Source organism: Somniosus microcephalus, chromosome 28 (assembly GCF_052327205.1).
Source record: "Somniosus microcephalus isolate GS21.2 chromosome 28, FLI_Smic_1.0, whole genome shotgun sequence".
Lineage (NCBI taxonomy): Eukaryota > Metazoa > Chordata > Chondrichthyes > Squaliformes > Somniosidae > Somniosus > Somniosus microcephalus.
The window spans coordinates 47,082,106-47,153,037 of record NC_141014.1 but is presented as its reverse complement, the minus strand read 5'-3'; the positions used below and the strand labels follow the sequence as shown (position 1 = coordinate 47,153,037).

The 70,932-nt window shown below is 48.1% G+C and overlaps 3 protein-coding genes across 3 annotated transcripts in view; all 3 read left to right on the top strand.

The window, feature by feature from the left end:
- Positions 1–1,076, top strand: part of LOC147099769 (ferritin heavy chain B-like) — a 1,946-nt gene extending 870 nt beyond the window's left edge. Inside the window, exons 2-3 of the mRNA XM_085969368.1 lie at positions 16–162; positions 924–1,076. Of these exons, the coding sequence (XP_085825494.1) occupies positions 16–162; positions 924–1,061 (285 nt within the window). The 3' untranslated portion in view covers positions 1,062–1,076. The remainder of the gene's footprint in view (positions 1–15; positions 163–923) is intronic.
- Positions 1,077–22,902: 21,826 nt separating this feature from the next.
- Positions 22,903–24,832, top strand: LOC147099768 (ferritin heavy chain B-like). Its single transcript, XM_085969232.1, has 3 exons — positions 22,903–23,064; positions 23,787–23,933; positions 24,695–24,832. Exons 1-3 carry the CDS (start codon positions 22,963–22,965, stop codon positions 24,830–24,832), a joined length of 387 nt encoding a protein of 128 aa, XP_085825358.1. The 5' UTR covers positions 22,903–22,962.
- Positions 24,833–47,986: 23,154 nt separating this feature from the next.
- On the top strand, positions 47,987–49,936 carry LOC147099767 (ferritin heavy chain B-like). Its single transcript, XM_085969367.1, has 3 exons — positions 47,987–48,148; positions 48,875–49,021; positions 49,783–49,936. The coding sequence occupies exons 1-3, from the start codon at positions 48,047–48,049 to the stop codon at positions 49,918–49,920; spliced, it is 387 nt and encodes a 128-aa protein (XP_085825493.1). The 5' UTR covers positions 47,987–48,046; the 3' UTR covers positions 49,921–49,936.
- The last annotated feature ends 20,996 nt before the right edge of the window (positions 49,937–70,932 follow it).

Here is a 70,932-nt window from a genome sequence, read left to right as displayed (position 1 = left end):
TCTCTCCACCTGCAGTCGTATTACTTTGACCGGGATGATGTTGCCCTGCGTCACTTTGCCGAGTTCTTCAAGGAGCAGTCACATGAGGAACGTGAGCATGCTGAGAAACTGCTGAAATTCCAGAATATGCGTGGGGGGCGTGTTGTCCTGGAGGATGTCAAGGTTAGATTCAGCAAACTTTGAAGAATTGCCATGGTTTTGTGAAAAGTAGGCTAGTTACCTCATACTAGATTATCTGAGTCATGGAAGTTGTTCCAAGAGGAGGTTCAATGACTGTTGTATGCATGGATTTTCAGAAGGCAGGAGATTGCTGGCAGAAATTGGAAGTGCATTAGAAGCAACCTTGTGACCCCAATAAAACTGGGTGGAGTAGGAGGCAGTTGGTATAAAATAGACCACTGGATGGTGACTAGTGCATATGATCTAAATGTGCAAATAGTGATCTGCTGAGCTAGGGTCTATAGTGAGCTCCAGGGCAAAATTGGAGACTGGCTAGGGGGTTGACTGGAAGGAAGTGGTTGATGTTCACATCAGATGTAAGAGTGTAGGGATTTGGGGTGTGTCCCAGTACAGATGTCATTTAGAAGCTAGCTTGCAGAGACAAAAGGCTGATTGAAAGGTGGGCTTCATGTTCTGGCATAGAATAGAAAGCAAGGAAGTGTTACTGCAATTACTGCTAGATAGACCTCATTTGGAATATTGTGCTCCATTTTAGGTGATCTCACTTTAGAGCCTATAGTGCTGTGATTTCAAGTCAAATAACTCATTCCAAAGAGAATTCTTGATGAACTGTCTGGTTAAAATCCTGGCTTAGAATATCAAGAATGACATTGAGTTGTGATCTGACTAACTCCTGAAATGTTCAAGTCTGTTAACTAATTTCTTCCAATGTTACTCTATACCCCACCCCTACAAACTCTCAGAAACCAGAGCAGGATGAGTGGAGCAATGGCCTAGTGGTGATGCAGAGAGCTCTGCAGCTGGAGAAGGATGTCAACCAGAGTCTGTTGGATCTACACAAACTCTCCACTGGGAACACTGACCCTCATGTAAGTTCCTAATGTCTCATTTAAAGAAAGATTTGCATATCTACAGTGCCTTCCTTGTCGTCGGTGTCCAAAAACACTACAGCCAATTCAGTACTTCTTGAAGTGTCATTATTGTAATGTTTGCAACATGGCAGTCAATCTGCACACCAAGATCCTGCTGCAGAAATGAGAGAAATCACCAGATAGTCTGTTTTATTAAGTTGGTTAGTGATCAATATTGGCCAGGACACTGACATTCCAGTTTTTTTTCTTTGAAATAGTACCATGTGGGCAGACAAGACCTTGTGTACTGTTTTATCCAAAAGACAATACCTCTGACATTGCAGCTCTCCCTCAGTACTGCAGTGAAGTGTTGGTTTTCACTCCATTCTCTGAAATGGGACAACCCAGGGCCTTCTGACTGGCAGTGGTACCAGTAAGCCATGGCTGACACTTGCCATGTTTTGGGTGAGTTGAAGGCTATCTGGGGAGCTTAATCTGATCACTGATCTTTAGCAATATCTCCATGCCCAATAGGTTTCTGATGATCTTTCACAAAATACTTCAACATCAGGATCTCACTGAGATGAGGCCAGTGCATAAAGCAGATTGAAATTGGGACACCAAAGGAGAAGTTGTAACTGAAGGGGGTTCTGCTTTCCAATTTTAAATTGGTAAATGCATTACTCCTGGAGTAAATCTAATCTGACGTCCAATCCACCTATTTCTCTGCAGCACTTGTACCAGTTACCCCATCCAGTAGAAGATAAAGGACCATCTCCATGGGCGGTGAAGCTCAGAAGGCCTTTGATGATGTCTCCTCTGAGCTAATTGTGCTTTGTTTTTCACTTTCAGTTGTGTGACTTCCTGGAGACCCACTACTTGGATGAGCAAGTGAAGATGATCAAGAAGCTTGGAGATCACATCACCAACTTGAAGAGACTGGGAGCCCCTGAGAATGGCATGGGAGAGTACCTGTTTGACAAGCACAGCCTGAGTTGAATGGGATTCTTGAACCATTAGTTCTATACAGGTTGGAAATGAAGTGTGACCATGAAATGAAGTTGTCATTATTTCCCAGTTTTCTCATCTAACTGTCACAGTACATGGAAATAAAGGTTATTCATCATTGAACTGGTTTGTCTTTGTTTAATTCAATAGCTGATCTGGTTAAGATCCCACTGCACAATACACAGCTGTGTAATATGATCCAAGTTAAAAATACAGAAGTCACTCCCAGGATGGCTGTGCCCACATCTTCAAATCATCACTGGAGAGGATTCTAATGGTTTTCTGAGCTCTCGGTAACAGTTCCTGCTGAAAAGGGTTTTTTATAACATCTGCCAGCAAACAGTCATTAAGCTGTGGTGGTTTAAAACAAAGAAATGGGCAAGGGTGAAGGGGGTTGAATTAGTGCTGACAGTAGTGACTCTTCAGTCAGGAGAAGGGAGAGTACATGCCTGGTGTCTTGCTTCAGACTTTTACCTGTAAAGGTGGGGGAATGATCTGCTATTGAGCTGTCTTTACATTTGACTGATGGCACAAGTCACGCACTAGATTGCCAAAGCTGTGTGACATGTGTACACAGTACAGCGTTGGCCATCTTAGAAACTTCCATTTGGGCAGGATCATTTCTGTTTATCATTCTCTTTCTTTCCCAGGTTACTTTCTTTTTCTAGCCCCACCGACGGCAATACTTGATGTCTGGGATTAAGTAAAGCACTAGTCTGAATCGAGCAGTAGTGTGTCCTACAGGGAGTTTGTTGGTGTTGGGTAAAGTGAAGCTAAATCAGTAATCATGTAGGAGTCACTGGAAATAGAGTGCGAGACTTTCATAGCAGCAAAGAAAAACACGTGTTAGCTTTATTAACTCTCCGCATGGACTGAGGGACTCGGCCTCGTCGCAGGGCTATGACATCGACACACAATCGACGACTCTAAAAGGGACCCTGCTCAGATAACCCAACCAAGTTCCGTACATAACGTGGAGCGATAACATTGCCTATACATAGTGAATTGTGTTACTGTCCCTATGTGCTCTCTGCCACAATCATATCAATCCTATTCAAGCCAATGATTTTTCTACCAAAAACTTACTTACTTTCTATTGCAGCAGCATTGTTGTAGGTGTAACATTTGCATACTGAATTATCATTGGCCCGCAGGCATCGAAGCAATACCTATCGTATTCACGTGATCACATGTTGCGTTGTCATTGGCCTGCAGGCATCTGTAAGGACTGCTATTGTTTAGAAGACCCAGGGGTCCGAACTCCATCTTGTCCACACGGTGCTGTATTGATTGAGAAAGCTTACAGACTTGATGCTTCATTAAAAGAGTTTAAATTGTAATAATCCGTTGTCCTGCAATTTATTATTTTTGTACAAAGTGTGCAAAACAAGACAGTAGGGATCCACTAGCTAATTCTGATCAAATAGTAGCTAGATTATTTTCGCTAATTCATTCGGTATATCGCTAATGGCCACAACTGTTCCAAAAGACTGCCCTTAACCCACAAAGTGTGCGGTGATTTCTGAGTGTTCCTGCAGAATCCACGGCCTAGAAATTCAGTCGCGCCACTTCTAGGGCGGTAAAGTCGGGCGGGCGCTGAAGTTTGCGCCCGCCGGAAAGTGTAGGCCACTTCGCCGAAATTCAGTAGATTTGGCCAAGGAGTTTGGGCGAGCGCTGAAACTGGCGTTGCACTCCTATCATTAGGCGCTAAGCCGGCGGTGCGGACTGATAACGCCGAGGCCGGGCGCAGCGCAGGTGCGGTCATGTTTTGATTCACAGCAGACACCCTGACGCCGGTCAGCTCTTAAAGGGGGAAGGGTCGACTTTGTCTGCTGCCACGCCCTGGATAGTGGAGCCCTGCAGCTAGGCCGAAACACTGCTGGTGGACCCAAATAGCGCCTGAAGCCATGCAGAAGGCCCGTGAACGAGCGCAGCGCTTCTCAGAGCATGCTTTGAGGGTGCTGCTTAAGGCTTTTGAAAAGAGAAGAGAGATCTTGTGCCCGGACAGTGGCAAGAAGGCTCCCAGGAGTCAGTACAGGAGAGCCTGGAGGGAAATCGCCCACAGGGTGTCATCCACCAGCGATGTCCCCAGGAGTGCGGACCAATGCCGCAAGAAGTACAACGACCTCACTCGGATGGTCAGGGTGAGTACCCTTTCCAGTGTCCTCCTCATCCTTGCATATGCACCTCACATTATGGGCAACGGGACCTCAAAGGCCTAATGGCCATCCCTCCTCCCGCAGCTATGGCACTGGCATGATCATCAATAGCACTTTCTGCACTTTACACACTGGCCAAGCTATTCGGCCATGGGAGGCAGTGCACACAACAACAGGGCACCACACTGGCCATGCTATTCGACCATGGGAGGCAGTGCACACAACAACAGGGCACCACACTGGCCATGCTATTCCACCATGGGAGGCAGTGCAGACAACAACAGGGCAACACACTGTACTTAGAGGCCGTCCTTTCTCTTGCAGGCGAAGCTGGCCAAGAATATGAAGAGCCGGAATGTCACCGGGGGTGGCCGTGGCCAGTTCCAGGAGCTCAGTGACCTGGAGGAGCGCGTGGCTCGACTCATGCGTGGCCGGGTGGTTGGCCCCGTTGCTATTGGAGATGCCGTCCCTGTGCGGGGCCCCAATGGTAAGGACATGACCGTTTGGACCTCTCTCGTTCCCCTTGCGCTTCAGATCTACATCCTTTGCCACTGTCTGACCAATGCGCATAATGCCACCACTCATGCCTCCCTCGCTGACGCCCTGTCCTCACTCTAAAGCTACTCTTGTGCCTTCCTGCTTTCAGCTGGTGAGGAGGAGGTCCATGAAGCTGAGAGTGCCAGTCCCTCGGAAGAGGAGGACGACGAGGACAAAGAGGAAGGCGGCACATCGGGGGAACCCTCATCCGCGCCAGGGGATGGCAATGGAGGGGACACGTCTTGCCTGGAGGAGAGCCAGGGGGAAGTGTTGCAGGGGGGTGCAGCTCCTGGGCCCAGTGGCGTCCAGGCAGGCGGGAAGAGTCGGGAAGCACGGCTGCCTTCTCCCCAGAGGGGGGAAGTGTTGCAGGGGGGTGTAGCTCCTGGGCCCAGTGGCTTCCAGGCACGCGGGAAGGGTCGGGCAGCACGGCTGCCTTCTCCCCAGAGGGGGGAAGTGTTCCAGGGGAGGGCAGTTGCTGGGCCCAGTGGCGTCCAGGCACGCGGGAAGGGTCGGGCAGCTCGGCGGCCTTCTCCCCAGATGGAGAGTCCGCCCTCCAGTCCGGAGACGGTCCTCGCCCAGGAGGTGCGCCTCCTTGATGAAATGTCCGCGGCCTCCGAGCGGTGCCACAACGAGTTCATGGGGGTTGTGGGACAGTTGCCTCAGGCCATTGAGTCCCTGGCTCATAGTGTGGCCGCTTTCGGGGACTCACAGGCCAGGGGTGTCGACCAACTCGCGGCAGCACAGGCCAGGGGTGTCGACCAACTCGCGACAGCACAGGACGCGAGTCGCGAGTTCATGAGTGGTGCCATGCAGACACTGGCTGATCTGATGCGGGCACAGAACAGGGCAGTTCGGGCACTCACTTCTGCCACACTCGCTGTGTCACGGAAGCATCGACAGGGCACCCGCCGCCCTGCTGCAGCACAGCGGTCTGGCCTCCACCAGATTGCTGCGCTTGCTGCAGTGCCAGCCCGGCCGAGTGCCAGTGTCTCTGGCGACCAGCGAGCGCCTGGCATCAGCCAGCTTGCCCCCATTGCTGCAGCCGCCACAGCCACTCCCCCAGCCAAGGTGCGACGAGCTGCTGCAGAGACTGATGCTGCCCAGCCACAGCTGCAGCAGTCAGCAGCCGGACCCTCCCGGGCCGGACCTCGTCTAGGCCGACCCCCAAGGGCATCTGCCGTTACGCATTGTGGCCCTCAGGAGCCTTCCCCCAGCCTTCCAACATCCACAGGGCCCAGGTTGAGGTGGAGCAACAGGTCGGGCAGGGGCCGGAGAAGCCTGCACAAGGACTCGCCCTCTCGGCACACCAAGTAGAGGGTGTCGGCAACTGTTTTTTTTATATGGGGGTGTTTGTGTTCTGGAGCGGGGGAGGCTTATTTTGGAAAGGCCGAAGATGAAGGCCAATTGGATTGACAAGTTTTGCTATTCCTCCCCAGGTTGCGGGAGTGAGATATGTTTTTCACTGTTTTTTGGGGGTCTTGTCTGTTTTTCTGTTTCATGTGGGAAGGGCCCTGAGTTTGTTAAATAAAGCACTTTATTTATTCAGCTTGTCCAGGTGTCATGTTTCAAGTGGTTGTTGCGTTAACCGGCTGAGGGCTTGCGGAGCGGCTGCATTCAGGTGCGTTCATTGCCACAAGCCATTCTCTGACAGGGGGCCTAGAAGTGTCGTTCAATAAGCCGCCGGCGGACGGCCCTTGGACCTTGTGGCTCCCTTCTCGGCTGGTACTCCTCCTCCTCCTCCTCCTCCTCCTCATGGTCCTCCTGCTCGTCCTCCTCAGGTGGTGGCCCAACGTGAGGTGGCAGTGCCTGAGTCCTGCGGATAGCCAGGTTGTGCAGCATGCAGCAAATGACGACGAACTGGGAGACTCTATCCGGCGAATACTGTAGAGATCCGCCGGATCGATCCAGGCAGCGGAACCGTTGCTTCAGGACGCCAATCGTTTGCTCTATGATGTTCCTTGTGGCTTGATGGCTTTCGTTGTATGCCTCCTCTGCAGGGGTGATGGGCGCGCGGAGGGGTCATGAGCCATGTGCACAAAGGGTAGCCCTTGTCCCCAATAAGCCATCCCCTTGGTGGAGGCTGTGCCTCGAACATGTCAGCCACAGTAGTCTGGCGCAGGATAAATGCATCGTGGCTGCTTCCTGGAAAGCGGGCATTGACAGCTAGGATGCGCTGCCTGTGGTCACACACCAGCTGTCCATTGAGGGAATGGTAGCCCTTCCGGTTGCGGTAATCCTCGGCATTGTCGATAGGTGCCCGCATAGCCACATGCGTGCAGTCAATGGCGCCCTGCACCATGGGGAAGTCGGCGATCCCGGCAAATCCGACTGCACGCTGCTCCTGCCTCTCTAGGGTCATGGGGAAGGAGATGAATTGGTGTCTCCTTGCGAAAAGGGCATCGGTGACCTGCCGGATGCAGTGATGCACGGCGAACTGGGAGATGTTTGCTATGACCCCAGCAGCGGCTTGGAAGGAGCCGCTTGCATAAAAGTTCAGAGCCACCGTGACCTTCACTTCCACCGACAGAGACGTCCTGCACATCAGCTGTGGACGCAGATCTCTGTGAAGCAGCTGGCAGATCTCTGCAACCACATCCCTTCTGAAGCGCAGCCTCTTAACACAATGCGCGGCAGTCATGGTGAGATAGGACACCTGCTGCCGGTATTCCCTGAGTGGGTAAGGCCTACATTGCCGACACCTGATGGCCCCTCTGCGTCTAGGCATGGCTGGCCCTCTCACACAGCGTCTGCGAGCCCTTCACACATAATGCTGGAACTGACGGTTGGAATCCCATGCAGCCCCCATAATAAACTTGCAAACAGTGAAATCACAAAGAGTCAAATTTCCAAGATCTGGCCAGAAGCCAAAAATACCTCTCCTATGTTGTCCCAAATCAGTAAGGTCTGTTCCTTGGTCTCTGTCCAGAAAACCAAAGCACGAAAGTCATTGCAGCAAAATGGCTGGCCTTTATACTTCAGTGTAAGTGCCCTTTAATTAGTGCTCCCCGAGGCCCGCAGGGCCTCTGCTGCGTTCCACTTCACAGTTCTTAACAGTGCCACGCCCACATTGGGCGGGCGCCACTGAATTTCTGGTTTGGGGCGCACAAACAGCGTTGCACGACGAAATGACGTCATAAGCTGCGCGCGCAGCTGAGCGGGCGCAAACACTTTGCGCCGGCGCTAAATGTCAACTGAAGTTGGGCGTTGGCGCAGACCAGCCTGCGCCCGGGCGCTAAGTGCCTAGCGCTGGAAATCTACCCCTCTTATGGCGTTAACGGCTTGCGAACGCAACTGAATTTCTAGGCCCACAAATTAAACATCCATTAAAGCTGTTCAAAAATAGTTCATCTAAAGGGAATGAATGAACTCCATTTGAAAATACCAAGCCACAAGGGCCCTTTAAATATTCTCTCCAGCACTGAGCGAGTATACATGGATAAACTGATTCATAATAAAATGTTGGGTGGACTGTTTCTAGGAGTTAAACTGGAAAATACATTGGTTTTCCACACCACAAGGGAAATGAAAGCTCTTTGGACATTTGTAATGGCTCAGCCGATTGATGCGTCACGTGTCTTGCACACCCGTGATTGTTCTGACACTCTGGGGAGACCACCTTCACTTTTACTGCTGGTGGGAGCCAAGTTCAAACACCACTGTAGTTACAACTGAACCTCTCTCCAATGATGTACCTAAACGAGATTAGATGCCATGGTATAGGAACAGGGCAGCCACATGGGATTAGGACCACTTCTTGTGTAGAGAATAAACATGAGCTGGATAGGAACAGGAGGCGGCCATTGAGCCCCTTGAACATGTTCCTCCATTCATTGAGATCATGGCTGATCTGTGACCTCACTCCATATACCCGCCTTTGCCCCATATCCCTTAATACCTTTGGTTAACAAAAATCTATTAATCTCAGATTTAAAATTAACACTTGACCGAGCATCAACTGCTGTTTGCGGAAGAGAGTCGGGCCAAACATCCTATTTCTGTGTTGTATGGTTTATGTAATTCACTCTTCTCTGTTCTGGAGGTTTTTGTAATGATCAGTAACCTGTCATTCTGGAATGGTACTCTAGGTGGTGCTGTCTGTATATAAGAGTGGGCAACCCACGATGCACAAGGCTACCCGCAAGGCAGCAGTCAAGATGGAGGCCTCTACAGATACTGTACCTCATCCACATGTGCTCAATAATGTGTCTAGCAAAAGCTAGCTGTTCTTAATAAAAACGACTAGTTATTAATGAACACAACATGCTACCAGGATTGGTAAGATCTGCTGAATATTGTGCAACGCGACATGGAGAATTTGAAGCCACCAGAGCGTTTGAAACTCACAGGAAATGTCGACTACAATTGGCAGACTTTTAAACAACAATTCGAACTCTACATTGCTGCCATCGGGTATGGTACGAAGCCAGGCACAAGGAAAATAGCGTTGCTGCTCACGGTTGCAGGCCCACAGGCGATAGAGGTATTTAATACATTTGTATTTAATCCAGAGGAGAACAGAGAAAAATTAGACGATGCGCTAAAGAAGTTTGATACACATTGTTCTCCCAAAAAGAATGAAACCTACGAGAGGTACATCTTCCATTCTCGGACACAGCAGCAAAATGAGACTTTTGATAGCTTTTTGACTGATCTGAAACTGAAAGCACAGACATGTAATTTCTCTGAGCTGAAAGCATCCATGATTCGTGACCAGATTGTGTTTGGTATTCATGATAAAAAAAAGTCAGGGAACGTCTGTTGAGAGAAACCGAACTGACATTGGAAATTGCTGTGAAAATATGCCAAGCTAGCGAGCTAGCTCGAAAGCATGCCAAGACTTTCAGTGAAATCAATGATGATGCGATTGCAGTAAGTGCTGCTGTCGGTGCTGTGTCCTACAAGGGGAAGAAACATGGGCAGAACAGAAGTGAAATCAATCGGAGGAAGGAATTTTTAATTGTAAACGCTGTGGTTACAAACACCAGTTAAAACAATGTGCAGTGTTTGGGAAAATGTGCACAAAATGTCATGGAAAGAATCACTTTGCCAAACAATGCTTTTCAAAAGTAAAAACAAAGAAAGGGCAACAAGTCCGAGTTAATGTGATTGAGGACACTGATTTAAGTGAGACATTTTTTGTAGGAATGGTGTCATGTGACAATATAGAAAAGGATACAGAAAATGTGCAGCCCTCAGGAATAAACAATGCTGAGCATAACGTCAATGCAGTAAAAGAGGACAAATGGATGATCCCACTGCAGGTAAATGGAGCATTAGTTACATTGAAACTAGACACTGGGGCAAAAGCAAACTTAATCAGTATGAGTGACATTAACAATATGAAAGAAAAGCCCAAAATACAGAAAAAGTCAGTACTACTGAAGGACTATAATGGACAGAAAATAGATAGCTTAGGTGTATGCAGACTTAAAGTGACAGTCAAAGACAAAGTGCATCATCTCATGTTTTCTGTTGTGGCTGAAGGACTTGATTCACTACTGGGTGACAAAGCTTGTGAGGACTTAGAACTGGTCAAGAGAGTCTACCGTATAAACTGTGCCATAAGCAGACCAGATGACTCGGTGGATTCTGTAGTGAATAATTTCCAGGATGTGTTTAAAGGATTTGGAGTTCTACCATTCACTTACGGGATCCAGCTAAAGGAGGATGCTCAGCCAGTGGTACATGCTCCACGAAGAGTTCCAGCACCCCTGCATGACCGGCTCAAGAATGAACTGGGCTGAATGACCACACTAGGAGTCATCGGGAAAGTCGAAGAGCCAACAGACTGGGTTAACTCCATGGTATGTGTCAAGAAAAAGAACAATGATCTAAGAATATGCATGGATCCAAAGGACTTAAATGCAAACATAAAACGTGAACACTACCAGATTCCCAAGCGAGAAGAAATCACCAGTGAAATGTCAGGTGCCAGATACTTTACAAAGCTCGATGCCTCACAAGGATTTTGGCAACTAAAACTGGATGAAGAGAGCACCAAATACTGTACCTTCAACGCACCATTTGGCAGGTATTGTTTCCTCAGAATGCCTTTCGGGATAATATCTGCATCTGAAAGCTTTCATAGAGCAATGGAACACATAATTGAAGGTCTGGAAGGAGTTCGGGTCTATGTTGATGACATCATCATCTGGGGCTCCACACTGAAAGAACACAATGAGAGACTGACTAAAGTGCTACAGAGCATATGCCGGAATGGACTGAAGCTCAACAATGCCAAGTGTCAGTTTGGCGTCCAGGAAGTCACCTTCCTAGGAGATAATCTATCTGGTAAAGGAATAGAGCCAGATATGGAAAAAGTAAACGCCGTACTCAAAATGCACTGACCCACTGACAAAAAAGGAATGCTACGCATCATGGGGATGATAAACTTCATTGGAAAGTTCATTCCTAACTTGTCAGCCAAGACAGCCTGATGTAAGAAAAAGGAGACTTACCATCAAGTAACTTTAAAGTAAGCTTTAAGTAACTTATAAACACACTATATACACAAGAGAGGTCTTTACCATGCCTCTGGTAGAAGCCTCTTACAATACTGAACAGACCAGTATTTATACCAGTCCAACAGGAAGTGACATATGACAGGAAGTGAGGTATGTACACAGTTCATAGTTCATAGTTCACAGGAAGTGATGACATAACTTCCCGGAAGTTATCATTATTATCACATTCTTCCCTCCTGCAGGATTAGGAGGCTGTGGTCTACCTTTTGGTCCACAGCCGCCGAACAAGGAAGAGTTGCGCCCGTTTGGATTCCCGTCGTAGAGGGTCGCTGGTCCGCTTACATGCGCTTGGCCATTGGTCAGAGTCTGTGTGGCCTGGATTGCCCTGTGAAGGGTCGGGGAGATCATGGCTTCGAGTACGAGCCCCAATAGGTTCAAAGTCGGACTGCCTCTGTTCAGAGGGAGGTGCAGAGCTGGTCTGTGGCAGATCAGTACTTTCATGCGCGGTACTGGGAGGGTCGCAACCTTGAGTACGTGGTTCTACCGGCACCAAGCTAGTTGGTGTCCGATCAGGATCCTGGAGAGGGGTACCCGATAGGTCCCAAGAGTTTCCTGGTGAAATGCCATCACCCGATGTCCCACTAGGTCCTGGTGGGCAGGGAGCCAGATCCCGTAATGATACGGTAGATTCTCGGCCGTCGGAATATCGTATGTTTGCATAGGTGGGGTTGGCATCGGTTAGTTCGACCTCGTCTACAAGAGGGTCATTTTTAGACGTCCGAATGTATCTTCAGAGTAATACAGGTCCAGGAGTAGTTAGCCATGACGGGGGTGATGTCCCATGAGATGAGCGACGCTGGAATCCAAAGAACCGCTCATGAGGTGTAGTATTTGTGACTGTAGAAAGCAGGGACCGTATAGAGTGCAATGCATCCGGAAGCACTGTTTCCCATTGCTGGTCTGGTAGGCCCCGAGATCTTAAAGCGAGACGTACGGAATTCCAGATGATACCGTTATACCTCTCTACCTGCCCATTTCCGATGGGATGGTATGGTGTTGTTTTGCTTGTAGCAATTCCCCGTTCTGAGAGGTAGTCCTTGAGTTCCCTTGACATAAAGGATGGACCCCGATCTGAGTGAATATAAGCCGGCATGCCACAGAGAGAAAATACCTGCTCAAGGCAGCAGATTACTGTGGACGCCAGCATATTGGAGCAGGGGAAGGCAAACGGAAAACGTGAATATTCGTCGCTCATGGTGAGCAAATATGTGTTCCGAGTTGAAGAGGGCACTGGGCCCTTAAAATCGATGCTAAGTCATTGCATCGGTTGGGTTGCATGTATGAGTATACCATCTGAGGGGCGGAAGAACTGAGGTTTTAATTCCGCACAAAGCCGGCATTCTGAGCATATTTTCTTTACATCTCCAGTGGAAAAAGGGAGATTCCGTGATCGTACGAAATGTAGCATGCGCGTAACGCCAGGATGACACAAACCATTGTGGACATCCATGAGAGTGGAGGATGACATAGTGGAGCAGAATGCCCGTGTGAGGGTGTCCGGGGTCACATTCTCCTTGCCAGGCCGATAGAGAATGGTATAACCAAAAGAGGCCAGTTCCATCCTCCAAAGTTGTATTTTACTATTCTTAATTTTGGTTCGTTTTCGATTATCGAGCATGAAGGCGACTGATCGTTGGTCCGTGATCAATGTAAAGTGCTGGCGAGCTAGAAAATGGTTCCACTTCCGTACTGCCTCTATGATGGCTGTGGCTTCTTTCTCAACCGGAGGATAATGTAACTCGGCACCTTGTAAGGTCCTGGACATAAATGCTACAGGACGACCTTCCTGATTCAGAGTAGCCGAGATCGCCACCTCCGAGGCATCACATTCAACCACGAAAGGGAGATTCTCATCAATGGAGTGAAGAGCCGCTTTCTCCAACTGTTCTTTGAGAAGGTTAAAGGCTGCAACAGCCGCTGTTCCCAGTGGAAATGATCTAGCATGCAGCAAGGGTTGGATTTTGTCCGAAAAATGAGGAATCCATTTAGCGTAGTATGCAAACAGACCGAGAGCCCGACGTAAAGAAGCCGGATTCTTAGGTGACGGGAGCTCTTGGAGCGGGCGAAGTCTTTCTGGGTCTGGCTGAATGATACCATTGCCTACGCAGTAGCCAAGGATGTTGATGGTCGGTTGCGACTCAACAGATTTGGATTCATTCAGGGTCAAATTACGGCGATGGAGGGCATCCCGAAATTTTTGGAGGTTGGAGTCGTGTTCCTGTTGATCGTGACCTGCAATGGTAATGTTATCAAGATAGGGAAAAGTGTCCCTTAGGTTTTCCTGCTTAACCAGGCCATCCATTGCCCGTTGAAAGACAGCCATTCCATTAGTAACCCCGAATGGGAGGCGATGAAATTGGTACAGCCGTCCATTAGCCTCAAAGGCTGTGTACTGCTTATCTGAGACCTTCAAGGGTAACTGATGATAGGCACTTTTTAAATCGTAAGTTGAGAACACTTTGTATTCGGCCAGTTTATTAACCATATCATCAATGCGTGGCAATGGGTAGGCGTCCAAGTCGGTATATTGATTGATGGTTTGCGAATAATCGATGCATAGTCGCTGTTTGTGAGGTTTTAGAGGGTTCTTGACAATGACGACTTGAGCCCGCCAGGGCGACGAACATGGTTCAATGATATCCTCTGCTAGAAGTCGAGAGATTTCAGCCGCAATAAAAGATTGGTCTTCCTGATTAAAGCGCCGCGATTTCGTTATTATCGGTTGGCATTGAGGCGGAATACTGGCAAATAATGAGGGTTCATCAAGTGAAGCTGTTGATAATGCACAAAATGGTAATTTAGACGGTATATTAGAAATAGTAAGTCCGGGTTTGGATCCACCAAACTCAATGGTGAGTTTCTTATGCTGTTTTTGGAAGTCCAGCCCTAAGAGGAGATCACTACATAGGTCCTTGAGCACCGAAAGTCGGGTGGAGGGATACATGCGACCATGAAGTGTCATATCAACAACACAAAAGCCGGAGATTCTGGTATTAAGTGATGACTGGGCCATCGCAATTGCCTGGTCCGATGGGAAGACATGTAGTTTCAATTTCGCAACAATCTGTTCCTTAATGAAACTATCAGTACTTCCTGAGTCAATTAAGGCATCTAAGGTATGCCCTTTAATTGAAATTTTTGTGGCTGCATGAGACAGGTTCTGTGGGCAAGCAGCTGTAATTGGTGTCATTGCACAGAGAGTGGCTAAAACTCTCGGTGTGCTTCTTCGGGAGAGAGCTCGAGAGGAAGCTTGATAGGTCCTAGCTGGAGCATCTTGATAGGCCCTAATTGGGGCAGTTCGGTAGGCCTTAGCTGGATTGGCCCTCGTAGAGGCCCTTGATAGGCAAACTTTAGCAAAGTGTCCTTTTTTCCCGCAATAACTGCAGATTGCATTGCGAGCAGGGCAGGTTTTCCTAGGGTGAAAAGCATCTCCACAAAAGAAGCATTCCTTCCTAGATTGCCAAGAGGCTGCTAAAGTGGGGTCGTCCTCCTCTTCTTCATCAGAATTATCAGAATTAGATTCCCCCATGATAGGGTTCACCTGAGACCGCTTGAATTGTCTGGTTGCAGCTACAGCAGCAGATCGAGATCTGGGCAGCTGATAGAGGTCTGCATTTCTCTTTGCCAAATCCAGTGAACAAGCTAGGTCAAAAGCTTTTTGTAGCTCAAGTGTTTTACTTTCTAGTAGACGCTGGCGTATAAATGGAGAGGCAATCCCGCAGATGAAAGCATCACGAATCATTTCTTGGCGGTACAGCTCAGCTGAGGCTGCCTGAAAGTTACAATCTACGCTGAGCCTGCGAAGTTCTTGCAGGAATTCGTCAATTGATTCCCCTGGCCCTTGTCGGGCTGTGGCCAGTAGATGTCTAGCATAGACCTCATTTGGGGTCTTCGCATACAGTTTCTTAAGTGCCCGAATCACCTCTTCGTAATTATCCCAGTCATCAACATATTCAAACACTTTTGGGGTCACATAATTGACAAGTATCTTCAATTTAGCAGGAGCATCCGCTTTACATTCATCCAGAAAATTCTCAAAAGTACGATACCAATGCTTCCATACCCTGCCAGCTGCTGGTGTATTCGGGTCCAAGTCCAGACGAATAGGTCTAAGGATTTTCTCCATGATGGGTGGTTTCCTGGATCCTTAACTTCCGAGTTTGTCTGAAGGTCTAGTATTTGTCAGTGTAAATATTAAGTTACTTAAATTGATGTAAGAAAAAGGAGACTTACCATCAAGTAACTTTAAAGTAAGCTTTAAGTAACTTATAAACACACTACATACACAAGAGACGACTTTACCATGCCTCTGGTAGAAGCCTCTTACAATACTGAACAGACCAGTATTTATACCAGTCCAACAGGAAGTGACATATGACAGGAAGTGAGGTATGTACACAGTTCATAGTTCATAGTTCACAGGAAGTGATGACATAACTTCCCGGAAGTTATCATTTTTATCACACAGCCTATCTGCGACACCTGCTACGTAAAACAAATGAGTTCGCATGGACAGAAAGACATGAACAAGAGTGGATAAACCTCAGAACAGTGCTGACAACCACACCTGTACTCACCTTCTTTGACCCAACAAAAAGAATCAAAGTGTCAACAGATGCATCAAAAGATGGCCTAGGTGCGGTCTTGCTACAAGCAGAGGGTGAAGATTGGAAGCCTGTTGCCTATGCCTCCAGGTCTATGACTGATACTGAGTGTCGATGCGCCCAGATTGAAAAGGAATGTCTAGGCTTGGTAGTTGGACTAGAAAAGTTTCATGGCTACATATATGGACTTCCCACCTTCACAGTTGAGACAGACCACAGCCCACTGGTTGCCGTCATGAAAAAGAACCTGAATGAGATGTCTCCAAGGATTCAACGACTCATGATGAAGCTGCAAAGATATGACTTTGAACTGATCTGCACACCAGGCAAATACATAGTGTTAGCAGATGCACTATCCCGAGCACCCACAATGAGTCATGTGAGCTCTACTGAAGAAGACGTGGATGTTCATGTGAGAATGGTCACTGCTGCGCTGCCCGTGTCAGACACAAAATCAAAGCAAATAGCAGAAGAAACAATAAAAGATACCGTATTACAAACAGTAATAGAGAACATTCATCATGGTTGGCCAAAAGGTTCCTGTCCAAAATATTTTCACATAAGGTCAGAATTGAGTGTCGCAAGTGGACTATTACTAAAACAGAACAGAATAGTCATTCCACAGGCTCTACGTCAAGACGTGCTCAAAAGGATTCATGAGGGACACCTCGGAATTGAAAAATGCAAAAGGAGAGCAAGAGACACTGTTTATTGGCCTGGTATAAATAAGGACATTGAGAACATGATAGGCAAATGTGAGACATGTCAGAAACACCAAAACAAACAAGCAAAGGAACCAATGATAGTAGCTGACATACCAACAGCACCATGGCAATAGGTTGGTATGGACCTTTTTCATTTAAATGGTAAAGACTATCTAATAGTGATTGACTACTATTCTAACTATCCTGAGATGGCGCTGCTCTCAAGCACCACAGTAAGCAGTGTCATAATGCATGTGAAATCCATCTTCGCCAGACATGGAATTCCCAGGATTGCCGTTAGCGACAATGGTCCGTGCTTGAACTGTAAGGAGTGGCAACAGTTTGCAGCACATTATGACTTTCAACACATCACATCCAGTCCTTTGTACGCTCAGTCGAATGGTAAGGCAGAGAAAGGTGTTCAAGTTCTCGAGCAGCTACTGAAGAAAGCGACAGAAAGCAAGTCTGATCCTTATCTCGCCCTGCTGAGCTACCGAGCCTCGCCTTTAGACTCTGGTTCTTCACCTGCTGACCTCCTAATGGGTCGCAAGTTGCGTACCACGCTACCCTGCTGTGCAAAAGAAAAGCAGAGTAAGGAACTGAGACAGAGACTTCAACTGTTAAAGCTGAAACAGAAATCATACTATGACAAGTCATCCAAAACTCTGAAACCATTGACAAGGGATGATGTTGTCAGGATTGAGGATCCAGATGCACGGAACAGGAAAGCTACAGTTCTTGAGGAAGTAGGACCAAGGTCATACACTGTTAGAACTGAGGAAGGACATATTCTCAGGAGGAACCGCCGTTCCCTCCTAAAAACACAAGAGACTATCGAAGAGCAAATCGATGACAATGCCGCAACTGAATCTTGTCACTCACCACAAGAACATTCTAACACAAATACACATACAGGCTCTCATGAAAAAACATCAGACTTACCTGTGCTGAGAAGATCCACACGTGAAGTAAAAAAGCCTGATAGACTTAATCTTTGAGTACAAAGAAAATGGCATTGAAAATGTATTGACTGTTGAAGATGTTTATGTTGTTATTGATTGATATTGATTGATACTGATTTTGTTTAACCTCAAAGAAAGGGGGATGTAATGATCAGTAACCTGTCATTCTGGAATGATACACTAGGTGGTGCTGTATGTATATAAGAGTGGGCTACCCACAATGCAATAGACCACCCACAAGGCAGCAGTCAAGATGGAGGCCTCTACAGATACTGTACCTAGTCCACATGTGCTCAATAAAGTGTCTAGCAAAAGCTAGCTGTTCTTAATACAAACGACTAGTTATTAATGAACATAACAGTTTTGTGGTCCTATTAAATGCCTGGTAGTTGGACCAGAGTTACAACAGGATAGGAACACAAACCGAAATACTGCAGATACTGAGGCATACCAAAGCAACAGCAGAGGAGAGAGGTAAAAAGTAATCAGAGTGTGACGTCACCAGGGAGCAGGTAAGTGATTGGTTGGTGAGTATTTCTTTTCAATACAAGCTTGACTTCTGTGGTGTTAAATTTCTAGGGTCTCTGGTGTAGTGGGGACAGTTGGTAAATAAAGCGCCCTAGAGTATACCTGTAACTGGGGTATTGAATAATTTTTTAGATTAATTGAAGGAGTAAGTCATGGCAGGCGAGTTCAGACCCGTGTTCTGCTCCTCTTGCTCCATGTGGGAAATCAGGGACGCTGCCAGTGTCCCTGACGACCATGTGTGCGGGAAATGCATCCAGCTGCAGCTACTTGTAGACCGCATTGCGGCGCTCGAGCTGCGGGTGGATGAATTTTGGAGCATGCGCGATGCTGAGAGGGTCATGGATAGCACATTTAGCGAGTTGTTCACGCCTCAGGGTAGGGCTGCACAGCGGGTGACCATCAGGCGGAGCAACAGAGGCAGGCAGGAAGTGCAGGGAAGCCCTGCGGACATCCCCCTTTCAAACAAGTATACCAAGTTGGACACTGTTGAGGGGGATGACTCACCAGGGGAAGGCAGCAGCAGCCAGCTTCCTGGCACCAGGGACGCTTCTGCTGCTCAGAAAGGGAGGAAAAAGAGTGGGAGAGCAATAGTGGTAGGGGATTCTATCGTAAGGGGAACAGATAGGCATTTCTGTGGCCGCAAACGTGACTCCAGGATGGTTTGTTGCCTCCCTGGGGCCAGGGTCTGGGATGTCACTGAGCGGCTACAGGGCATTCTTAAGGGGGAGGGTGAGCAGGCAGAGGTCGTGGTCCACATTGGGACCAACGACATAGGAAGGAAGGGGGAGGAGGTCCTGCATCAAGAATTTAGGGAGCTAGGTAACAGATTAAAGAGCAGGACCTCGAAGGTTGTAATCTCTGGATTACTCCTAGTGCCACGTGCTAGTAAGTATGGGAATGGGAGGATAGAGCAGATGAATGCGTGGCTAAAGTGTTGGTGTAGGGGGGAGGGTTTTACTTTCCTGGATCACTGGGCCTGCTTCTGGGAAAGGTGGGACTTGTACAAGTCGGACGGGTTGCACCTGAACCAGAGCGGGACAAATATCCTTGCGGGGAGGTTTGCTAGCACTGTTGGGGGGGGTTTAAACTAACTTGGCAGGGGGATGGGATACAGAGGGGAGCTGAAATAGGGGGTGATGTGCTGCCAATTATAGAGAAAAAAACAAGTCAGCTTGGTAGACAGGGCAAATATATGAGGGCAAGGCTGGATGGCATCTATTTTAATGCAAGGAGTCTTGCAAATAAGGTGGATGAACTGAAGGTGTTGATAAACACATGGGAGTATGATATTGTTGCTATCACGGAGACATGGTTGAGGGAGGGGCAAGACTGGCAGCTCAATATTCCGGGGTACAGAATCTTCAGGCGAGACAGAGGGGGAGGTATAAGAGGAGGGGGTGTCGCAATATTAATTAAGGAGTCAATTACTGCAGTAAGGAGGGATGATATATTAGCCGGTTCCTCTAATGAGGCCATATGGGTGGAGCTTAAAAACAAAAAGGGGGCAAGCACTTTGCTGGGAGTGTACTATAGGCCTCCAAACAGTCAGGGGGAGATAGAGGAACAGATATGTAGGCAAATCTCAGAGAAATGTGCAAATAATAGGGTAATAATAATGGGGGATTTCAACTTCCCCAATATTAACTGGGATAGTCAGAGTGTGAAAGGCTCAGAGGGTGTAGAATTCTTAAAGTGCATCCAGGAGAGCTTTTTGAGCCAGCATGTAGAAAGTCCTACAAGAGAGGGGGCGGTACTGGACCTAATTCTAGGGAATGTGGCCGGCCAAGTGGAAAAAGTGCTAGTAGGTGAGCACTTTGGTGATAGTGACCATAATATGGTAAGATTTAAGGTGGTCATGGAAAAGGACAGGGATGGGCCGGAAATAAAGGTTCTAAATTGGGGGAAGGCCGATTTTAATAGGATAAGGCAGGCTCTGGCCAAAATGGACTGGGATCAGCTACTTGTAGGAAAATCCGCATCGGAGCAATGGGAGGCTTTCAGAAGGGAGATTGAGATCATACAATGGCAACATGTTCCCGTAAAGGTCAAGAGTGGTTCCAAAAACCACAGGGAACCTTGGATGTCAGGGGATATACGAGAATGGATTAGGAAAAAAAGGAGGGCTTTTGGTAGATACAAAAGGCTAAAGACGGAGGAAGCCCTAGAGGAGTGCAAAAAGTGCAGGGGGATACTTAAAAAAGAAATTAGGAGATCAAGGAGGGGCCATGAAATAACACTGGCGAGCAAAATAAAGGAAAATCCTAAGATGTTTTATAAGTATATTAAGGGTAAGAGGATAACTAGGGAAAAAATAGGGCCCATTAGGGACAAAAGTGGCAATCTGTGTGTGGAGCCGGAAGATGTAGGAGGGGTTCTAAATGAATTTTTTGCATCTGTTTTCACGATGGAGAAGGACGATGTAGACATAGAAATAGGGCGGGGGGACTGTGATATGCTCGAACATATTAACATCGAGAGGGAGGAGGTATTGGCGGTTTTAGCTGGCCTAAAAATGGATAAATCCCCAGGCCCGAATGAAATGTATCCCAGGCTGCTGGGTGAGGCAAAGGAAGAGATTGCGGGGGCTCTAACACATATATTCAGGACCTCTCTGGCCACAGGGGATGTGCCAGAGGACTGGAGAACCGCTAATGTAGTACCATTATTCAAGAAGGGTAGTAGGGAAAAACCGGGGAACTACAGGCCAGTGAGCCTAACATCAGTGGTAGGAAAATTATTGGAAAAAATTCTGAGGGACAAAATTTGTCTCCACTTGGAGAGGCAAGGATTAATCAGGGATAGTCAACATGGCTTTGTCAAGGGAAGATCATGTCTGACTAATTTGATTGAATTTTTTGAGGGGGTGACGAGGTGTGTGGATGAGGGTAACGCAGTGGATGTGGTACAGATGGATTTCAGTAAGGCCTTCGATAAAGTCCCGCACAGGAGACTGGTCAAGAAGGTAAGAGCCCATGGAATCCAGGGTGCCTTGGCACATTGGATACAAAACTGGCTTAGTGGCAGAAGGCAGAGGGTGATGGTCGAAGGTTGTTTTTGTGACTGGAAGCCTGTGGCCAGTGGGGTACCACAGGGATCGGTGCTGGGTCCCTTGCTGTTTGTGGTCTACATTAATGACTTGGCTATGAATGTAAAGGGTATGATCAGTAAGTTCGCGGATGATACAAAAATTGGTAGGGTGGTAAATAGCGAGGAGGGTAGCCTCAGTCTGCAGGACGATATAGATGGGTTGGTCAGATGGGCGGAACAGTGGCAAATGGAATTTAACCCGGAAAAGTGCGAGGTGATGCACTTTGGGGGGACTAACAAGGCAAGGGAATACACAATGAATGGAAAGACCCTAGGCAAGACGGAGGGTCAGAGGGATCTGGGTGTGCAAGTACACAGATCCCTGAAGGCGGCGGAACAGGTGGATAAGGTGGTAAAAAAGGCATATGGGATACTTGCCTTCATTAGCCGAGGCATTGAATATAAGAGCAAGGAGGTTATGATGGAGCTGTATAAAACACTGGTTAGGCCACAGCTGGAATACTGTGTGCAGTTCTGGTCGCCACACTACAGGAAGGATGTGATCGCGTTAGAGAGGGTGCAGAGGAGGTTCACCAGGATGTTACCAGGGCTGGAGCGCTTCAGCTATGAAGAGAGACTGGGCAGATTGGGTTTGTTTTCCTTGGAGCAGAGGAGGCTGAGGGGGGACATGATTGAGGTGTACAAAATGATGAGGGGCATAGATAGGATGGATGCTGAGGAGCTTTTTCCCTTAGTAGAGGGGTCAATAACTAGGGGGCATAGATTCAAGGTAAAGGGCGGGAGGTTTAGAGGGGATTTGAGAAAGAACTTTTTCACCCAGAGGGTGGTTGGAGTCTGGAACTCACTGCCTGAAAGGGTTGTGGAGGCAGAAACCCTCACAACATTTAAGAAGCATTTGGATGAGCACTTGAAATGCCATAGCATACAAGGCTACGGAACAAATGCTGGAATATGGGATTAGATTAGACAGGGCTTGATGGCCGGCGCGGACACGATGGGCCGAGGGCCTCTATCCGTGCTGTATTACTCTATGACTCTATGATACTGGAAATCTCAAAGAAAAACAGAAAACGCTGGAGACACTCAGCAGGTCAGGCAGCATCGGTCGAGAAAACACGAGACACTTGACCTTTCTGGTATAAAACCATTCCTCAAAACAGACCCGGGGTTTGCAGGAGATGAGGAAACAGTGCAAACTAACCACAGGACTTTACAGCTCTTAAATTTCATGGGGATAAAAGTCCACATCGCACTTTACAGTGACGGAGCAACAGATTCTGTCTGAAGCTCCCCACTGATCCACTTTCCATTTCCCCAACTCGTTGTGGGCTGCTTTGCAGATCCACTGCAGACTGACTGGTGTAGGTCAGTCTCTTTCAATCTATTGTGGTCAACATTGTGAACCTTGGTATCACGGACTCATTCTGGAGCCACCGAGATGCCCATCAATTCTCCGAGAGACGGGTTAACTTAGAGCCGGCTGTGCTCGACACCATCTGTAGGGTGGAATTTCATCGAGCTCTTTGAGATATGTTGTGAAACTCTGATTCTGAGAACAGAGACGCTTTCAAATTCAGTTTGAGGAAAGTCAAAGAAACCAACAGCAATGACATCACAGAATAATCATCCAAACCTCTGTATTCCAAAGCTCTGATTGGCTCTGGGTATCACACACCGCCCCCTCTCCTTTGTTAATTGGTGCCTGGATTGATGGAAGATCCTGACTGGCTCACAGGGATTGTCAATCATCATTGATCATGCCAGACCCTGTTGAAATGCAGGAGCTTGTGAGGGTAGAGGTTAGGTTGTTACTACAGTGGAGTTTGAGCTCAGTGCTTTGCAACAGGAAGAGTTAAGATGGCCTCCCAAGTGCGTCAGAACTATCACAAGGACTGTGAGGATGCTGTCAACAAGCAGATCAACATGGAGCTCTATTCCTCCTATGTTTATCTCTCCATGGTGAGTTTTGTATTTTTGGGGTCCTATTTCAAAATTAAGGCTGTTATTTTATTCTAAGCAGGTAGAATTTCTCTAGGTCAATGAATGGGCTTTAGAGGGTCTCTCTATAGCCCTCCCCAGTCTTAATCCAGTGAATGCTCTTAAGACAGTGATCTTGCAGAAGGACTCTTTCCTGCTCTGCAATAGCTCTGTCCTATTCTGATGTGTTTATATTTGAAACTAACTCCAGGGTTTCATCAAGTTTGTAATGGAGGGTTCATCTTGAAGATTCACTAAAACTAGTCAACTTCCAACTTGGATGGCAACAATTAGATTGAATTGGGTGACTAGTTAGTGAAACATTGGCTGGTTCTGGCCAGTTTTTATCCCCCTCTAATTGAGTGAATCCTGTTAGTCTTTCTCACCTGAGGATGGTGTTAAACTATTTAATTTTAAAGATTTGGCTCTTTTCCTTCTCTGCTTTTAGACTTTCATCTGGGAACAAAAGAAGATACCACAGATATTTTGACCAAGTGTAGTTGAGAGCTTTATTCCAAAAAGCATTAAAGCTCGCTAATATTTTCTAGTAACATAACCTCCTATTCTGTTGAGCTACTTCAATGAGGAGCTTCCAACATATTCAAAAAGGATTTGGAAAGTATTGGTGTTGCTACCATTTGAGTTGGCCATGGATCAGATCTAGATTTCAATTGTCTCTTTTCCATTTTTCTCTCTACCTGCAGTCGTATTACTTTGACCGGGATGATGTTGCCCTGCGTCACTTTGCCGAGTTCTTCAAGGAGCAGTCACATGAGGAACGTGAGCATGCTGAGAAACTGCTGAAATTCCAGAATATGCGTGGGGGGCGTGTTGTCCTGGAGGATGTCAAGGTTAGATTCAGCAAACTTTGAAGAATTGCCATGGTTTTGTGAAAAGTAGGCTAGTTACCTCATACTAGATTATCTGAGTCATGGAAGTTGTTCCAAGAGGAGGCTCAATGATTGTTGTATGCATGGATTTTCAGAAGGCAGGAGATTGCTGGCAGAAATTGGAAGTGCATTAGAAGCAACCTTGTGACCCCAATAAAACTGGGTGGAGTAGGAGGCAGTTGGTATAAAATAGACCACTGGATGGTGACTAGTGCATATGATCTAAATGTGCAAATAGTGATCTGCTGAGCTAGGGTCTATAGTGAGCTCCAGGGCAAAATTGGAGACTGGCTAGGGGGTTGACTGGAAGGAAGTGGTTGATGTTCACATCAGATGTAAGAGTGTAGGGATTTGGAGTGTGTCCCAGTACAGATGTCATTTAGAAGCTAGCTTGCAGAGACAAAAGGCTGATTGAAAGGTGGGCTTCATGTTCTGGCATAGAATAGAAAGCAAGGAAGTGTTACTGCAATTACTGCTAGATAGACCTCATTTGGAATATTGTGCTCCATTTTAGGTGATCTCACTTTAGAGCCTATAGTGCTGTGATTTCAAGTCAAATAACTCATTCCAAAGAGAATTCTTGATGAACTGTCTGGTTAAAATCCTGGCTTAGAATATCAAGAATGACATTGAGTTGTGATCTGACTAACTCCTGAAATGTTCAAGTCTGTTAACTAATTTCTTCCAATGTTACTCTATACCCCACCCCTACAAACTCTCAGAAACCAGAGCAGGATGAGTGGAGCAATGGCCTAGTGGTGATGCAGAGAGCTCTGCAGCTGGAGAAGGATGTCAACCAGAGTCTGTTGGATCTACACCAACTCTCCACTGGGAACACTGACCCTCATGTAAGTTCCTAATGTTTCATTTAAAGAAAGATTTGCATATCTACAGTGCCTTCCTTGTCGTCGGTGTCCAAAAACACTACAGCCAATTCAGTACTTCTTGAAGTGTCATTATTGTAATGTTTGCAACATGGCAGTCAATCTGTACACCAAGATCCTGCTGCAGAAATGAGAGAAATCACCAGATAGTCTGTTTTATTAAGTTGGTTAGTGATAAATATTGGCCAGGACACTGACATTGCAGTTTTTTTTCTTTGAAATAGTACCATGTGGGCAGACAAGACCTTGTGTACTGTTTTATCCAAAAGACAATACCTCTGACATTGCAGCTCTCCCTCAGTACTGCAGTGAAGTGTTGGTTTTCACTCAATTCTCTGAAATGGGACAACCCAGGGCCTTCTGACTGGCAGTGGTACCAGTAAGCCATGGCTGACACTTGCCATGTTTTGGGTGAGTTGAAGGCTATCTGGGGAGCTTAATCTGATCACTGATCTTTAGCAATATCTCCATGCCCAATAGGTTTCTGATGATCTTTCACAAAAGACTTCAACATCAGGATCTCACTGAGATGAGGCCAGTGCATAAAGCAGATTGAAATTGGGACACCAAAGGAGAAGTTGTAACTGAAGGGGGTTCTGCTTTCCAATTTTAAATTGGTAAATGCATTACTCCTGGAGTAAATCTAATCTGACGTCCAATCCACCTATTTCTCTGCAGCACTTGTACCAGTTACCCCATCCAGTAGAAGATAAAGGACCATCTCCATGGGCGGTGAAGCTCGGAAGGCCTTTGATGATGTCTCCTCTGAGCTAATTGTGCTTTGTTTTTCACTTTCAGTTGTGTGACTTCCTGGAGACCCACTACTTGGATGAGCAAGTGAAGATGATCAAGAAGCTTGGAGATCACATCACCAACTTGAAGAGACTGGGAGCCCCTGAGAATGGCATGGGAGAGTACCTGTTTGACAAGCACAGCCTGAGTTGAATGGGATTCTTGAACCATTAGTTCTATACAGGTTGGAAATGAAGTGTGACCAACTTCTGGTGGTGAATACTTTGGTTGTCATTATTTCCCAGTTTTCTCATCTAACTGTCACAGTACATGGAAATAAAGGTTATTCATCATTGAACTGGTTTGTCTTTGTTTAATTAAATAGCTGATCTGGTTAAGATCCCACTGCACAATACACAGCTGTGTAATATGATCCAAGTTAAAAATACAGAAGTCACTCCCAGGATGGCTGTGCCCACATCTTCAAATCATCACTGGAGAGGATTCTAATGGTTTTCTGAGCTCTCGGTAACAGTTCCTGCTGAAAAGGGTTTTTTATAACATCTGCCAGCAAACAGTCATTAAGCTGTGGTGGTTTAAAACAAAGCAATGGGCAAGGGTGAAGGGGGTTGAATTAGTGCTGACAGTAGTGACTCTTCAGTCAGGAGAAGGGAGAGTACATGCCTGGTGTCTTGCTTCAGACTTTTACCTGTAAAGGTGGGGGAATGATCTGCTATTGAGCTGTCTTTACATTTGACTGATGGCACAAGTCACGCACTAGATTGCCAAAGCTGTGTGACATGTGTACACAGTACAGCGTTGGCCATCTTAGAAACTTCCATTTGGGCAGGATCATTTCTGTTTATCATTCTCTTTCTTTCCCAGGTTACTTTCTTTTTCTAGCCCCACCGACGGCAATACTTGATGTCTGGGATTAAGTAAAGCACTAGTCTGAATCGAGCAGTAGTGTGTCCTACGGGGAGTTTGTTGGTGTTGGGTAAAGTGAAGCTAAATCAGTAATCATGTAGGAGTCACTGGAAATAGAGTGCGAGACTTTCATAGCAGCAAAGAAAAACACGTGTTAGCTTTATTAACTCTCCGCATGGACTGAGGGACTCGGCCTCGTCGCAGGGCTATGACATCGACACACAATCGACGACTCTTAAAGGGACCCTGCTCCGATAACCCAACCAAGTTCCGTACATAACGTGGAGCGATAACATTGCCTATACATAGTGAATTGTGTTACTGTCCCTATGTGCTCTCTGCCTCAATCCTATTCAAGCCAATGATTTTTCTACCAAAAACTAACTTACTTTCTATTGCAGCAGCATTGTTGTAGGTGTAACATTTGCATACTGAATTGTCATTGGCCCGCAGGCATCGAAGCAATACCTATTGTATTCACGTGATCACATGTTGCGTTGTCATTGGCCTGCAGGCATCTGTAAGGACTGCTATTGTTTAGAAGACCCGGTGGTCCGAACTCCATCTTGTCCACACGGTGCTGTATTGATTGAGAAAGCTTACAGACTTGATGCTTCATTAAAAGAGTTTAAATTGTAACACCCACGGACGCAAGTATCCCGCTGGATGTCCACCCAGAATTTATAGTTGGAGCTCCGACTCCACTTGCCGGGACTGTCTGGAGTGGGGTTCGAAACCCTACTCCTTCTGGCCCAGCGGCGGGGATGCTTACTCATACGCAAAAGGCCCACTCCGCACAAAAGGTGACACCCATACGTTTCCTGCGCCTTTTCCCTCCCCGTGACTGGAGCCCTATGCTGCCACTTGAAAGACCAAGCTATCATCTGCCCTTTTTGCAGCGCCTTTGACTTCTCATTACCAATGATGAGCAGGCGCTGCGCCTCCACCTCCTTGAGGAGATTGCTGAGGTCATCATCAGTTCAATTGTGAGTTCTTTTAATGCCGTGAATTGTGCTCATTCCAGCCATTTCACGTTGCTAATCGGACTGGGCCATGGCATAGCGGTAGGATCCCCGCCGCTGGGCCAGATCAGGGTAGGGTTTCGAACCCCGCTCCAGACAGTCCCGGCAAGTGGAGTCGGAGCTCCGGCTCTAAATTCTGGGTTGACAACCAGTGGGATATTTGCGTCCGTGGGTGTGGGTGGCCCCCCCTCCTTGTATAGCTTGTGGGAGCCCGTAAAACCCTCCCGCCATAGGACTAACCGCCCTAATGGCTGGTTCAAAGATGGTTACGGTCACGGAATGAGCGTTAATCATGGCCATAAATCCTTCCACCACTTCATACAGTTCCCCAAAGGGAACAGTGTGAAGACACATATGACGACGACATTGCTAAATAAATACATGGAATTCAAAAAATTCATTTAGGGCTTTTAAAAGTCTTTAAATTGCTTTAATTCTGTTTAAAACTACTTCAGATTCTTCAAAATAATGTAAACGTTTTTAAAATTTTATAAAAGTTCACAAAACATTCATAAAATAGCAGGTAACTTACTTTCCCTGCAGCTGTGTAACTACAAAGTCCTCTGCAGCTGCTTGGAGAGATTGGGGGCGTGTCCTACTACAATGAGACCTTAAGGGGCTTGTCTCACTTGCACTGCACGCTCCAGGCTTCGCGCTGGCTGCACTCCTGGGGGGCGTGACGTCATACGCTGCCCGGGATTCTTCTTTTTGAAACACCAATTCCAGGCGTCCCTGGAGGTGATCGGCAGGAGCGTCGGGTAAGTGCATATACGGGGCTTGCACGCGCGGCAAGCCCCGTTCACGAATTTCTGGCCCATTAAAATGTTGGCTGCACTGTTTCTAGGAGTTAAACTGGAAAATACATTGGTTTTCCACACCACAAGGGAAATGAAAGCTCTTTGGACATTTGTAATGGCTCAGCCGATTGATGCGTCACGTGTCTTGCACACCCATGATTGTTCTGACACTCTGGGGAGACCACCTTCACTTTTACTGCTGGTGGGAACCAAGTTCAAACACCACTGTAGTTACAACTGAACCTCTCTCCAATGATGTACCTAAACGAGATTAGATGCCATGGTATAGGAACAGGGCAGCCACATGGGATTAGGACCACTGCTTGTGTAGAGAATAAACAACATGAGCTGGATAGGAACAGGAGGCGGCCATTGAGCCCCTCGACCATGTTCCTCCATTCATTGAGATCATGGCTGATCTGTGACCTCACTCCATATACCCGCCTTTGCCCCATATCCCTTAATACCTTTGGTTAACAAAAATCTATTAATCTCAGATTTAAAATTAACACTTGACCGAGCATCAACTGCTGTTTGCGGAAGAGAGTTGGGCCAAACATCGTATTTCTGTGTTGCATGGTTTATGTAATTCACTCTTCTCTGTTCTGGAGGTTTTTGTAATGATCAGTAACCTGTCATTCTGGAATGGTACTCTAGGTGGTGCTGTCTGTATATAAGAGTGGGCAACCCACGATGCACTAGGCTACCCACAAGGCAGCAGTCAAGATGGAGGCCTCTACAGATACTGTACCTAGTCCACATGTGCTCAATAAAGTGTCTAGCAAAAGCTAGCTGTTCTTAATAAAAATGACTAGTTATTAATGAACATAACATGGTACCAGGATTGGTAAGATCTGCTGAATATTGTGCAATGCGACATGGAGAATTTGAAGCCACCAGAGCGTTTGAAACTCACAGGAAATGTCGACTACAATTGGCAGACTTTTAAACAACAATTCGAACTCTACATTGCTGCCATCGGGTACGGTACGTGTGGTGTATGTGCCTTTAAGAGCAATTGTGGTGTATGTGCCTTTAAGAGCCCCAGGTGTGCGTAATGCCGGTAATTGCCACTTGGGCTATATAAGCCTGTGTATTGTGTATATCCTTTAGAACCCCCCCCCAGACTTGCTTAGTAAATACCTATGAACCAGCTCCTGTCTTCAGTGTCTTTATCTACACACGGACACTCCAGTGGCGATGAAGTGGAAACGGACTTACCTGCAATTCGGCAGCACCTCAAGGACTTCGATTCCTCCAGCGTCCAGAAGACTCAAGGAAGAGAAACTGTGATTTCACCAGCTGGCCAAGCTGGTGACAGGTACTGCGCTAATCCTTCCTGGGCATCAGGCTGGAGCTCCAGCGGCGGGCTCTACAGCTGAGACTGGCAGCGAAATCGGAGGCAAGCAATAACGGACTGGGAGGGTGCACTCGAGAGACGGCCGGCGCGGCAAGCAGGTCAGCGTTTAGACCTCCGTCGGGAACGAGTCTCCAACAGTGAATAAACGGAAACCACAGTAAAACAGCGTTGTTATCGGTAGCAGCGGCGGGAAAGCGCGGGAAGTGCCATATCGTTGCTAGAGACAGAAAAAAAAAAAGCGTGGAAAGCGCCGTATCTTTTCTGAAATGCCTAAATCTGGTAATATTGAGGCTTTTGATGGCGAAATAGAAGATTGGACCACATACGTGGAAAGAGTAGAGATTTATTGCACTGCAAATGGAATAACAGATGAAAAAAAAGCTTCAGTACTTCTGAACTTAATGGGCGCGAAGACATACGGGCTGTTACGAAATTTAATCACTCCAGCCAAACCAAAGGACAAGACTTTTAAAGAAATTGTTGATACCCTGCAGGAGCATTTAAACCCAACACCGCTGCTGATAGCGGAACGATTCAAGTTCTTCAAGAGAAATCAACACAAGAATGAAAGTAACGCTGATTACCTAACCGAATTAAGAAAGCTATCAAAGTACTGCCAATTCGGAGCAGGACTATCGGATTATCTTCGAGACAAATTTGTTTGCGGTCTCTTAAGTGAAGGAACACAAAAAAGACTGCTTTCTGAAAAAGATTTAACATTGGACAAAGCTTTCAATATGGCTGTATCATACGAAGCAGCAGCAAAAGGAGCTGCAGAGATACAACAAGAGACACAGGACTTCGGCACCCATAAAATGACACAGGAGTTCAGAAGATGTTATCGCTGCGGCAGATCCACCCATAACCAGAGGGACTGCTGGTTCAAGGGCAAAGCATGCAGGCAATGTGGTAAGATTGGACACATTGCACGGGTATGCCAATCTGGACAAAATAAATCCACTGACAGAAAACAAAAAATCAATAAATAAAAGTACAGGAAGGTACAAATGATGACGGACAATAGCTCCGAAGACCAGAATAGCGATAGCGACTCCGGAAACAAGAGACTAAGCTGTCTCAAATTACATAATGTACTTGCCAAAGAGGATTACCAAACCATTTGGGTTACCCTCACAATAGCAGGGTCCCCAGTTAAAATGGAGCTAGATACAGGATCAGCTCTAACCGTAATAAATCGACGAGATTACGAGAGGCTATTTTCGCATATACCTCTAAAAGACACATCCATTATCTTAAAAACATATACGGGGCAGAAAGTCTACCCCAAAGGAAAAATAAGGGTGCCTGTGGTATACAACGGCAAAGAAATACAAAAGTTGTATTTATACATTCTACAAGATGGTGGTCCACCGTTGTTGGGACGTGAATGGATAAGGAAGATACGTTTAGACTGGCACTCCATTCAGGCACTGACGGTGACCAGTAAGGAAAAAAACAGTGATGACATCATACCTGAACGATTAAAAGACATCTTGGCCAACGCCAAAGAAGTGTTTCAAGAGAAACTAGGAACCTTGAAAGGCATCACCGCCTCAATAAAAGTGGAAGATACAGCAATTCCAAAATTTTTAAGGCAAGACCGGTGCCATACGCAATACGTCTGGCAGTCGAGGCAGAGCTGAAGAATTTGGAAAAGGCAGGCGTATTATCCAAAATAGATTGGAGCGAATGGGCAACACCCATCGTTCCAGTCATGAAAAAAACATTGAAAAATAACTCTGAGGAACAGAAAAAGATTTGCATCTGTGGGGACTTTAAGGGGACTGTAAACCCGGTCCTTCACACGGTACAGTATCCTCTTCCGAGGATAGAAGATATTTTCGCCTCACTATCCGGAGGGAAACGTTTCACAAAAATTGACTTGGCACAGGCATATCTACAGATGGAGGTTGAGGAGACCTCTAAACAGTATCTCACAATAAACACACACAAAGGCCTGTACCAGTACAATTGACTGGTTTTTGGAATAGCATCAGCCCCAGCTATCTGGCAAAGAGCTATGGAGCAAGTCCTGCAAGGGATTCCGGGGACTCAATGCTACCTAGACGACATCCTTATAACAGGAGAAAACGACAACGAGCACCTTGCCAATTTGGAGCAGGTGCTCACTAGGCTGAAAGAACGGGGCCTACGAGCAAATCGCCCCAAGTGCGAATTTTTCCAAAATCAGATATCATATTGTGGCCACATAATTAATAAGGAAGGGTTGCATATGTCACCTGAGAAAATTGAAGCAGTTATAAAAGCCCCAGCACCTGAAAATGTTTCACAATTAAGGTCATTCCTGGGATTAATAAATTACTATCATAAATTTTTACCGAACTTATCAACTATTCTACACCCTCTTAATGATCTTCTACAGACAGGAGTGATTTGGAAATGGAAGGAAGACTGTAAACGTGCCTTCCATAAATGTAAAGACTTAATCACATCCGAGAAAACTTTGGCTCATTACAACCCATCACTACCAATCAGACTGGCGTGCGATGCATCCCCTTACGGCATAGGAGCGGTATTGTCCCATAGATTCCCTGATGGCTCGGAACGGCCGATAGCTTTTGCGTCACGCTCGTTGAACTCAGCTGAGCGTAACTATGCCCAGATAGACAGGGAAGCACTCAGCCTGGTATGGGGAGTGAAGAAATTCAACCATTACCTACACGGACAAAAATTTACCTTGCTGACTGACCATCAACCCCTCATCTCCATATTCAACCCTAAAAAAGGTGTCCCCATTATGACGGCACAAAGACTACAGAGGTGGTCCCTTTTTCTAGGGGCACACCAATGCAACATTGAATACAAAGGGTCAAAACAGCATGGGAATGCTGACGGTTTATCACGCCTACCGTTGCCAACGATAGAAGAGGCACTTACAGTAGACCCAGTAGAGATATTCCACTCTACCATAGCGAACTGTCTACCGGTGACAAATTCTGCCATTGAAAGGGAGACAAGAAATGACCCTACTCTCTCACGGGTCTACGATTTAACAGTGAAGGGATGGCCAGCACATGGCGAACCACTGTTGCCAGCATTCTCGCAAAGAAGAGAACAGCTGTCAGTGTGCCGAGGAACCTGATGTGTGGATCCAGAGTGGTGATTCCACCCAAACCCCAGGATAAAGTGCTAAAGGAGCTTCACGAGGGGCATCTGGGTGGAGTGAAAATGAAGAACCTAGCTAGGGCGTTTGTATGGTGGCCAGGTATCGATGGAGACATCGAAGACATGACCAAGAGCTGCCTAGGATGCCAGAAGGTCCAAAATGCTCCGCCACAGGCCCCTCTACATCCATGGGAGTGGCCCTCATCTCCCTGGCAAAGGGTGCACATCGACTCTGCTGGTCCATTTATGGACTCAATGTTCTTAATCGCAGTTGATGCACACTCCAAGTGGCCGGAGGTAATAAAGACGTCCTCCACCACCACGGAAAAAACCATCACAGTATTAAGGACCATATTTGCCAGGAATGGGCTGCCGGAGCAGATATGTTCTGATAATGGACCGCAATTTGTGTCCGAAGAATTCAGAAAGTTCTTAAAGAACAATGGGGTAAAGCACTACACGTCCGCCCCATACCATCCCGCCACCAATGGATTGGCTGAAAGGTTTGTCCAGACCTTCAAGAAGGCCATCAAGGCCATGGGTAATGAAGACATAAAACTTCAGCACAAGGTGGATAACTTCTTATTTGCATATAGGAATGCAACGCATATGGTTACTAACCAAACTCCCGCCATGATGTTCTACAATAGAAACCTAAGATGCCAGCTGGATTTGGTCAAGCCCAACATCCGAAGGGACGTGGAGAACCGGCAGTTTCAGGGCATGAATGAAAGGCCAACTAGGGCCTTCCAGATAGGCCAACCGGTTTTGGCCCGGGACTACCGTACCGAGAAATGGCAGCCTGGAACTATCTGCACATGATTAGGACCACTGATGTATACCGTGGACATCAGAGACAGCATAATAAGGCGCCATGCTGACCAAATCATCAAGTCATCCGAAAAGGGACAACCTACACCACCACTCGAGACATCTTACGATGAAGTAGAGATACCCATATCTACCTCCGATCTGGTGATACTGGGGCCCGATGAACCCGACACTGGCCTTCAAGCCGAATCAGCCTTGCCAGAAGAACCTACTACACAACCAGAAACTACTACACCCCCGAGGCATTATCTGGACCGAGTCAGGAAGCCTCCTGAGAGACTAACTTATAATTAATTAATACAGCAATGTATATTATTTTGCATACAACAAGTAATTAATAATTACTTAAAATATGATGTACTAGTTAGCTAGAAGGGGAGGAATTGTGGTGTATGTGCCTTTAAGAGCCCCAGGTGTGCGTAATGCCGGTAATTGCCACTTGGGCTATATAAGCCTGTGTATTGTGTATATCCTTTAGAAACCCCCCCCAGACTTGCTTAGTAAATACCTATGAACCAACTCCTGTCTTCAGTGTCTTTATCTAGACACGGACACTACAGTACGAAGCCAGGCACAAGGAAAATAGCGTTGCTGCTCACGGTTGCAGGCCCACAGGTGATAGAGGTATTTAATACATTTGTATTTAATCCAGAGGAGAACAGAGAAAAATGAGACGATGCGCTAAAGAAGTTTGATACACATTGTTCTCCCAAAAAGAATGAAACCTACGAGACGAACATCTTCCGTTCTCGGACACAGCAGCAAAATGAGACTTTTGATAGCTTTTTGACTGATCTGAAACTGAAAGCACAGACATGTAATTTCTCTGAGCTGAAAGCATCCATGATTCGCGACCAGATTGTGTTTGGTATTCATGATAAAAAAAAGTCAGGGAACGTCTGTTGAGAGAAACCGAACTGACATTGGAAATTGCTGTGAAAATATGCCAAGCTAGCGAGCTAGCTCAAAAGCATGCCAAGACTTTCAGTGAAATCAATGATGATGCGATTGCAGTAAGTGCTGCTGTCGGTGCTGTGTCCTACAAGGGGAAGAAACATGGGCAGAACAGAAGTGAAAAGCAATCGGAGGAAGGAATTTTTAATTGTAAACGCTGTGGTTACAAACACCAGTTAAAACAATGTGCAGCGTTTGGGAAAATGTGCACAAAATGTCATGGAAAGAATCACTTTGCCAAACAATGCTTTTCAAAAGTAAAAACAAAGAAAGGGCAACAAGTCCGAGTTAATGTGATTGAGGACACTGATTTAAGTGAGACATTTTTTGTAGGAATGGTGTCATGTGACAATATAGAAAAGGATACAGAAAATGTGCAGCCCTCAGGAATAAACAATGCTGAACATAACATCAATGCAGTAAAAGAGGACAAATGGATGATCCCGCTGCAGGTAAATGGAGCATTAGTTACATTGAAACTAGACACTGGGGCAAAAGCAAACATAATCAGTATGAGTGACATTAACAATATGAAAGAAAAGCCCAAAATACAGAAAAAGTCAGTACTACTGAAGGACTATAATGGACAGAAAATAGATAGCTTAGGTGTATGCAGACTTAAAGTGACAGTCAAAGACAAAGTGCATCATCTCATGTTTTCTGTTGTGGCTGAAGGACTTGATTCACTACTGGGTGACAAAGCTTGTGAGGACTTAGAACTGGTCAAGAGAGTCTACCGTATAAACTGTGCCATAAGCAGACCAGATGACTCGGTGGATTCTGTAGTGAATAATTTCCAGGATGTGTTTAAAGGATTTGGAGTTCTACCATTCACTTACAAGATCCAGCTAAAGGAGGATGCTCAGCCAGTGGTACATGCTCCACGAAGAGTTCCAGCACCCCTGCATGACCGGCTCAAGAATGAACTGGACAGAATGACCACACGAGGAGTCATCAGGAAAGTCGAAGAGCCAACAGACTGGGTTAACTCCATGGTATGTGTCAAGAAAAAGAACAATGATCTAAGAATATGCATGGATCCAAAGGACTTAAATGCAAACATAAAACGTGAACACTACCAGATTCCCAAGCGAGAAGAAATCACCAGTGAAATGTCAGGTGCCAGATACTTTACAAAGCTCGATGCCTCACAAGGATTTTGGCAACTAAAACTGGATGAAGAGAGCACCAAATACTGTACCTTCAACGCACCATTTGGCAGGTATTGTTTCCTCAGAATGCCTTTCGGGATAATATCTGCATCTGAAATCTTTCATAGAGCGATGGAACACATAATTGAAGGTCTGGAAGTAGTTCGGGTCTATGTTGATGACATCATCATCTGGGGCTCCACACTGAAAGAACGCAATGAGAGACTGACTAAAGTGCTACAGAGCATATGCCGGAATGGACTGAAGCTCAACAAAGCCAAGTGTCAGTTTGGCGTCCAGGAAGTCACTTTCCTAGGAGATAATCTATCTGGCAAAGGAATAGAGCCAGATATGGAAAAAGTAAACGCCGTACTCAAAATGCACTGACCCACTGACAAAAAAGGAGTGCTACGCATCATGGGGATGATAAACTTCATTGGAAAGTTCATTCCTAACTTGTCAGCCAAGACAGCCTGTCTGCGAGACCTGCTACGTAAAACAAATGAATTCGCATGGACAGAAAGACATGAACAAGAGTGGATCAACCTCAGAACAGTGCTGACAACCACACCTGTACTCACCTTCTTTGACCCAACAAAAAGAATCAAAATGTCAACAGATGCATCGAAAGATGGCCTAGGTGCGGTCTTGCTACAAGCAGAGGGTGAAGATTGGAAGCCTGTTGCCTATGCCTCCAGGTCTATGACTGATACTGAGTGTCGATACGCCCAGATTGAAAAGGAATGTCTAGGCTTGGTAGTTGGACTAGAAAAGTTTCATGGCTACATATATGGACTTCCCACCTTCACAGTTGAGACAGACCACAGCCCACTGGTTGCCGTCATGAAAAAGAACCTGAATGAGATGTCTCCAAGGATTCAACGACTCATGATGAAGCTGCAAAGATATGACTTTGAACTGATCTGCACACCAGGCAAATACATAGTGTTAGCAGATGCACTATCCCGAGCACCCACAATGAGTCATGTGAGCTCTACTGAAGAAGACGTGGATGTTCATGTGAGTATGGTCACTGCTGCGCTGCCCGTGTCAGACACAAAATCAAAGCAAATAGCAGAAGAAACAGTAAAAGATACAGGGGGAGAAATTCAGTGGGTTGCGCCAGCCACTAACGCCATAAAAGGGCTATATTTCCGGCGCTAGACACTTAGCGCCTGAACGCAGTCCGATCTGCGCCGACGCCCAAATTCAGTTGACATTTAGCACCGGCGCAAAGTGTTTGCGCCCGCTCAGGTGCGCGCGCAGCTTATGACATCATATCGTCGCGCAACGCTGTTTGTGCGCCCCAAACCGGAAATTCAGTGGCGCCCGCCCAATGTGGGCATGGCGCTGCTAAGAACTGTGAGGTGGAACGCAAAAGAGGCCCTGTGGGCCTCGGGGAGCGCTAATTAAAAGGCACTTACACTGACCTATAAAGCCCAGCCATTTTGCTGCAATTACTTTACTGCTTTGGATTTCTGGACAGAGACCAAGGGACAGAGGTTACTGATTTGGGACATCATAGGAGAGGTATTTTTGGCTTCTGGCCAGTGCTTTGACATTGTGATTTATCTGTTCTCAACTTTATTATGGGGGCTGTATGGGGGGCCAACCCTCAGTTGCAGCATTATGTGCGAAGGGCTCGCAGACGCTGTGAGAGAGGGCCAGCCATGCCTAGATGCAGAGGGGCCATCAGGCATCGGCAACGTATGCCTTACCCACTCAGGCAATACCGGCAGCAGGTGTCCTATCTTACCATGACTGCGGAGCATTGTGTGAAGAGGCTGCGCTTCAGAAGGGAGGTGGTAGCAGAGATCTGCCAGCTGCTTCACACAGATCTGCGTCCACAGCTGATGTGCAGGACGTCTCTCTCGGTGGAAGTGAAGGTCACGGTGGCTCTGAACTTTTATGCAAGCGGCTCCTTCCAAGCCGCTGCTGCGGACATAGCGAACATCTCCCAGTTCGTCGCGCATCGCTGCATCCGGCAGGTCACCAATGCACTTTACGCGAGGAGACACCAATTCATCTCCTTCCCCATGACCCGACAGAGGCAGGAGCAGCGTGCAGTTGGATTTGGCAGGATCGCGGGCTTCCCCATGGTGCAGGGCGCCATTGACTGCACGCATGTGGCTATGCGGGCACCCATCCACAATGCCGAGGATTACCGCAACTGGAAGGGCTACCATTCCCTAAATGTACAGCTGGTGTGTGACCACAGGCAGCGCATCCTAGCTGTCAATGCCCGCTTCCCAGGAAGCAGTCACGATGCATTTATCCTGCGCCAGACTACTGTGGCTGACATGTTCGAGGCACAGCCTCCACCAAAGGGGATGGCTTATCGGGGACAAGGGCTACCCTTTGTGTACATGGCTCATGACCCCGCTCCGCGCCCCCAGGACCCCAGCGGAGGAGGCATACAACGAAAGCCATCAAGCCACAAGGAACATCATCGAGCAAACGATAGGCGTCCTCAAGCAACGGTTCCGCTGCCTGGATCGTTCCGGAGGATCTCTCCAGTATTCGCCGGATAGAGTCTCCCAGTTCGTCGTCGTGTGCTGCATGCTGCACAACTTGGCTATCCGCAGGACTCAGGCGCTGCCACCTGGCATTGCACCACCACCTCATCAGGACGAGCAGGAGGAGGAGGAGGAGGAGGAGGAGGAGGAGGACCAGCCCAGGAGGGAGCGACAAGGGCCAAGGGCCGTCCGCCGGGGGCTTATTGATCGACACTTCTAGGCCCCCTGTCAGGGAATGGCCTGTGGCAATGAACGCACCTGAGGCAGCCGCTCCGCAAGCCCTCAGCCGGTTAACGCAACAACCACTTCAAACATGACACCTGGACATGCTGAATAAATCAAAAGCTTTATTTCACAAACTCAGGGCCCTTCCCACATGAAATGGAAAAACAGACAAGACCCCCAAAAAACAGTTAAAAACATCTGTCACTCCCAAAACCTGGGGAGGACTAACAAAACTTGCCCATCCAAAAGGCCTTCAACAGCGGCCTTACAAAAATAAGCCCCCCCCCCTACAACAGAGACACCCCCATGAAAACAAAAAATGCCTTGATCCTCGGCCTTAACAAAATAATGCCCCCCACAACACAAGCCCCCCAATATAAAAGAAACCGCTCTCACCACACTCTAATGGGTGTGCCGAGAGGGCGAGTCCTTAGACAGGCTTCTACGGCCCCTGGCTGACCTGCTGCTCCGCCTCAACTTGGGCCCTGCGGGTGTGGCGAGGCTGGGGGAAGGCTCATGAGGGCCACAAAGCGTGTCGGCAGATGCCCTTGGGGGTCGGCCTAGATGAGGCCTGGCCCGGGAGGGGCCACCTGCTGACTGCTGCAGCTGTGGCTGGGCAGCATCAGTCTTAGCAGCAGCTCGTCGCACCTTGGCTGGGGGAGTGGCAGTGTCGGCAGCACCATTGGGGGCAAGCTGGCTGATGGCAGGTGCGCGCTGCTCGCCAGAGACACTGGCACTCGGCCGGGCTGGCACTGTAGCAAGCGCTGCAAGCTGGGGGAGGCCAGACCGCTGTGCTGCAGCAGGGCGGCGGCTGCCATGGCGATGCCTCCGTGCCACAGTGAGTGTGGCAGAAGTGAGTGCCCGAACTGCCCTGGTATGTGCCCGCATCAGCTCTGCCAGTGTCTGGACGGCACCACTCATCTGGCGAGTCGCGTCCTGCGCTGCCGCCAGTTGCTGCACACCTGCGTCCTGCGCTGCCGCGAGTTGCTGCACACCCCTGCCCTGCGCTGCCGCGAGTTGCTGCACACCCCTGTCCTGCGCTGCCGCCAGTTGCTCCACACCCCTGTCGTGCGCTGCCGCCAGTTGCTGGACACCCCTGTCGTGCGCTGCCGTGAGTTGTTCGAACCCCCTGGCCTGTGATTCCCCGAAAGCCACCACACTCTGAGCCAGGGACTCAATGGCGTGAGGCATCTGTTCGACCACCCCCATGAACACTTGGTGGTGCCGCTCAGATGCCGCCAACATCTCATCGAGGACGCGCACCCCCTGGGCGAGGACCGTGTCCGGACTGGAGGGCGGACTCTCCCTCCGGGGAGAAGGCCGCCGTGCTGGCCGACCCTTCCCACGTGCGTCGACCCCACTTGGGCCAGGTTCTGCCCTCCCCTCCAACACCTCCCCCCTCTGGGGAGAAGGCCGGCGTGCTGCCGGACCCTTCCCGCGTGCGTCCACCCTACTGGGACCAGCTTCGGCCCTCCCCTCCAACACCTCCCCCTGGCTCTCCTGCAGACCAGACGTCTCCCCTCCATTGCCATCCCCTGGCGCGGAGGAGGGTTCCCCGATGTGCCGCCTTCCTCCTGGTCCTCGACATCCTCCTCCTCCAAGGGCCTGGCTCTCTGCACTTCAGGGACCACCTCCTCCTCACCAGCTGAAAGCAGGAAGGCACAAAAGTAGCTTTAGAGTGAGGACAGGCCGTCAGCGAGGGAGGCCTGAGTGGTGCATTATGCGCATTTGTCGGTCAGTGGGAAAGGATGTAGATCTGAAGCGCGAGGGCAACGAGAGAGGTGCAACCGGTCATGTCCTTACCAGTGGGTACCAGTACAGGGTCCGCCTCGCCGATCGCGACAGGGCCAGTCACCCGGCCACGCATGAGTTGTGTCACGCTCTCCTCCAGATCAGTGAGCGCCTGGTACTCGGGACGGCATCCACCAGTGACAGCCTGGCTCCTTACATTGCTCGCCAGCTTGGCCTGCAAGAGAAAGGACGGCCTCTAAGTACAGTGTGGTGCCCTGTCGCTGTGTGCACTGCCTCCCATGGTGGAATAGCTTGGCCAGTGTGGTGCCCTGTTGCTGGGTGCACTGCCTCCCATGGTCGAATAGCTTGGCCAGTGTGGTGCCCTGTTGCTGGGTGCACTGCCTCCCATGGTGGAATAGCTTGGCCAGTGTGGTGCCCTGTTGCTGGGTGCACTGCCTCCCATGGTCGAATAGCTTGGCCAGTGTGTTAAGTGCAGAAAGTGCTATTGATGAACATGCAAGTGCCATTGCTGCGGGAGGAGGGCTGCCCATTAGGCCTTCGAGGTCCCTTTGCCCATAATGTGAGGTGCACATGCAAGGATGAGGGGGACACTGGAAAGGGTACTCACCTTCACCATCTGAGTGAGGTCGTTGAACTTCTTGCGGCATTGGTCCGCACTCCTGGGGACATCACAGGTGGATGACACCCTGTGGGCAATTTTGCCCCAGGCTCTCCTGTACTGGCTCCTGGGAGCCTTCCTGCAACTGTCCGGGCACAGGATCTCTCTTCTCTTCGCCACACCATGAATGAGCACACTCAGAGCATGCTCTGAGAAGCGCTGCGCTCGCTCACGGGCCCTCTCCATTGCTCCAGGCGCAATTTTGGCACACCAGTAGTGCTGAGGCCTAGCTGCAGGGCTCCAGTATGCAGGGCGTGGCAGCAGTCAAAGTTGACCCTTCCCCCTTTAAGAGCTGGCCGGCGTCAGGGTGTCTGCTGTCAATCAAAACATGACCGCACCTGCGCTGCGCCCGGCTTCGGCGTTATTAGGCCGCATCGCCGGCTTAGCGCCGGAACACAGCATTTCAACGCCAGTTTCAGCGCTCGGCCAAACTTAGGGCCAACTCTACTGAATTTCGGCGATGTGGCCTACACTTTCCGGCGGGCGCTAACTTTAGCGAGCGCCCGACTTTAGCGCCCCAAAAGTGTCCAGACTGAATTTCTAGGCCACAGTATTACAAACAGTAATAGAGAACATTCATCATGGTTGGCCAAAAGGTTCCTGTCCAAAATATTTTCACATAAGGTCAGAATTGAGTGTCGCAAGTGGACTATTACTAAAACAGAACAGAATAGTAATTCCACAGGCTCTACGTCAAGACGTGCTCAAAAGGATTCATGAGGGACACCTCGGAATTGAAAAATGCAAAAGGAGAGCAAGAGACACTGTTTATTGGCCTGGTATAAATAAGGACATTGAGAACATGATAGGCAAATGTGAGACATGTCAGAAACACCAAAACAAACAAGCAAAGGAACCAATGATAGTAGCTGACATACCAACAGCACCATGGCAAAAGGTTGGTATGGACCTTTTTCATTTAAATGGTAAAGACTATCTAATAGTGATTGACTACTATTCTAACTATCCTGAGATGGCGCTGCTCTCAAACACCACAGCAAGCAGTGTCATAATGCATGTGAAATCCATCTTCACCAGACATGGAATTCCCAGGATTGCCGTTAGCGACAATGGTCCGTGCTTCAACTGTAAGGAGTGGCAACAGTTTGCAGCACATTATGACTTTCAACACATCACATCCAGTCCTTTGTACGCTCAGTCGAATGGTAAGGCAGAGAATGGTGTTCAAGTTCTCGAGCAGCTACTGAAGATAGCGACAGAAAGCAAGTCTGATCCTTATCTCGCCCTGCTGAGCTACCGAGCCTCGCCTTTAGACTCTGGTTCTTCACCTGCTGAACACCTAATGGGTCGCAAGTTGCGTACCACGCTACCCTGCTGTGCAAAAGAAAAGCAGAGTAAGGAACTGAGACAGAGACTTTAACTGTTAAAGCTGAAACAGAAATCATACTATGACAAGTCATCCAAAACTCTGAAACCATTGACAAGGGATGATGTTGTCAGGATTGAGGATCCAGATGCATGGAACAGGAAAGCTACAGTTCTTGAGGAAGTATGGCCAAGGTCATACACTGTTAGAACTGAGGAAGGACATATTCTCAGGAGGAACCGCCGTTCCCTCCTAAAAACACAAGAGACTATCGAAGAGCAAATCAATGACAATGCCGCAACTGAATCTTGTCACTCACCACCAGAACAATCTAACACAAATACACATACAGGTTCTCATGAAAAAACATCAGACTTACCTGTGCTGAGAAGATCCACACGTGAAGTGAAAAAGCCTGATAGACTTAATCTTTGAGTACAAAGAAAACTACATTGAAAATGTATTGACTGTTGAAGATGCTTATGTTGTTATTGATTGATATTGATTGATACTGATTTTGTTTAACTTCAAAGAAAGGGGGATGTAATGATCAGTAACCTGTCATTCTGGAATGATACACTAGGTGGTGCTGTATGTATATAAGAGTGGGCTACCCACAATGCACTAGGCCACCCACAAGGCAGCAGTCAAGATGGAGGCCTCTACAGATACTGTACCTAGTCCACATGTGCTCAATAAAGTGTCTAGCAAAAGCTAGCTGTTCTTAATACAAACGACTAGTTACTATGAACATAACAGTGTTGTGGTCCTATTAAATGCCTGGTAGTTGGACCAGAGTTACAACAGGATAGGAACACAAACCGAAATACTGCAGATACTGAGGCATACCAAAGCAACAGCAGAGGAGAGAGGTAAAAAGTAATCAGAGTGTGACGTCACCAGGGAGCAGGTAAGTGATTGGTTGGTGAGTATTTCTTTTCAATACAAGCTTGACTTCTGTGGTGTTAAATTTCTAGGGTCTCTGGTGTAGTGGGGACAGTTGGTAAATAAAGCGCCCTAGAGTATACCTGTAACTGGGGTATTGAATAATTTTTTAGATTAATTAAAGCAGTAAGTCATGGCAGGAGAGTTCAGACCCATGTTCTGCTCCTCTTGCTCCATGTGGGAAATCAGGGACGCTGCCAGTGTCCCTGACGACCATGTGTGTGGGAAATGCATCCAGCTGCAGCTACTTGTAGACCGCATTGCGGCGCTCGAGCTGCGGGTGGATGAATTTTGGAGCATGCGCGATGCTGAGAGGGTCGTGGATAGCACATTTAGCGAGTTGTTCATGCCTCAGGGTAGGGCTGCACAGCGGGTGACCATCAGGCGGAGCAACAGAGGCAGGCAGGAAGTGCAGGGAACCCCTGCGGACATCCCCCTTTCAAACAAGTATACCAAGTTGGATACTGTTGAGGGGGATGACTCACCAGGGGAAGGCAGCAGCAGCCAGCTTCCTGGCACCAGGGACGCTTCTGCTGCTCAGAAAGGGAGGAAAAAGAGTGGGAGAGCAATAGTGGTAGGGGATTCTATCGTAAGGGGAACAGATAGGCATTTCTGTGGCCGCAAACGTGACTCCAGGATGGTTTGTTGCCTCCCTGGGGCCAGGGTCTGGGATGTCACTGAGCGGCTACAGGGCATTCTTAAGGGGGAGGGTGAGCAGGCAGAGGTCGTGGTCCACATTGGGACCAACGACATAGGAAGGAAGGGGGACGAGGTCCTGCATCAAGAATTTAGGGAGCTAGGTAACAGATTAAAGAGCCGGACCTCGAAGGTTGTAATCTCTGGATTACTCCCAGTGCCACGTGCTAGTAATTATAGGAATGGGAGGATAGAGCAGATGAATGCGTGGCTAAAGAGTTGGTGTAGGGGGGAGGGTTTTACTTTCCTGGATCACTGGGCCTGCTTCTGGGAAAGGTGGGACTTGTACAAGTCGGACGGGTTGCACCTGAACCAGAGCGGGACAAATATCCTTGCGGGGAGGTTTGCTAGCACTGTTGGGGGGGGTTTAAACTAACTTGGCAGGGGGATGGGATACAGAGGGGAGCTGAAATAGGGGGTGATGTGCTGCCAATTATAGAGAAAAAAACAAGTCAGCTTGGTAGACAGGGCAAATATATGAGGGCAAGGCTGGATGGCATCTATTTTAATGCAAGGAGTCTTGCAAATAAGGTGGATGAACTGAAGGTGTTGATAAACACATGGGAGTATGATATCGTTGCTATCACAGAGACATGGCTGAGGGAGGGGCAAGACTGGCAGCTCAATATTCCGGGGTACAGAATCTTCAGGCGAGACAGAGGGGGAGGTATAAGAGGAGGGGGTGTCGCAATATTAATTAAGGAGTCAATTACTGCAGTAAGGAGGGATGATATATTAGCAGGTTCCTCTAATGAGGCCATATGGGTGGAGCTTAAAAACAAAAAGGGGGCAAGCACTTTGCTGGGAGTGTACGATAGGCCTCCAAACAATCAGGGGGAGATAGAGGAACAGATATGTAGGCAAATCTCAGAGAAATGTGCAAATAATAGGGTAATAATAATGGGGGATTTCAACTTCCCCAATATTAACTGGGATAGTCAGAGTGTGAAAGGCTCAGAGGGTGTAGAATTCTTAAAGTGCATCCAGGAGAGCTTTTTGAGCCAGCATGTAGAAAGTCCTACAAGAGAGGGGGCGGTACTGGACCTAATTCTAGGGAATGTGGCCGGCCAAGTGGAAAAAGTGCTAGTAGGTGAGCACTTTGGTGATAGTGACCATAATATGGTAAGATTTAAGGTGGTCATGGAAAAGGACAGGGATGGGCCGGAAATAAAGGTTCTAAATTGGGGGAAGGCCGATTTTAATAGGATAAGGCAGGATCTGGCCAAAATGGACTGGGATCAGCTACTTGTAGGAAAATCCGCATCGGAGCAATGGGAGGCTTTCAGAATGGAGATTGAGATCATACAATGGCAACATGTTCCCGTAAAGGTCAAGAGTGGTTCCAAAAACCACAGGGAACCTTGGATGTCAGGGGATATACGAGAATGGATTAGGAAAAAAAGGAGGGCTTTTGGTAGATACAAAAGTCTAAAGACGGAGGAAGCCCTAGAGGAGTGCAAAAAGTGCAGGGGGATACTTAAAAAAGAAATTAGGAGATCAAGGAGGGGCCATGAAATAACACTGGCGAGCAAAATAAAGGAAAATCCTAAGATGTTCTTTAAGTATATTAAGGGTAAGAGGATAACGAGGGAAGAAATAGGGCCCATTAGGGACAAAAGTGGCAATCTGTGTGTGGAGCCGGAAGATGTAGGAGAGGTTCTGTTTTCACGATGGAGAAGGACGATGTAGACATAGAAATAGGGCGGGGGGACTGTGGTATGCTCGAACATATTAACATCGAGAGGGAGGAGGTATTGGCGGTTTTAGCTGGCCTAAAAATGGATAAATCCCCAGGCCCAACTGAAATGTATCCCAGGCTGCTGGGTGAGGCAAAGGAAGAGATTGCGGGGGCTCTAACACATATATTCAGGACCTCTCTGGCCACAGGGGATGTGCCAGAGGACTGGAGAACCGCTAATGTAGTACCATTATTCAAGAAGGGTAGTAGGGAAAAACTGGGGAACTACAGGCCAGTGAGCCTAACATCAGTGGTAGGAAAATTATTGGAAAAAATTCTGAGGGACAAAATTTGTCTCCACTTGGAGAGGCAAGGATTAATCAGGGATAGTCAACATGGCTTTGTCAAGGGAAGATCATGTCTGACTAATTTGATTGAATTTTTTGAGGGGGTGACGAGGTGTGTGGATGAGGGTAACGCAGTGGATGTGGTACAGATGGATTTCAGTAAGGCCTTCGATAAAGTCCCGCACAGGAGGCTGGTCAAGAAGGTAAGAGCCCATGGAATCCAGGGTGCCTTGGCACATTGGATACAAAACTGGCTTAGTGGCAGAAGGCAGAGGGTGATGGTCGAAGGTTGTTTTTGTGACTGGAAGCCTGTGGCCAGTGGGGTACCACAGGGATCGGTGCTGGGTCCCTTGCTGCTTGTGGTCTACATTAATGACTTGGATATGAATGTAAAGGGTATGATCAGTAAGTTCGCGGATGATACAAAAATTGGTAGGGTGGTAAATAGCGAGGAGGGTAGCCTCAGTCTGCAGGACGATATAGATGGGTTGGTCAGATGGGCGGAACAGTGGCAAATGGAATTTAACCCGGAAAAGTGCGAGGTGATGCACTTTGGGGGGACTAACAAGGCAAGGGAATACACAATGAATGGAAAGACCCTAGGCAAGACGGAGGGTCAGAGGGATCTGGGTGTGCGAGTACACAGATCCCTGAAGGCGGCGGAACAGGTGGATAAGGTGGTAAAAAAGGCATATGGCATACTTGCCTTCATTAGCCGAGGCATTGAATATAAGAGCAAGGAGGTTATGATGGAGCTGTATAAAACACTGGTTAGGCCACAGCTGGAATACTGTGTGCAGTTCTGGTCGCCACACTACAGGAAGGATGTGATCGCGTTAGAGAGGGTGCAGAGGAGGGTCACCAGGATGTTACCAGGGCTGGAGCGCTTCAGCTATGAAGAGAGACTGGACAGATTGGGTTTGTTTTCCTTGGAGCAGAGGAGGCTGAGGGGGGACATGATTGAGGTGTACAAAATGATGAGGGGCATAGATAGGATGGATGCTGAGGAGCTTTTTCCCTTAGTAGAGGGGTCAATAACTAGGGGGCATAGATTCAAGGTAAAGGGCGGGAGGTTTAGAGGAGATTTGAGAAAGAACTTTTTCACCCAGAGGGTGGTTGGAGTCTGGAACTCACTGCCTGAAAGGGTTGTGGAGGCAGAAACCCTCACAACATTTAAGAAGCATTTGGATGAGCACTTGAAATGCCATAGCATACAAGGCTACGGAACAAATGCTGGAATATGGGATTAGATTAGACAGGGCTTGATGGCCGGCGCGGACACGATGGGCCGAGGGCCTCTATCCGTGCTGTATTACTCTATGACTCTATGATACTGGAAATCTCAAAGAAAAACAGAAAACGCTGGAGACACTCAGCAGGTCAGGCAGCATCGGTCGAGAAAACACGAGACACTTGACCTTTCTGGTATAAAACCATTCCTCAAAACAGACCCGGGGTTTGCAGGAGATGAGGAAACAGTGCAACCTAACCACAGGACTTTACAGCTCTTAAATTTCATGGGGATAAAAGTCCACATCGCACTTTACAGTGACGGAGCAACAGATTCTGTCTGAAGCTCCCCACTGATCCACTTTCCATTTCCCCAACTCGTTGTGGGCTGCTTTGCAGATCCACTGCAGACTGACTGGTGTAGGTCAGTCTCTTTCAATCTATTGTGGTCAACATTGTGAACCTTGGTATCACGGACTCATTCTGGAGCCACCGAGATGCCCATCAATTCTCCGAGAGACGGGTTAACTTAGAGCCGGCTGTGCTCGACACCATCTGTAGGGTGGAATTTCATCGAGCTCTTTGAGATATGTTGTGAAACTCTGATTCTGAGAACAGAGACGCTTTCAAATTCAGTTTGAGGAAAGTCAAAGAAACCAACAGCAATGACATCACAGAATAATCATCCAAACCTCTGTATTCCAAAGCTCTGATTGGCTCTGGGTATCACACACCGCCCCCTCTCCTTTGTTAATTGGTGCCTGGATTGATGGAAGATCCTGACTGGCTCACAGGGATTGTCAATCATCATTGATCATGCCAGACCCTGTTGAAATGCAGGAGCTTGTGAGGGTAGAGGTTAGGTTGTTACTACAGTGGAGTTTGAGCTCAGTGCTTTGCAACAGGAAGAGTTAAGATGGCCTCCCAAGTGCGTCAGAACTATCACAAGGACTGTGAGGATGCTGTCAACAAGCAGATCAACATGGAGCTCTATTCCTCCTATGTTTATCTCTCCATGGTGAGTTTTGTATTTTTGGGGTCCTATTTCAAAATTAAGGCTGTTATTTTATTCTAAGCAGGTAGAATTTCTCTAGGTCAATGAATGGGCTTTAGAGGGTCTCTCTATAGCCCTCCCCAGTCTTAATCCAGTGAATGCTCTTAAGACAGTGATCTTGCAGAAGGACTCTTTCCTGCTCTGTAATAGCTCTGTCCTATTCTGATGTGTTTATATTTGAAACTAACTCCAGGGTTTCATCAAGTTTGTAATGGAGGGTTCATCTTGAAGATTCACTAAAACTAGTCAACTTCCAACTTGGATGGCAACAATTAGATTGAATTGGGTGACTAGTTAGTGAAACATTGGCTGGTTCTGGCCAGTTTTTATCCCCCTCTAATTAATTGAGTGAATCCTGTTAGTCTTTCTCACCTGAGGATGGTGTTAAACTATTTAATTTTAAAGATTTGGCTCTTTTCCTTCTCTGCTTTTAGACTTTCATCTGGGAACAAAAGAAGATACCACAGATATTTTGACCAAGTGTAGTTGAGAGCTTTATTCCAAAAAGCATTAAAGCTCGCTAATATTTTCTAGTAACATAACCTCCTATTCTGTTGAGCTACTTCAATGAGGAGCTTCCAACATATTCAAAAAGGATTTGGAAAGTATTGGTGTTGCTACCATTTGAGTTGGCCATGGATCAGATCTAGATTTCAATTGTCTCTTTTCCATTTTTCTCTCTACCTGCAGTCGTATTACTTTGACCGGGATGATGTTGCCCTGCGTCACTTTGCCGAGTTCTTCAAGGAGCAGTCACATGAGGAACGTGAGCATGCTGAGAAACTGCTGAAATTCCAGAATATGCGTGGGGGGCGTGTTGTCCTGGAGGATGTCAAGGTTAGATTCAGCAAACTTTGAAGAATTGCCATGGTTTTGTGAAAAGTAGGCTAGTTACCTCATACTAGATTATCTGAGTCATGGAAGTTGTTCCAAGAGGAGGCTCAATGATTGTTGTATGCATGGATTTTCAGAAGGCAGGAGATTGCTGGCAGAAATTGGAAGTGCATTAGAAGCAACCTTGTGACCCCAATAAAACTGGGTGGAGTAGGAGGCAGTTGGTATAAAATAGACCACTGGATGGTGACTAGTGCATATGATCTAAATGTGCAAATAGTGATCTGCTGAGCTAGGGTCTATAGTGAGCTCCAGGGCAAAATTGGAGACTGGCTAGGGGGTTGACTGGAAGGAAGTGGTTGATGTTCACATCAGATGTAAGAGTGTAGGGATTTGGGGTGTGTCCCAGTACAGATGTCATTTAGAAGCTAGCTTGCAGAGACAAAAGGCTGATTGAAAGGTGGGCTTCATGTTCTGGCATAGAATAGAAAGCAAGGAAGTGTTACTGCAATTACTGCTAGATAGACCTCATTTGGAATATTGTGCTCCATTTTAGGTGATCTCACTTTAGAGCCTATAGTGCTGTGATTTCAAGTCAAATAACTCATTCCAAAGAGAATTCTTGATGAACTGTCTGGTTAAAATCCTGGCTTAGAATATCAAGAATGACATTGAGTTGTGATCTGACTAACTCCTGAAATGTTCAAGTCTGTTAACTAATTTCTTCCAATGTTACTCTATACCCCACCCCTACAAACTCTCAGAAACCAGAGCAGGATGAGTGGAGCAATGGCCTAGTGGTGATGCAGAGAGCTCTGCAGCTGGAGAAGGATGTCAACCAGAGTCTGTTGGATCTACACCAACTCTCCACTGGGAACACTGACCCTCATGTAAGTTCCTAATGTCTCATTTAAAGAAAGATTTGCATATCTACAGTGCCTTCCTTGTCGTCGGTGTCCAAAAACACTACAGCCAATTCAGTACTTCTTGAAGTGTCATTATTGTAATGTTTGCAACATGGCAGTCAATCTGCACACCAAGATCCTGCTGCAGAAATGAGAGAAATCACCAGATAGTCTGTTTTATTAAGTTGGTTAGTGATAAATATTGGCCAGGACACTGACATTCCAGTTTGTTTTCTTTGAAATAGTACCATGTGGGCAGACAAGACCTTGTGTACTGTTTTATCCAAAAGACAATACCTCTGACATTGCAGCTCTCCCTCAGTACTGCAGTGAAGTGTTGGTTTTCACTCCATTCTCTGAAATGGGACAACCCAGGGCCTTCTGACTGGCAGTGGTACCAGTAAGCCATGGCTGACACTTGCCATGTTTTGGGTGAGTTGAAGGCTATCTGGGGAGCTTAATCTGATCACTGATCTTTAGCAATATCTCCATGCCCAATAGGTTTCTGATGATCTTTCACAAAAGACTTCAACATCAGGATCTCACTGAGATGAGGCCAGTGCATAAAGCAGATTGAAATTGGGACACCAAAGGAGAAGTTGTAACTGAAGGGGGTTCTGCTTTCCAATTTTAAATTGGTAAATGCATTACTCCTGGAGTAAATCTAATCTGACGTCCAATCCACCTATTTCTCTGCAGCACTTGTACCAGTTACCCCATCCAGTAGAAGATAAAGGACCATCTCCATGGGCGGTGAAGCTCAGAAGGCCTTTGATGATGTCTCCTCTGAGCTAATTGTGCTTTGTTTTTCACTTTCAGTTGTGTGACTTCCTGGAGACCCACTACTTGGATGAGCAAGTGAAGATGATCAAGAAGCTTGGAGATCACATCACCAACTTGAAGAGACTGGGAGCCCCTGAGAATGGCATGGGAGAGTACCTGTTTGACAAGCACAGCCTGAGTTGAATGGGATTCTTGAACCATTAGTTCTATACAGGTTGGAAATGAAGTGTGACCAACTTCTGGTGGTGAATACTTTGGTTGTCATTATTTCCCAGTTTTCTCATCTAACTGTCACAGTACATGGAAATAAAGGTTATTCATCATTGAACTGGTTTGTCTTTGTTTAATTCAATAGCTGATCTGGTTAAGATCCCACTGCACAATACACAGCTGTGTAATATGATCCAAGTTCAAAATACAGAAGTCACTCCCAGGATGGCTGTGCCCACATCTTCAAATCATCACTGGAGAGGATTCTAATGGTTTTCTGAGCTTTCGGTAACAGTTCCTGCTGAAAAGGGTTTTTTATAACATCTGCCAGCAAACAGTCATTAAGCTGTGGTGGTTTAAAACAAAGAAATGGGCAAGGGTGAAGGGGGTTGAATTAGTGCTGACAGTAGTGACTCTTCAGTCAGGAGAAGGGAGAGTACATGCCTGGTGTCTTGCTTCAGACTTTTACCTGTAAAGGTGGGGGAATGATCTGCTATTGAGCTGTCTTTACATTTGACTGATGGCACAAGTCACGCACTAGATTGCCAAAGCTGTGTGACATGTGTACACAGTACAGTGTTGGCCATCTTAGAAACTTCCATTTGGGCAGGATCATTTCTGTTTATCATTCTCTCTCTTTCTTTCCCAGGTTACTTTCTTTTTCTAGCCCCACCGACGGCAATACTTGATGTCTGGGATTAAGTAAAGCACTAGTCTGAATCGAGCAGTAGTGTGTCCTACGGGGAGTTTGTTGGTGTTGGGTAAAGTGAAGCTAAATCAGTAATCATGTAGGAGTCACTGGAAATAGAGTGCGAGACTTTCATAGCAGCAAAGAAAAACACGTGTTAGCTTTATTAACTCTCCGCATGGACTGAGGGACTCGGCCTCGTCGCAGGGCTATGACATCGACACACAATCGACGACTCTTAAAGGGACCCTGCTCCGATAACCCAACCAAGTTCCGTACATAACGTGGAGCGATAACATTGCCTATACATACTGAATTGTGTTACTGTCCCTATGTGCTCTCTGCCGCAATCATATAAATCCTATTCAAGCCAATGATTTTTCTACCAAAAACTAACTTACTTTCTATTGCAGCAGCATTGTTGTAGGTGTAACATTTGCATACTGGATTATCATTGGCCCGCAGGCATCGAAGCAATACCTGTTGTATTCACGTGATCACATGTTGCGTTGTCATTGGCCTGCAGGCATCTGTAAGGACTGCTATTGTTTAGAAGACCCAGGGGTCCGAACTCCATCTTGTCCACACGGTGCTGTATTGATTGAGAAAGCTTACAGACTTGATGCTTCATTAAAAGAGTTTAAATTGTAATAATCTGTTGTCCTGCAATTTATTATTTTTGTACAAAGTGTGCAAAACAAGACAGTAGGGATCCACTAGCTAATTCTGATCAAATAGTAGCTAGATTATTTTCGCTAATTCATTCGGTATATCGCTAATGGCCACAACTGTTCCAAAAGACTGCCCTTAACCCACAAAGTGTGCGGTGATTTCTGAGTGTTCCTGAAGAATCCACAAATTAAACATCCATTAAAGCTGTTCAAAAATAGTTCATCTAAAGGGAATGAATGAACTCCATTTGAAAATACCAAGCCACAAGGGCCCTTTAAATATTCTCTCCAGCACTGAGCGAGTATACATGGATAGACTGATTCATAATAAAATGTTGGCTGGACTGTTTCTAGGAGTTAAACTGGAAAATACATTGGTTTTCCACACCACAAGGGAAATGAAAGCTCTTTGGACATTTGTAATGGCTCAGCCGATTGATGCGTCACGTGTCTTGCACACCCATGATTGTTCTGACACTCTGGGGAGACCACCTTCACTTTTACTGCTGGTGGGAGCCAAGTTCAAACACCACTGTAGTTACAACTGAACCTCTCTCCGATGATGTACCTAAACGAGATTAGATGCCATGGTATAGGAACAGGGCAGACACATGGGATTAGGACCACTGCTTGTGTAGAGAATAAACAACATGAGCTGGATAGGAACAGGAGGCGGCCATTGAGCCCCTCGAGCATGTTCCTCCGTTCATTGAGATCATGGTTGATCTGTGACCTCACTCCATATACCCGCCTTTGCCCCATATCCCTTAATACCTTTGGTTAACAAAAATCTATTAATCTCAGATTTAAAATTAACACTTGACCGAGCATCAACTGCTGTTTGCGGAAGAGAGTTGGGCCAAACATCCTACTTCTGTGTTGTATGGTTTATGTAATTCACTCTTCTCTGTTCTGGAGGTTTTTGTAATGATCAGTAACCTGTCATTCTGGAATGGTACTCTAGGTGGTGCTGTCTGTATATAAGAGTGGGCAACCCACGATGCACTAGGCTACCCACAAGGCAGCAGTCAAGATGGAGGCCTGTACAGATACTGTACCTAGTCCACATGTGCTCAATAAAGTGTCTAGCAGAAGCTAGCTGTTCTTAATAAAAACGACTAGTTATTAATGAACATAACATGGTACCAGGATTGGTAAGATCTGCTGAATATTGTGCAACGCGACATGGAGAATTTGAAGCCACCAGAGCATTTGAAACTCACAGGAAATGTCGACTACAATTGGCAGACTTTTGAACAACAATTCGAACTCTAAATCGCTGCCATCGGGTATGGTACGAAGCCAGGCACAAGGAAAATAGCATTGCTGCTCACGGTTGCAGGCCCACAGGTGATAGAGGTATTTAATACATTTGTATTTAATCCAGAGGAGAACAGAGAAAAATTAGACGATGCGCTAAAGAAGTTTGATACACATTGTTCTCCCAAAAAGAATGAAACCTACGAGAGGTACATCTTCCGTTCTCGGACACAGCAGCAAAATGAGACTTTTGATAGCTTTTTGACTGATCTGAAACTGAAAGCACAGATGTAAAGTCTGTGGGTTGTATAGCGAAGTAATACACCGACTACAAGAGTAACTTAAACAGGACTTTACTATTCGAAGGTCAGGGCGAATCTGCCCAATAAGTTCTGCCACAGCACTTATATACCGGTGTGGTCACCGTCAGTATTAAAATATACAGCAGCCAAGATAAAGTAGTGCCACACCTAAAATAGTTCTCTTAAAGGTAAACGGTTACATACAATAGTTCCCTTAAATGTAGAACAGTTACATACACTACAATCCTCCCTTTTTAGCTTACAACATACTTATTTCCCATTAACCATATCATTAGAACATATATACAAATTATGTAAAACAGTTCACAGATTCAGTCTCTCTGGAGGTCTCCTGACTCTCTCCGGATAACGCCTCGGTGGCGTAGTAGTTTTCGGTGGGGTAGTAGGTTCTTCCGGCAAGGCCGATTCAGCTTGAAGGACAGTGTCCGGATCATCTGATTCCAGTATTACCAGATCGGAGGTAGGGGCTCTGGGTATCTCTGTTTCGACATTAGCCGTGTAAGGTTGTGGAGTAGGTTGGCTCTTTGTGGATGACCCTATGATCTGGTCAACATGACGCCTTATGATGCTGTCACCAATGTCCACTGTATACAGCAGCGGCCCTAGCCTTTTTACAATAGTTCCAGGCTGCCATTTCTCGGTACGGTAGTCCCGGGCCAAAACTTGTTGACCTGTCTGAAAAGATCTAGTTGGCCTTTCATTCAGGCCCTGGAATTGCCGGTTCTCTACGTCCCTTCTGACGTTTGGCTTAATCAAATCCAGCCGGCGTCTTAGCCTTCTATTGAAAAAGATCATGGCGGGAGTTTGATTTGTGACCGCATGTGTTGCATTCCTGTACGCCAACAAGAAGTTATCTACCTTATGTTGTAAGTTGATGTTCTCATTACCCATGGCCTTTATGGCCTTCTTGAAGGTCTGGACAAACCTTTCAGCTAAGCCATTGGTGGCGGGATGGTATAGGGCTGACGTGTAGTGCTTGACCCCATTGCTTTTTAAGAATTTCCTGAATTCTTCGGACACAAATTGTGGTCCATTATCAGAACAGACCTGTTCCGGCAGCCCATTCCTGGCAAACATGGTCCTTAATACTGTGATGGTTTTTTCCGTGGTGGTGGAGGACATCTTTATTACCTCCGGCCACTTGGAGTGTGCATCCACCGCTATTAGAAACATTGAGTCCATAAATGGACCAGCAAAGTCGATGTGTACCCTTTGCCAAGGAGATGAGGGCCACTCCCATGGATGCAGAGGAGCTTGTGGTGGCGCGTTTTGGACCTTCTGGCATCCTAGACAACTCTTGGTTATTTCCTCGATGTCTCCATCAATACCTGGCCACCACACAAACGCTCTTGCTAGGTTCTTCATTTTCACTCCACCCAGATGCCCCTCGTGAAGTTCCTTTAGCACCTTATGCTGAAGTTTGGGTGGAATCACCACTCTCGATCCACACATCATGGTTCCTCGGCACACTGACAGCTGTTCTTTCCGTTGTGAAACTGCTGGCAGTGTTGGTTCGCCATGTGCTGGCCATCCCTCCACTGTTAGATCGTAGACCCGTGAGAGAGTCGGGTCATTTCTTGTTTCATTCTCGATCATCGAATTGGTTACTGGTAGACATTCTACTATGGATGAGTGGAACATCTCTACCGGGTCCATTGTAGCCGCCTCTTCTACTACCGGCAACGGTAGGCGCGATAACCCATCAGCATTTCCATGCTGTTTGGAGCTTTTGTATTCAATGTCATATTGGTGTGCCCCAAGTAACACGGACCACCTCTGTAACCTTTGCGCTGTCATAGTGGAAACGGCCTTGTTAGGGTTGAATATGGACACCAACGGCTGGTGGTCTGTCAGTAATGTGAACTTCTTGCCCTGCAGGTAATGATTGAATTTCTTTACTCCCCACACAAGGCTGAGGGCCTCCCTGTCTATCTGAGCGTAATTTCGCTCCGCGGAGGTCAACGATCGGGACGCAAATGCGACTGGCCTTTCCGAGCCATTTGGTAACTTGTGTGAAAGTACTGCTCCAATTCCATAAGGAGAAGCATCACAAGCTAGACGAAGAGGTAACGTTGGGTTGAAATGAGCCAACACTTCCTCAGAGGTAATCAACGCCTTTCTTCTGCGAAAGGCCTTTTTACAGTCCTCGCTCCACTTCCATGGCACTTCTTTCCGTAACAGAGCATTCAGCGGATGTAGCACAGTGGATAAATTTGGCAGAAACTTGTGATAATAATTAATCAACCCCAGAAACGATCTCAACTGTGAAACGTTTTCCGGAGCGGGGGCCTTCACGACAGCTTCTATCTTGTCAGGCGACTTGTGCAGCCCCTCTTGGTCAATGACATGACCGCAGTACGAGATCCGTTTCTGGAAGAACTCACATTTCTGGCGATTAACTCGAAGGCCATATTCCTTCAACCTGGTGAGCACCAGTTTCAAATTTGTGAGGTGTTCCTCCTCGTCTTCTCCCGTAATCAGGATATCGTCCAAGTAACACTGTGTGCTTGGAACACCTTGTAAGACCTGCTCCATTGCCCTCTGCCAAATTGCTGGAGCCGAAGCTACTCCAAAAACCAGTCTATTATAACGATACAAGCCTCTGTGCGTGTTGATTGTGAGATACTGGCGCGACTCTTCCTCGACTTCCATTTGCAAGTATGCCTGTGCCAGGTCTATCTTGGTGAAGTGTTGCCCGCCAGACAATGAAGCAAAGATATCCTCAATCCGCGGAAGCGGGTATTGTACCGTGTGAAGCACCGGATTAACTGTGATCTTGAAATCTCCGCAGATGCGGACCTTCCCCAGTCCCCCTGGCTTGTTACTTGATGAAGACTTCATGATGGGAACAATGGGCGTGGCCCACTCACTCCAGTCCACCTTAGACAGTACCCCTGAACGTTCAAGCTCTTCCAGTTCTGTCTCCACAGCAGGTCGTATCGCGTAAGGTACCGATCTGGCTTTGAAAAATTTTGGGCTTGCATGTTCTGCAATCTTGATTTTTGCTTTAATTCCTCTCAGTGTTCCCAGTCCTTGCTGGAATACCTCTTTAGCTTCGTCCAATATTCTGGACAACCGTTCAGGTTTGACCTCTTCCTTCCCAGAATCTACCGTCATTGTGTTTAGTGAATGCCAGTCTATCTTTATTTTCCTGATCCACTCCCGTCCTAGAAGTGGTGGACCTCCCTCGGGCAGCACATACAAGTCCATCCTTCGGTGATCTTTGTCTTTGTATCTCACCTTGACTTCTATCTTCCCGATGGGGTATACTTTGTGCCCCGTGTATGTCTGCAATACTATCTGCGTATCCCGTAGGGGAATATGTTTGAATAACTTTTTGTAATCATGCTTATTCATGACCGTCAACGCCGATCCGGTGTCCACTTCCATCTTCACTTGGACTTTTGCAATCTGTAGTGTGATCCAGATAGTTTGTCGGTCAGCTTCTTTACTCACATTATGAATCCTCAGACTACCCAGTGCCTTGCTGTTGGAGTCTGAGTCCGAATTCTGTTCCTCTGGACTCTTCCCAGTCACCTCATGTACCTTTCTGTACTTCTTGTGCGGTGACTTATTATTGTTGTTCTTCTTTCCTGACCGGCATACCTTAGCTATGTGGCCAAGCTTGCCACATGTCCTACAGTCCTGGTTTTTAACCCAGCATTGGTTCTGGTCGTGTGTTGTCTTCCCACAAAGAGAACATTTCGTTGTACCCGAAGTCATTTGATCCACACTGAGTACCGCTGTCTTCCGCTGCATTTCCGCCGTGCCTCTCGCTGCGGCTTCGTGCGATGCTGCAATACGGACAGCCTTATCAAGTGTAAGATCGTTCTCTTCGAGTAGTCGTTTTTGCGTTCCTTCCTTCGACAATCCACACACGAACTTGTCTCGCAATGCCTCTGTCAGATTTCCTCTAAACTGGCAGTATTTCGCTAGTCTACGCAGCTCGACCAAGTTTCCGCGTTGCTTTCCTCTTTTCGTTGTGTTCTCCCGTAAAATTTAGATCGTTCCGCTAACATCAGCGGTGCGGGGTTAAAATGATCCTTCAGGACAGCAACAATATTCTCAAAAGACTGATCCACCGGTTTAGCTGGTGATAGAAGATGCTTCAATAACCCGTATGTCCTCGCACCCATTGAATTTAATAAGGTTGGAGCTTTTTCATAATTTGCTATCTTATTAGCCGTACAATATATCTCGATGCATTCTACATACGTGGGCCATCTTCCACCTCGGCATTGAAACTGTTGCTGTTACTATGCTTAGGCATCTTCACACTCTTCCTGAGAAACAACAACAATATTCTTAAACTTTTTTTTTTCAGATGGCGGTTTCCCGCGCTTATCTTCTTTCCCCGCCCACTTTAAAATGGCGGTTCCCACTTCTGTCTTCTTCCCCGCCTACTGGCGGCTTCCCGCGTTTCTTCCCCTGGCCGGAGGGGTAAGCTTCCCTCGGGCGACGGCCGCTGGCTTTCGGGTTTGCAGCCTGCGCGTCGGCTTCAGCACGTTCCCTTCTCTCGGCAGGGCAGCCGGTGCTGGGTACAACCCGTTGGCGGCGAACAGTTTCAGCCGCTGGGCTGGCTCTCGCTCAGCCTTCCTCGCTCGGGCTCTGTCTCTCCCGCTCGCTCGGCTCCCAGTCGCGCCTCCAGCCCTCTCGCAGTCCGGTGCTTCCCTCCCCGGCTGCGGCTACGTTCTCCGCGGTTTATTTATTTTATATCATCCCGCGCCTTACGATCCGGTCGCAGCGCTTCGTGGCCTCAATCACTATCTGGCCTTTTTCACCCCAATCGCGCCTCCCAGCTTCTCGCAGTCCGGTGCTTTCCTCCCCGGCTGCGGCTGAGTTCTCCGTGGCTTATTTATTTTTATATCTTCCCGCGCCTTACGATCCCGGTCGCAGCGCCTCGTGGTCGCGGTAGTTGTCTGGCCTTTTTCGCCGTCGCGGTCTAGCCGTCTCACGACGCGCCCTCGCCCGCTTGTACCGCGGCTTCTGCTCCACGCTGCCCCAGTCTCAGCGCCTCTGGGCCCGACTTCTGTCCGGCTCCTTTCCCCCTCGACCGTGGTCGAGTGCACCGCCCTTATCCTCCGTTTATTTGTTTCTATTTTCCCTTTAATCACAGTCACCGTGGCCGACTTGCTTCTCGTGTTGATCGGCTCACTCACCACCGTGGCAGAAGGGACAATCCGTGCCTGTTGCTGATGGAAGACTTCGTGTTTGAAATCTTCCTCCTTTCTTGGTCTGCAGACTCGAGTTTTCTCTCAGCAAAACGCCGAGGGCGGGTGCCTCTTCTCCACGCTCGTTTATTTCTTCAGAAGTATTGATGCCGCAGGGTAAGATCGAACTCCTCGCCACTGTAATGTCTGTGGGTTGTATAGCGAAGTAATACACAGACTACAAGAGTAACTTAAAAAGGACTTTACTATTCGAAGGTCAGGGCGAATCTGCCCAATAAGTTCTGCCACAGCACTTATATACCGGTGTGGTCACCGTCGGTATTAGAGTATACAGCAGCCAAGATAAAGTAGTGCCAAACCTAAAATAGTTCTCTTAAAGGTAAACGGTTACATACAATAGTTCTCTTAAAGGTAGAACAGTTACATACACTACAACAGACATGTAATTTCTCTGAGCTGAAAGCATCCATGATTCGTGACCAGATTGTGTTTGATATTCATGATAAAAAAAAGTCAGGGAACGTCTGTTGAGAGAAACCGAACTGACATTGGAAATTGCTGTGAAAATATGCCAAGTTACCGAGTTAGCTCAAAAGCATGCCAAGACTTTCAGTGAAATCAATGATGATGCGATTGCAGTAAGTGCTGCTGTCGGTGCTGTGTCCTACAAGGGGAAGAAACATGGGCAGAACAGAAGTGAAAAGCAATCGGAGGAAGGAATTTTTAATTGTAAACGCTGTGGTTACAAACACCAGTTAAAACAATGTGCAGCGTTTGGGAAAATGTGCACAAAATGTCATGGAAAGAATCACTTTGCCAAACAATGCTTTTCAAAAGTAAAAACAAAGAAAGGGCAACAAGTCCGAGTTAATGTGATTGAGGACACTGATTTAAGTGAGACATTTTTTGTAGGAATGGTGTCATGTGACAATATAGAAAAGGATACAGAAAATGTGCAGCCCTCAGGAATAAACAATGCTGAACATAACGTCAATGCAGTAAAAGAGGACAAATGGATGATCCCACTGCAGGTAAATGGAGCATTAGTTACATTGAAACTAGACACTGGGGCAAAAGCAAACTTAATCAGTATGAGTGACATTAACAATATGAAAGAAAAGCCCAAAATACAGAAAAAGTCAGTACTACTGAAGGACTATAATGGACAGAAAATAGATAGCTTAGGTGTATGCAGACTTAAAGTGACAGTCAAAGACAAAGTGCATCATCTCATGTTTTCTGTTGTGGCTGAAGGACTTGATTCACTACTGGGTGACAAAGCTTGTGAGGACTTAGAACTGGTCAAGAGAGTCTACCGTATAAACTGTGCCATAAGCAGACCAGATGACTCGGTGGATTCTGTAGTGAATAATTTCCAGGATGTGTTTAAAGGATTTGGAGTTCTACCATTCACTTACAAGATCCAGCTAAAGGAGGATGCTCAGCCAGTGGTACATGCTCCACGAAGAGTTCCATCACCCCTGCATGACCGGCTCAAGAATGAACTGGACAGAATGACCACACTAGGAGTCATCAGGAAAGTCGAAGAGACAACAGACTGGGTTAACTCCATGGTATGTGTCAAGAAAAAGCACAATGATCTAAGAATATGCATGGATCCAAAGGACTTAAATGCAAACATAAAACGTGAACACTACCAGATTCCCAAGCGAGAAGAAATCACCAGTGAAATGTCAGGTGCCAGATACTTTACAAAGCTCGATGCCTCACAAGGATTTTGGCAACTAAAACTGGATGAAGAGAGCACCAAATACTGTACCTTCAACGCACCATTTGGCAGGTATTGTTTCCTCAGAATGCCTTTCGGGATAATATCTGCATCTGAAATCTTTCATAGAGCGATGGAACACATAATTGAAGGTCTGGAAGGAGTTCGGGTCTATGTTGATGACATCATCATCTGGGGCTCCACACTGAAAGAACACAATGAGAGACTGACTAAAGTGCTACAGAGCATATGCCGGAATGGACTGAAGCTCAACAAAGCCAAGTGTCAGTTTGGCGTCCAGGAAGTCACTTTCCTAGGAGATAATCTATCTGGTAAAGGAATAGAGCCAGATATGGAAAAAGTAAACGCCGTACTCAAAATGCACTGACCCACTGACAAAAAAGGAGTGCCACGCATCATGGGGATGATAAACTTCATTGGAAAGTTCATTCCTAACTTGTCAGCCAAGACAGCCTATCTGCGAGACCTGCTACGTAAAACAAATGAGTTCGCATGGACAGAAAGACATGAACAAGAGTGGATCAACCTCAGAACAGTGCTGACAACCACACCTGTACTCACCTTCTTTGACCCAACAAAAAGAATCAAAGTGTCAACAGATGCATCAAAAGATGGCGTAGGTGCGGTCTTGCTACAAGCAGAGGGTGAAGATTGGAAGCCTGTTGCCTATGCCTCCAGGTCTATGACTGATACTGAGTGTCGATACGCCCAGATTGAAAAGGAATGTCTAGGCTTGGTAGTTGGACTAGAAAAGTTTCATGGCTACATATATGGACGTCCCACCTTCACAGTCGAGGCAGACCACAGCCCACTGGTTGCCGTCATGAAAAAGAACCTGAATGAGATGTCTCCAAGGATTCAACGACTCATGTTAAAGCTGCAAAGATATGACTTTGAACTGATCTGCACACCAGGCAAATACATAGTGTTAGCAGATGCACTATCCCGAGCACCCACAATGAGTCATGTGAGCTCTACTGAAGAAGACGTGGATGTTCATGTGAGTATGGTCACTGCTGCGCTGCCCGTGTCAGACACAAAATCAAAGCAAATAGCAGAAGAAACAGTAAAAGATACAGTATTACAAACAGTAATAGAGAACATTGATCATGGCTGGCCAAAAGGTTCCTGTCCAAAATATTTTCACATACAGTCAGAATTGAGTGTCGCAAGTGGACTATAACTAAAACAGAACAGATTAGTCATTCCACAGGCTCTACGTCAAGATGTGCTCAAAAGGATTCATGAGGGACACCTCGGAATTGAAAAATGCAAAAGGAGAGCAAGAGACACTGTTTATTGGCCTGGTATAAATAAGGACATTGAGAACATGATAGGCAAATGTGAGACATGTCAGAAACACCAAAACAAACAAGCAAAGGAACCAATGATAGTAGCTGACATACCAACAGCACCATGGCAAAAGGTTGGTATGGACCTTTTTCATTTAAATGGTAAAGACTATCTAATAGTGATTGACTACTATTCTAACTATCCTGAGATGGCGCTGCTCTCAAGCACCACAGCAAGCAGTGTCATAATGCATGTGAAATCCATCTTCGCCAGACATGGAATTCCCAGGATTGCCGTTAGCGACAGTGGTCCGTGCTTCAACTGTAAGGAGTGGCAACAGTTTGCAGCACATTATGACTTTCAACACATCACATCCAGTCCTTTGTACGCTCAGTCGAATGGTAAGGCAGAGAAAGGTGTTCAAGTTCTCGAGCAGCTACTGAAGAAAGCGAAAGAAAGCAAGTCTGATCCTTATCTCGCCCTGCTGAGCTACCGAGCCTCGCCTTTAGACTCTGGTTCTTCACCTGCTGAACTCCTAATGGGTCGCAAGTTGCGTACCACGCTACCCTGCTGTGCAAAAGAAAAGCAGAGTAAGGAACTGAGACAGAGACTTCAACTGTTAAAGCTGAAACAGAAATCATACTATGACAAGTCATCCAAAACTCTGAAACCATTGACAAGGGATGATGTTGTCAGGATTGAGGATCCAGATGCATGGAACAGGAAAGCTACAGTTCTTGAGGAAGTAGGACCAAGGTCATACACTGTTAGAACTGAGGAAGGACACATTCTCAGGAGGAACCGCCGTTCCCTCCTAAAAACACAAGAGACTATCGAAGAGCAAATCGATGACAATGCCGCAACTGAATCTTGTCACTCACCACCAGAACAATCTAACACAAATACACATACAGGTTCTCATGAAAAAACATCAGACTTACCTGTGCTGAGAAGATCCACACGTGAAGTGAAAAAGCCTGATAGACTTAATCTTTGAGTACAAAGAAAACGACATTGAAAATGTATTGACTGTTGAAGATGTTTATGTTGTTATTGATTGATATTGATTGATACTGATTTTGTTTAACCTCAAAGAAAGGGGGATGTAATGATCAGTGACCTGTCATTCTGGAATGATACACTAGGTGGTGCTGTATGTATATAAGAGTGGGCTACCCACAATGCACTAGGCCACCCACAAGGCAGCAGTCTACAGATACTGTACCTAGTCCACATGTGCTCAATAAAGTGTCTAGCAAAAGCTAGCTGTTCTTAATACAAGCGACCAGTTATTATGAACATAACAGTGTTGTGGTCCTATTAAATGCCTGGTAGTTGGACCAGAGTTACAACAGGATAGGAACACAAACCGAAATACTGCAGATACTGAGGCATACCAAAGCAACAGCAGAGGAGAGAGGTAAAAAGTAATCAGACTGTGACGTCACCAGGGAGCAGGTAAGTGATTGGTTGGTGAGTATTTCTTTTCAATACAAGCTTGACTTCTGTGGTGTTAAATTTCTAGGGTCTCTGGTGTAGTGGGGACAGTTGGTAAATAAAGCGCCCTAGAGTATACCTGTAACTGGGGTATTGAATAATTTTTTAGATTAATTAAAGGAGTAAGTCATGGCAGGAGAGTTCAGACCCGTGTTCTGCTCCTCTTGCTCCATGTGGGAAATCAGGGATGCTGCCAGTGTCCCTGACGACCATGTGTGTGGGAAATGCATCCAGCTGCAGCTACTTGTAGACCGCATTGCGGCGCTCGAGCTGTGGGTGGATGAATTTTGGAGCATGCGCGATGCTGAGAGGGTCGTGGATAGCACATTTAGCGAGTTGTTCACGCCTCAGGGTAGGGCTGCACAGCGGGTGACCATCAGGCGGAGCAACAGAGGCAGGCAGGAAGTGCAGGGAACCCCTGCGGACATCCCCCTTTCAAACAAGTATACCAAGTTGGACACTGTTGAGGGGGATGACTCACCAGGGGAAGGCAGCAGCAGCCAGCTTCCTGGCACCAGGGACGCTTCTGCTGCTCAGAAACGGAGGAAAAAGAGTGGGAGAGCAATAGTGGTAGGGGATTCTATCGTAAGGGGAACAGATAGGCATTTCTGTGGCCGCAAACGTGACTCCAGGATGGTTTGTTGCCTCCCTGGGGCCAGGGTCTGGGATGTCACTGAGCGGCTACAGGGCATTCTTAAGGGGGAGGGTGAGCAGGCAGAGGTCGTGGTCCACATTGGGACCAACGACATAGGAAGGAAGGGGGAGGAGGTCCTGCATCAAGAATTTAGGGAGCTAGGTAACAGATTAAAGAGCAGGACCTCGAAGGTTGTAATCTCTGGATTACTCCCAGTGCCACGTGCTAGTAAGTATAGGAATGGGAGGATAGAGCAGATGAATGCGTGGCTAAAGAGTTGGTGTAGGGGGGAGGGTTTTACTTTCCTGGATCACTGGGCCTGCCTCTGGGAAAGGTGGGACTTGTACAAGTCGGACGGGTTGCACCTGAACCAGAGCGGGACAAATATCCTTGCGGGGAGGTTTGCTAGCACTGTTGGGGGGGGTTTAAACTAACTTGGCAGGGGGATGGGATACAGAGGGGAGCTGAAATAGGGGGTGATGTGCTGCCAATTATAGAGAAAAAAACAAGTCAGCTTGGTAGACAGGGCAAATATATGAGGGCAAGGCTGGATGGCATCTATTTTAATGCAAGGAGTCTTGCAAATAAGGTGGATGAACTGAAGGTGTTGATAAACACATGGGAGTATGATATTGTTGCTATCACGGAGACATGGTTGAGGGAGGGGCAAGACTGGCAGCTCAATATTCCGGGGTACAGAATCTTCAGGCGAGACAGAGGGGGAGGTATAAGAGGAGGGGGTGTCGCAATATTAATTAAGGAGTCAATTACTGCAGTAAGGAGGGATGATATATTAGCAGGTTCCTCTAATGAGGCCATATGGGTGGAGCTTAAAAACAAAAAGGGGGCAAGCACTTTGCTGGGAGTGTACTATAGGCCTCCAAACAGTCAGGGGGAGATAGAGGAACAGATATGTAGGCAAATCTCAGAGAAATGTGCAAATAATAGGGTAATAATAATGGGGGATTTCAACTTCCCCAATATTAACTGGGATAGTCAGAGTGTGAAAGGCTCAGAGGGTGTAGAATTCTTAAAGTGCATCCAGGAGAGCTTTTTGAGCCAGCATGTAGAAAGTCCTACAAGAGAGGGGGCGGTACTGGACCTAATTCTAGGGAATGTGGCCGGCCAAGTGGAAAAAGTGCTAGTAGGTGAGCACTTTGGTGATAGTGACCATAATATGGTAAGGTTTAAGGTGGTCATGGAAAAGGACAGGGATGGGCCGGAAATAAAGGTTCTAAATTGGGGGAAGGCCGATTTTAATAGGATAAGGCAGGATCTGGCCAAAATGGACTGGGATCAGCTACTTGTAGGAAAATCCGCATCGGAGCAATGGGAGGCTTTCAGAAGGGAGATTGAGATCATACATGGCAACATGTTCCCGTAAAGGTCAAGAGTGGTTCCAAAAACCACAGGGAACCTTGGATGTCAGGGGATATACGAGAATGGATTAGGAAAAAAAGGAGGGCTTTTGGTAGATACAAAAGGCTAAAGACGGAGGAAGCCCTAGAGGAGTGCAAAAAGTGCAGGGGGATACTTAAAAAAGAAATTAGGAGATCAAGGAGGGGCCATGAAATAACACTGGCGAGCAAAATAAAGGAAAATCCTAAGATGTTTTATAAGTATACTAGCTGGGGGAGCCCGGCGGTGCCGAGGCTTTCTCGAGGGCATGTTGTTGTTGGAAGAGAGAGAGGGAGCGACTGGGGGGAAGAGAGAGAGGGAAGGAGAGAGAGAGAGAGGGAATGAGAGAGAGGGAAGGAGAGAGAGAGGGAAGGAGAGAGAGAGAGGGAAGGAGAGAGAGAGAGAGAGAGAGGGGGGGGGAAGGAGAGAGAGAGAGAGGGGGAAGGAGAGAGAGAGAGATGGAAGGAAAGAGAGAGAGAGATGGAAGGAGAGAGAGACGGAAGGAGAGAGAGGGAAGGAGAAAGAGAGGGAAGGAGAGAGAGACAGGGAAGGAGAGAGAGACAGGGAAGGAGAGAGAGAGAGAGAGAGAGAGGGAAGGAGAGAGAGATTGGGAGTGTGAGAGAGAGAGAGATTGGGAGTGTGAGAGAGATTGGGAGTGAGAGAGAGAGAGAGATTGGGAGCGTGAGAGAGATTGGGAGTGAGAGAGAGAGAGATTGGGAGTGAGAGAGAGATTGGGAGTGTGAGAGAGAGAGAGAGACTGGGCGTGTGAGAGAGAGAGATTGGGTGTGTGAGAGAGAGAGAGATTGGGAGTGTGAGAGAGAGAGATTGGGAGTGTGAGAGAGAGAGAGATTGGGAGTGAGAGAGAGATTGGGAGTGAGAGAGAGAGAGACTGGGAGTGTGAGAGAGAGAGATTGGGAGTGAGAGAGAGAGAGACTGGGAATGTGTGAGAGAGAGAGATTGGGAGTGTGAGAGAGAGAGAGATTGGGAGTGTGAGAGAGAGAGATTGGGAGTGTGAGAGAGAGAGATTGGGAGTGTGAGAGAGAGAGATTGGGAGTGTGAGAGAGAGAGAGAGATTGGGAGTGTGAGAGAGAGATTGGGAGTATGAGAGAGAGAGAGATTGGGAGTGTGAGAGCGAGAGAGAGATTGGGAGTGTGAGAGAGAGATTGGGAGTGTGAGAGAGAGAGAGATTGGGAGTGTGAGAGAGAGAGATTGGGAGTGTGAGAGAGAGAGATTGGGAGTGTGAGAGAGAGAGATTGGGAGTGTGAGAGAGAGAGATTGGGAGTGTGAGAGAGAGAGATTGGGAGTGTGAGAGAGAGAGACTGGGAGTGTGAGAGAGAGAGACTGGGAGTGTGAGAGAGAGAGATTGGGAGTGAGAGAGAGAGAGACTGGGAGTGAGAGAGAGAGAGATTGGGAATGTGAGAGAGAGAGAGATTGGGAGTGTCAGAGAGAGAGATTGGGAGTGTGTGAGAGAGAGATTGGGAGTGTGAGAGTGAGAGATTGGGAGTGTGAGAGAGAGAGATTGGGAGTGTGAGAGAGAGAGACTGGGAGTGTGAGAGAGAGAGATTGGGAGTGTGAGAGAGAGAGATTGGGAGTGAGAGAGAGAGAGACTGGGAGTGAGAGAGAGAGAGAGATTGGGAATGTGAGAGAGAGAGAGATTGGGAGTGTCAGAGAGAGAGATTGGGAGTGTGTGAGAGAGAGATTGGGAGTGTGAGAGAGAGAGAGATTGGGAGTGAGAGAGAGAGATTGGGAGTGTGAGAGAGAGAGAGATTGGGAGTGTGAGAGAGAGAGAGATTGGGAGTGTGAGAGAGAGAGACTGGGGAGAGAGAGAGAATGGGGAGATAGAGAGAGAGAGAGAGATTGGGAGTGAGAGAGAGAGAGAATGGGGAGATAGAGAGAGAGAGAGAGATTGGGAGTGTGAGAGAGAGAGACTGGGGAGAGAGAGAGAATGGGGAGATAGGGAGAGAGAGATTGGGAGTGAGAGGGAGAGATTGGGAGTGTGAGAGAGAGAGATTGGGAGTGTGAGAGAGAGAGATTGGGAGTGTGAGAGAGAGAGACTGGGAGTGTGAGAGAGAGAGACTGGGGAGAGAGAGAATGGGGAGATAGAGAGAGCGACTGAGGGGGAGAGAGAGCGACTGATGGGTGAGAGAGAGATGTGGAGAGAGAGAGAGAGAGGGAGAGACTGGGGAGATAGAGAGAGAGACTGGGGAGATAGAGAGAGAGACTGAGGGGGGAGAGACAGAGAGACTGAGGGGGGAGAGACAGAGCGACTGAGGGAGAGAGAGAGGGAGACTGGGGGAGAGAGAGATGGGGGAGAGAAAGAGAGAGATAGATGGGGGAGAGAAAGAGAGAGAGACGGGGGAGAGAGACTTTTTCGAGGGCATGTTGTTGGAAGAGAGAGAGCGAGTGGGGGGGGGGAAGAGAGAGAGAGGGAGAGCGAGTGGGGGGGGCGGTGCAGAGGCTTTTTTGAGGGCATGTTGTTGTTGGAAGAGAGAGAGGGAGCGACTGGGGGGGGAAGAGAGAGAACGACTGGGGGGGGAAGCGAAAGAACGACTGGGGGGGAAGCGAGAGAGCGACTGGGGGGAAGAGAGAGAGCGACTGGGGGGGAAGAGAGAGAGCGACTGGGGGGGAAGAGAGAGAGCGACGGGGGGGAAGAGAGAGAGCGACGGGGGGGAAGAGAGAGAGCGACGGGGCGGAAGAGAGAGAGCGACGGGGGGGAAGAGAGAGAGCGACGGGGGGAAGAGAGCGAGCGACGGGGGGGAAGAGAGAGAGCGACGGGGGGGGAAGAGAGAGAGCGACGGGGGGGAAGAGAGGGAGCGACGGGGGGGAAGAGAGGGAGCGACGGAGCGACGGGGGAAGAGAGGGAGCGACGGGGGGGAAGAGAGGGAGCGACGGGGGGGAAGAGAGGGAGCGACGGGGGGGAAGAGAGAGAGCGAGGGGGGGAAGAGAGAGCGCGACGGGGGGGAAGAGAGAGAGCGACTGGGGGGGAAGAGAGAGAGCGACTGGGGGGGAAGAGAGAGAGCGACTGGGGGGGAAGAGAGAGAGCGCGACGGGGGGAAGAGAGAGAGCGCGACGGGGGGAAGAGAGAGAGCGCGACGGGGGGAAGAGAGAGAGCGCGACGGGGGGAAGAGAGAGAGCGCGCGACGGGGGGAAGAGAGAGAGCGCGACGGGGGGGAGAGAGCGCGACGGGGGGAAGAGAGAGAGCGCGACGGGGGGAAGAGAGCGCGGCGGGGGAAGAGAGAGAGCGCGACGGGGGGAAGAGAGAGAGCGCGACGGGGGAAGAGAGAGAGCGCGACGGGGGAAGAGAGAGAGCGCGACGGGGGAAGAGAGAGAGCGCGACGGGGGGAAGAGAGAGAGCGCGACGGGGGGAAGAGAGAGAGCGCGATGGGGGGAAGAGAGAGAGCGCGACGGGGGAAGAGAGAGAGCGCGACGGGGGGGAAGAGAGCGCGGCGGGGGGAAGAGAGAGAGCGCGACGGGGGGGAAGAGAGAGCGCGACGGTGGAAGAGAGAGAGCGCGACGGGGGAGAGAGTGAGCGCGACGGGGGAAGAGAGAGAGCGCGACGGGGGGAAGAGAGCGCGCGACGGGGGGAAGAGAGAGAGCGCGATGGGGGGAAGAGAGAGAGCGCGACGGGGGGAAGAGAGAGAGCGCGACGGGGGGTAAGAGAGAGCGCGACGGGGGGAAAGAGAGAGCGCGACGGGGGAAATAGAGCGCGACGGGGGGAAAGAGAGCGCGCGACGGGGGGGGAAGAGAGAGAGCGCGACGGGGGGAAGAGAGAGCGCGCGACGGGGGGGAAGAGAGAGAGCGCGACGGGGGGAAGAGAGAGAGCGCGACGGGGGGGAAGAGAGAGAGCGCGACGGGGGAAGAGAGAGAGCGCGACGGGGGGGAAGAGAGAGAGCGCGACGGGGGGGAAGAGAGAGAGCGCGACGGGGGGAAGAGAGAGAGCGCGACGGGGGGAAGAGAGAGAGCGCGACGGGGGGAAGAGAGAGAGCGCGACGGGGGGGAAGAGAGAGAGCGCGACGGGGGGGAAGAGAGAGAGCGCGACGGGGGGAAGAGACAGAGCGCGACGGGGGGAAGAGAGAGAGCGCGACGGGGGAAGAGAGAGAGCGCGACGGGGGGAAGAGAGAGAGCGCGACGGGGGGAAGAGAGAGAGCGCGACGGGGGGGAAGAGAGAGAGCGCGACGGGGGGAAGAGAGAGAGCGCGACGGGAGGGAAGAGAGAGAGCGCGACGGGGGGGAAGAGAGAGAGCGCGACGGGGGGGAAGAGAGAGAGCGCGACGGGGGGGAAGAGAGAGAGCTCGACGGGGGGGAAGAGAGAGAGCGCGACGGGGGGGAAGAGAGAGAGCGCGACGGGGGGAAGAGAGAGAGCGCGACGGGGGGGAAGAGAGAGAGCGCGACGGGGGGGAAGAGAGAGAGCGCGAATGGGGGGGAAGAGAGAGAGCGCGACGGGGGGGAAGAGAGAGAGCGCGACGGGGGGGAAGAGAGAGAGCGCGACGGGGGGAAGAGAGAGAGCGCGACGGGGGGGAAGAGAGAGAGCGCGACGGGGGGAAGAGAGAGAGCGCGACGGGGGGAAGAGAGAGAGCGCGACGGGGGGGAAGAGAGAGAGCGCGACGGGGGGGAAGAGAGAGAGCGCGACGGGGGGGAAGAGAGAGAGCGCGACGGGGGGGGAAGAGAGAGCACTCGACGGGGGGGAAGAGAGAGAGCGCGACGGGGGGTAAGAGAGAGAGCGCGACGGGGGGAAAGAGAGAGCGCGACGGGGGAAATAGAGCGCGACGGGGGGAAAGAGAGCGCGCGACGGGGGGGGAAGAGAGAGAGCGCGACGGGGGGGAAGAGAGAGAGCGCGACGGGGGGGAAGAGAGAAAGCGCGACGGGGGGAAGAGAGAGAGCGCGACGGGGGGGAAGAGAGAGAGCGCGACGGGGGAAGAGAGAGAGCGCGACGGGGGGGAAGAGAGAGAGCGCGACGGGGGGGAAGAGAGAGAGCGCGACGGGGGGGAAGAGAGAGAGCGCGACGGGGGAAGAGAGAGAGCGCGACGGGGGGAAGAGAGAGAGCGCGACGGGGGGAAGAGAGAGAGCGCGACGGGGGGGAAGAGAGAGAGCGCGACGGGGGGGAAGAGAGAGCGCGACGGGGGGGAAGAGAGAGAGCGCGACGGGGGGGAAGAGAGAGAGCGCGACGGGGGGAAGAGACAGAGCGCGACGGGGGGAAGAGAGAGAGCGCGACGGGGGGAAGAGAGAGAGCGCGACGGGGGGAAGAGAGAGAGCGCGACGGGGGGAAGAGAGAGAGCGCGACGGGGGGAAGAGAGAGAGCGCGACGGGGGGGAAGAGAGAGAGCGCGACGGGG

What these genes read in the sequence shown, in the direction of transcription:
- LOC147099768 (XM_085969232.1), top strand. Translation starts at nt 22,963, where the DNA reads ATGGCCTCCCAAGTGCGTCAGAACTATCACAAGGACTGTGAGGATGCT. An exon ending in CCTATGTTTATCTCTCCATG is followed by an intron (nt 23,065 to 23,786) that starts GTGAGTTTTGTA and finishes CTCTACCTGCAG; the next exon opens with TCGTATTACTTTGACCGGGA. An exon ending in TTGTCCTGGAGGATGTCAAG is followed by an intron (nt 23,934 to 24,694) that starts GTTAGATTCAGC and finishes ACAAACTCTCAG; the next exon opens with AAACCAGAGCAGGATGAGTG.
- LOC147099767 (XM_085969367.1), top strand. Translation starts at nt 48,047, where the DNA reads ATGGCCTCCCAAGTGCGTCAGAACTATCACAAGGACTGTGAGGATGCT. An exon ending in CCTATGTTTATCTCTCCATG is followed by an intron (nt 48,149 to 48,874) that starts GTGAGTTTTGTA and finishes CTCTACCTGCAG; the next exon opens with TCGTATTACTTTGACCGGGA. An exon ending in TTGTCCTGGAGGATGTCAAG is followed by an intron (nt 49,022 to 49,782) that starts GTTAGATTCAGC and finishes ACAAACTCTCAG; the next exon opens with AAACCAGAGCAGGATGAGTG.